Here is a 72,089-nt window from a genome sequence, read left to right on the forward strand (position 1 = left end):
TGTTTTCAAGCTTTGTTTACAAAACCAAAAAATGTTCACGTTTTTTTGTTTTTTTTGGAATTTTAAAATTATTTGTGTTTGTAAAAAAATGCTCATAATTTTAAAAAATAGTTTGAAATCTGTAAAATTGTTTGCAACTTTTCAAGTACTTCCCAGTTACGCTGCTCCTTAGACTTCGGGTGCCTCATTTGTAATTACTAGCCCGTGCATATTTGTGGTGTTTTTTATTTGAAAGTAAGAGAAGGGGTCACAGTTGGTTGCGAAGTTTTTTTTTGACAGATTCCAGAAATTTTCATTACGCATTGGCAAAACATGTGAACATAATTAGGATCTGGAATCGATTATTTATTATTTATCACTTACAACTTTCCAAGAACCTAATACTTCTTTGCGGGCGATGGTGCTGGAGGGCATTGCTGGAAAAATGTCATATACACAAACTGAGGTTTGATGGCTTGCAAGTGCACAGGGCTGTTGTACCACTTTCATGATAAATAGAGTGTCGAACCCACATGAAGCGAATAGGAAGGCACCACAAACCCCGCAGCTATGCTGTCACTTAACAAACTACGTACGCACCCAAACCGTAGTTTGGAAATAGCCTACTTTAGTAAGTTGCTAGGAACACAAATAAAAGGGATAGTGTTTACTAAACTACGAACAAGAAATAAAAGACAGAAAAGTAAAGAGACTAAACTACGTGAAACGGTGCTTGAGTAGTAAACGTTCTTGAGGAATTGGAGTCATCCCCACAAGTATGATGCTGACAACACATGATGAACATGGCTCTCTAATTGTATCACTAAGCCACTTGTATATGATCTCGCATGGGCGGAGCCATATAAAGTACTCATCCCCACTAAGGTTACCGTGTACCGTGCTTCCCCACTCCGGTTATCACAACGATGATTAAGGGGAGTGAACTCTCCGTGGCCACGTCCTTAAATTCTAGGGTTCTTCACTAATCCCTATTGCAATGATCAGGGAGGAAGCGTGATATGTCCTGTCACCACCTACCCTCCACAACTATCCTTCTCACCAATATGACTTGCCTCAAGTCCACAAGGGGATAATTCTGTGTGGGCGCCCTTCACAACACCATGAGACAATCAACGCAACCCATATAAAGAGAATATTGGATAGCTTATTCAACAAAGTACTAGGGTTCACCCAAATCCTAAGAACTAACACAACTACTCAAACATCATAGAGGAAGAGGGCAAGTTACAAGCCGGCATGAAGCCGGTGGAGGAGAGGAGCATAGCGGCGCCGGTGATGGTGCTGACAGCCCATCACCGGTGAAGACCGCACCGGCCCGAAGGCCGGTGCGTGTGGTGGAGGCACCCCTTCTTCTTCCTCTTGGCTTGGCCCTTCTCTTCTCTATGGAGGTGGTTTTGGAGCAACAATGGAGATGGATAATGGCTGCGTGGACCAATGAATGTTGATGCAGCATCAGAGACGGCGGCTAGGGTTGTGGATGACTTATATGGAGAGCCTCCCTAGCCTCCTCCCTTGATGGGCTTCATCCAGGGGCTCACAATGAGCCTAATCCTCTCCCAGTCTCTTCTTTACGAGCCAAGGATCCCGTGGGATCGAACGGGGACGAAATCTGTGAAGAATTCCGTCTCGAAGGGCAACTTTGGAGCTGTCTTGACGTCAAATGACCGCTCAAACGACCGCAGGAACGCCGTCTTTTTGTGCAATCTCTCTCCAGTAAAACGGCCGCCATTTCTTCATACGAACTCGGAATTTGAAGTTCTTGAGCTCGTTGGATTCGTATGAATGACGCCTATCCATTTATAGTCTTAGATCTTGATTTGGAGCACGCTGGAAAAATGACTTTTTCCGACCTTCGAAATGGCTAAGTTTGACCCGTGACTGACCCCGTATTGAACCCATCCTTGCTCCTTTTATCGTGCTTGTTCCTAGGTTGCTTCAATACACCTATATACACAAGAAAAGAAGGAAAACTAGTAAAACCCAAATAAATACACAAATGTGCAATGCTCACAATGAAAAGCGCAAAAATCGGTAATCATGCATCATGGACATACATTTGGTTCAATGAGACATGATATATAAAGAGAACATGCAACATATGAGCTCTAAAAATGCGTAAAATATAGAGCCATCATGGTCACTGCTAGAACAAATGGCATATACACTGGTAGCACCATACTATCAAAAGAGGTGGAAGCGGTTTAGAAATCTCACAGAAATTATCAATTCGAATTAAGTACATCACTCCCCGTCTTCCAATTCTTTTTACTGGTAGCACCATACTCTCCATAATTTTGGCCTAGTTTCCTTCATAAACTGGACAAGTCTTCTTAATGGTGGTGGAGGGCCTCCCTGCCCTCTCGAAGATGCTTTTGTGCGAAAAAAAAAACAAGTAGGTTACTTTCGGCTTCAGGGATTCATGTCCCTTTATCTAGGAGTACATATGTGCACATGTTTCTTTCTTTCTATGGACAAGTATCTCTATTATTTCTTCATATGCAAATGTGGTTTCTATATGCCTGTTGTGGCTGACTTATGTCTATGGACAGATGGCTTCTACGGCCACCACCTTTGACATCTTCAAAAATGGAGTTCAGTAATGAGCTGACTTATGTGCCTAGTATGGCCCCTAAATTGAAACTGGAGGAAGGTGGTATGCAGGTTAGCCTAACAATACACTCTTTTACTTTCAAGGTGCTTTCATGATAGGATAAAGACACCATCGAACTTTGCAAAAACATGTTAAAAAGATGAGGATGCCCTCTACTTCTTGTGGTTTTTGATTCCCGCGAGGGGTATGTTCTTGGATCCATTATGCTTATATCATATTTATGATTTCCAGTACATACACTAGTAGGAAAAGGGGTTTTTACCCCGGTTCATAAGGGCCTTTAGTCCCGGTTCTGGAACCGGGACTAAAGGGTCGTTACTAATGCCCTAGCCCTTTAGTCCCGGTTCTTACACGAACCGGGACTAAAGGCCGTCCACGTGGCCGGTGCGGGGAGCCCAGGCAGGAGGGCCTTTTGTCCCGGTTGGTGTCACCAACCGGGACCAATAGGCATCCACACGTCAGCACCTGGCAGGAGCTGAGGTTTTTGTTTTTTTTGAAAGGGGGTGGTTTAGGGGTTTTGGGTGGTTAATTTAGGTATTTCATATATTGTGTTAGCTAGCTAATTAATAGAGAGAAGTGTCCTCTCTTATCTCCGTGCTTGGTCGACGCTACGTACTATATACCTATGGAGAGGAGTAGACACGCTAGCTAGTAATCAAATGAAGGAAACAGAAGATCGTCATGAACATATGCATACAGAGAGAAGTGATATCGACCACCTCTCCTTCTCCGAGATATTGGTCGAACAACAAGTTCTCGTATATCTATCTGACACTACCGGCTACATATATACAATAATTATCTCTTACAATACAATCTCCTAATTATATTGTAGGAACACATGGTCCACATAGTATTCTCCGTTTTTAGCGATCACGTGGTCAAGGAAGAATGCCGCCAATTCCTCTTGAATTGCTCGCATACGATGTTCTACTAGGAGTTCATCCCGCATCCGAAAGATCTAATTTGAAGAAGGGGGTCAATACATATATATATGAATAAATGAAACTCAACACAAATGATGGTAATAAAATAAAATTGTGAATATTATTGCTTACGCACTTCATATTGTTCTTCAGTGTAGCCCCGCTCACAGGTCGTGTGGCGGATGGACTCGCAAACGTAGTATCCACAGTAATTATTCCCGGGTTCCTGCCACAACCACTTTACAAGAAATAGAGGTCAATCAAACTGATAAGCAAGCATGCTAAATGGTATTGATGAAACTAGCGCTTGAATCACTAGGAGATGCGCGGAAATGCTACTATGGTACTTACTTTCGGGTGTCTAAATTGCAGCTTCTTCGGGAGTGCCGGAGCTTTTGAGGTGAATTTTCTCCAAACCCTGCCAGACAAAGAAAACAATTACTTGATATCAGGAAATGAACAAAGTTGCTGATATGGTGGATAATGATCGATTTAACTTACTTCTGGAGCATTTGAGTCATGTTCGCATAGTCCTGGGGATCTTTTCGTCTCGAGTCTAAGACGGTTACTACTCCCGGCTCAAGCTTAATCTCTAGGAGAATATAGTGGAAGCTGCGCATGCATGCATAAGTCATCAATTACATTACCATAACCTGGACTAATAAGGGAAACCGAATATGCACAAGACAGTAACACTCACTTGAAGTTGTAAGGAAAGAGTATTATATCTTTGTTTTGATTTAATACCAACGATTGTAGCAAGTTGGCCTCGGCTTCTTTGGGATTTTTTTCAACCGTATATGCATCTATGAGATTTGTGTTAATGAACCCAATATCACCGATTTGTCTTTTCTTCAATTCGGCGATCTTCAATCTGCATAATATAGTGAGGATAAGTATAAATACATGCAATGAAAGAGCTGACCTATATAGAGAGACTTAATGACAGAAGTAGTACTACTTACAGACAGTAGCAAGTGATCGTTGTTTTATCGAGGGACTTTTGATTGTAAAACTGGAAGAAATCCTCAAATGGAACATTCAGCAGTTCAATTCCAACGAGGTCATGCTCCGGTTTAACTCTCAGCGTCAAAGTACTCATCCCATCAGACTCTCTGCAGGTTTTCATGTACCAATCATGTAGTCTTCGCATCATCGTGCTTAGAGATCTGACATCTTTGACGAGAGGCTTCCCGTAATGGTATTTGTGTTCGTCCACCTCCATGATTTTATAATGTACATCGTCGGGCAGGTAATCTCCAAATTGCTATAACCGGGCACCATACCCGGATCATTAGCGACGATGTCTTTTGACACCTTGAGCGGGGGGCACGATTGGTTCGCTTGTTCACCGAGCTGGGCAATTTTTTTCCCAGCTCGTCGTTCTTTCATCCTTTTATCACTGACAGTACTTCCCGACCGCTCCGCTTCGGCATATGCCATTGCAAGAACGCGCTCATAGCTGCCTCTCGGCGGAGACTTTGGTGGTTTTGTCAGGCAGCCAGAGTGCGCTTTGCTTTCACCGGATCTACCTTCTCCTCCGGAGGTGGATGTTTCTTTGCTTTCACCCCTTCAAAGAAGTTCTTCACTTCAGCTCGCACGATCTTCGCGTTCTCCTCCTCGGTCCTCTCATATGGTAACTTCTCTGGAGTCTTCAGAGAAGGACCGAATATGTATTGCCTCCCGCCTCTGGCAGCTGTACTGCTAGACGCCGGCAGAGCAGATGGAGCGGCTGCAGCTGTCTTCTTTCCTTGCTTATGAGGCGGAGGAGAAGGACTACGACGCGCCGGAGCAGCCGCAGCGGCGACGGGTCTCTTCCGCCCTTGCTGACGAGGCGGAGAAGGAGGAGGCTGGCTGCTCTGGCGCACCGACGCTGGCGGAGAAGGAGGCGGAGTGTCGCCACGCGCCGGAGAAGGAGGCTGAGTGCCCTGATCACTCGCCGGAGGAGGAGGCGGAGGAGGAGGCGGAGTGCCCTTACTCGCCGGAGCCATCCAGTTCGGAAGCTTGATGAGCTCCTTCCGCCATAGGCATGGAGTCTTCAGAGCTAAACCCAGCCGAGTCTCCCCTTCACCGGTAGGGTGGTCAAGCTGGAGGTCCTCAAATCCCTCCGTTATTTCATCCACCATCACCCTAGCATATCCTTCTGGAATCGGCCGGCAGTGGTAGGTTGCGCCGGGTTTAGTAGGTAAAACAGAGCCAACAGCCGCCTTGACTTTCAAGTTCTGCCATTCCGCCATAAGGTGGCAATGTTGAGACTCCGTGATAGCATCCACGGGGTAGCTAGCAGGAGCCGCATGCTCCAGCTGAGGCAGCTCGGTGGAAGCCACGCTGCTTCTCCGCTGAGATGGCGGTGTAGCTTCGGGGGCAGTTTCGGCATCTCGATTGCCGTCTCGTTCCTCTAGCACTTGAACCCTTTCGTGCAGATGCTGAATTTGGATCTGCTCCACTTTTTTCCTCCTCTCCTGGGTTTTGTAACCGCCCGCGTCCGGAAAACCAGCCTTCCACGGAACGGAGCCTGGCGTGTCTCGTGTCCGTCCAGGGTGCTCAGGATTCCCGAGGGCCATTGTGAGCTCGTCGTTCTCTCTGTCTGGAACGAACGTCCCTTGCTGCGCTGCATCGATATAGTGCTTAAGCTTCTTGACGGGTATTGCAAGTTGCTCGTCCGTCCAACGACACCTCCCTGATATAGGGTCCAAGGTTCCGCCAGCCCCGAAGAACCAAGTCCGGCAATGGTCTGGCCAGTTCATTGTCTCTGGTTCGATCCCTTTATCAAGCAGATCCCTCTCAGACTTGGCCCACTTAGTCCGGGCTTTGAGGTAGCCACCTGACCCCGTGCGATGGTGAAGCTTCTTCTTCGCAGCATTCTTCTTGTTTGTCGCTGACATCTTCTTACTCTTTTCCGATGTCTTGTGGGCCACAAATGCGGGCCAGTGATCTCTGATCTTCTCATACCGGCCGATGAATTCTGGTGTCTCTTCTTTGTCGACAAACGTTTTCAGCTCATTCTTCCACCTCCTGAATAGGTCTGCCATCTTCTTAAGAGCATGAGACTTGATTAATTGCTCTATAACTGGCTTCTCTGGATCCTCCTCTGGCGGTAGGGTGAAATTTGCCTTCAGCTCAGTCCAAAGATCATCTTTCTGCATATCATTGACATAAGACACCTCAGGGTCTTCCTTCTTAGGCTTATACCATTGGTGGATGCTGATCGGGATCTTGTCCCTAACTAGAACCCCGCACTGAGCAGCAAAAGCATCCTTTGTCCGGAGGGGTTCAATCGGTTGGCCGTCGCGCGCGATTGCTGTGATCTCAAACCTTTCATCCGAGCACAACTTTCTCTCCGGGCCTTGTCTCTTTACGGCAGTTGTGCTCGATCCGGAGGGCTAGAAAAAAGAAGAAAGAAGAGTGTTAATTAATATGTGTACATACCAAAACAATGAATGCATCAATTAGCTAGTCAGCACAGGCTTAACTAATATATTTACCTGGCCGGACTCTGTTCGGTCACCGGAGCCATCACCACGGGCTCCTTCTTGCACCAGCATTGGGTCACCGGAGCCATCATAATCATGTCTTTCCTCCTCCACTCTTCGATCACCGCAACCTGCTTCTTCACCCTGTTCTTCCAGACCATCATTGTCGTTAAGATACGACAAGATATCACCTCCGGCTAAGATTATGTCCCCCAACACCTCTTCTGCTTGCTCATCTCGTCCGTGCTCCATTGTTTCTGCAAATATTACAACATGACAATTATTACACAAACATGACAGCAGGTGGATATATTAGTGCAAACGTAGACCTAGCTTATTCCAGGTTTGGGGTGGCCTAGGCAATGCTTGAAGGGTAGGGGCGCGGCAGGAGGGGGTAGGAGACCGACATCGTTTTTTTCTAGGGTTTGGGTGTCCTCGAGAGTTTTGGTCGAGCGAGAGGGCCGGGGGGTGCTCCCGTGGTATAAGTTATCACGGTCGAGAGGGGGTATACATATCGACCGTCCATCATGTCGAAGTTATCTGGGAGGGAGTTATATATATCGACAACGACGACATACATACACGGGAAAATAATGTTATCGGGGAGGGGGTATATATCGACCCCCCCACGTGTTGAAGTTATCGGGAGGGGGTTTTATATCGACAACGACGACATACATACACGGGAAAATAATGTTATCGAGGAGGGGGTATATCGACCCCCCTCGTGTTGAAGTTATCCCCCCTCGTGTTGAAGTTATCGGGAGGGGGTAATATCGACAACGACAACATACATACACGGGAAAATAATGTTATCGGGGAGGGGGTATATCGACCCCCCCACGTGTTGAAGTTATCAGGAGGGGGTTATATCGACAACGACGACATATATACACGGGAAAATAATGTTATCGGGGAGGGGGTATATCGACCCCCCCTCGTGTTGAAGTTATCCCCCCTCGTGTTGAAGTTATCGGGAGGGGTATATATCAACGACGACAGACTTGATAAAACATAAGAAAACGAAGAAGAAATAAAAAAGAGGAGAGAAGAAGAAAGGAATAGAGGAGAGGATTGAAGAAAAAAAAGAAGAAAAAAAAGAGGAGAAGAAGAAAGGAATAGAGGAGAAGAAGAAAAAATAGAAGAAAGGAATAGAGGAGAAGAAGAAAAAATAGAATATTTCTTCTTCTCCTCTATTCCTTTCTTCTTCTCCTCTTCTTTTTCTTCTTTTTTCCTCTTCTTATTTATTTCTCCTCTTCTTCCTCTCCTCTTCTTCTTTCTTTCCTCTTCTTATTTTCTTCTTTCCTATCCTTCTTTTTCTTCTTCTTCCCTTCCTAGCTAGATATATAAAACTTTTCTAAAATTGTAAATTTTGCATATATAAAACTTTTCCATGTGGATCATCATTTCTCATATATATCGAATATATATCCATTGTCATATATAAAAACTTTCTATATATGAACAAAAAAACATTTTTGACATATATATTCATACATTTTGAACATCTACATACATACAATTTTTTTTGTTCACATATACATTATAGCCACATACACATATACATCACATATGAACAAAAAAATTAAACTAATAAAAATAAAAAAACATATAGCCACATATGAACAAAAACATATAGCCACATACATACACATATACATTATATATATATATGATCAAAAAACAATTAACTAATAAAAAAACAGAGCCGGGGCGGCGGCTCTCACAGCGGGGGCGGCTAGGACGATGGCGAGGGCAGGACGGGGCGGGGGCGGCGAGGGCGCCGGCGAGCACGCGCGGGCCGGGCAGGGGGCTCGGGGCGCCGAGGCGGCGCACGCGAGCAGGGGAGCACGTGGGGGCAGGGCGACGGCGACGAGCACCGGGCGGCGACCCGTCGAGGCAAGGGCGCGGGGCGACGGCGACGAGGAGCGGGCGGCGACAGCGAGCACGGGCAACCTGGCGGCGTCGGGGGCAACTGGCGAGGTATTTCGAAAATTTCCTAAGTGTGGACTTATATAGCAAAGCCTTTAGTCCCGGTTCGTGGCACCAACCGGGACTAAAGGTGGGCATTAGTCCCGGTTGGTGCCACCAACCGGGACCAAAGGCCCCTTTTCAGCAGCCCAAAGGCCGGGAAGCGGCGGCCTTTGGTCCCGGTTGGTGGCACCAACCGGGACTAAAGGGGGGGCATTGGTCCCGGTTGGTGGCACCAACCGGGACCAAAGGCCTTGCGCTGCCCGCGGCCAAAAGTTTAGTCCCACCTCGCTAGTTGAGAGGGGCTCGGAGTGGTTTATAAGCCCCACTGCGGCTGCCCTCTCGAGCTCCTCTCAAATGCAGGCTTACGGGCCTAATGTCACACTGTGCTGTCTGTTGGCCTATTGGGCCTTCTGCGGGCCTGAATCCTGGCCCAGGTTGGGTTTCTAGTCGTATTCAGGCCTTGGTGGCCCAATAGGTGGCAGTTTTTAATTTTTTTTTCCAGTTTTTTGGTTCTGTTTTTTGCATTATTTATTTTCTTTTGTTTTTTGCTTTATTTTTTAATTCTTTTTGCTTTTAGCTCAGCAAAATTATAAACTATCTGTTAGTGCCATTAGTTTTAGAAAACATATAAACTTTCTATTAGTGCCATTAGTTCTTTATGAAAATTCTTTTTGCTGTATTTAGTTTTTTTGTTTTCTTTTTTGCTATATTCATTTTGTTTTGTTTCTACTTACAACAAAAAACTTATTTATTTTATTTTATTTTGTTTCTAATTACTTATTTATTTTACTTTATGATAATTCTTTCTGCTATTAAAGTTTCTATCAAAAAAAGTTCTTTATGAAAATTCTTTTTGCTTTTAATGATTAAAAATAAAAAGAGGCGCAATGCGCGTTGATTTGCTTCAAGCCTTTCGGAATAGTGTAGACTGCACTGCACATAGCTCGATGCAGTCTACCTTATTCCTCAAGGCTTGAAGCTAAGCAACGTGAGCATTGCGCCTCTTCTTCATCGTCTCTGCACTCAGGGCTTATAAACCGCTCCTAGTGCCTCTCAGCTAGCGAGGTGGGACTAAAAAACTGCTTAGCTAGTAAGAAACTCTAGTACCGGTTCGTGCCACGAACAGGTACTAAAGGTGCTCGTGGGGCCACAGCCTCATTAGTACCGGTTCGTGGCACCAACAGGGACCAAAGGGTGGAATTGGTCCCGGTTCGTGCCACCAACCGGGACCAATGGCCTTGCACAGCGGCGTGGTGGTGAGTTTAGTCCCACCTCGCTAGCTAAGAGAGAGCCGCACCTGTTTATAAGGTGCGTTGCGCCTGAGCTGTCGAGCTCCTCTCTAAAGCAGGCTTACGGGCCTAACCTCTCTGCACTCAGGGCTTATAAAGCATTTCAAATGAACTCCGAAAAGGTTGAAAGTTGGCATGGTATCATCATTTCATCCACATAGCATGTGCAAGAAAGTTGAGAGGGTTACGGCAAAAACTAGATGCACTTCTTGTACAAAACGGACAATGGTATCATACTCGTCTATTACAAAGTTGGCATGGTATCATCATAATAGTTGCGGGAGAAAGTCTTCACTTTTTCTTCGCTTGTGTCATTTGCTTATTGCGCCGTAACCATGGATAATCTTCATCGTTTATCAGGATGCTTGGGTCAGCCTTGACTTTGAAGGGAGGAATTTCATGAAACTTTTCATAATCTTCAGACATGTCTGTCTTGCCCTCCACTCCCACAATGTCCCTTTTTCCTGAAAGAACTATGTGCCGCTTTGGCTCATCGTATGATGTATTCACTTCCTTATCTTTTCTTTTCCTCGGTCTGGTAGACATGTCCTTCACATAGATAACCTGTGCCACATCATTGGCTAGGACGAACGGTTCGTCAGTGTACCCAAGATTGTTCAGATCCACTGTTGTCATTCCGTACTGTGGGTCTACCTGTACCCCGCCTCCTGACAGATTGACCCATTTGCACTTAAACAAAGGGACCTTAAAATCATGTCCGTAGTCAAGTTCCCATATGTCCATTATGTAACCATAATATGTGTCCTTTCCCCTCTCGGTTGCTGCACCAAAGCGGACACCGCTGTTTTGGTTGGTGCTCTTTTGATCTTGGGCGATCGTGTAAAATGTATTCCCATTTATCTCGTATCCTTTGTAAGTCAATACAGTCGAAGATGGTCCCCTGGACAACGAGTACAACTCATCACAAACAGTGGTGTCACCTCTGAGACGTGTTTCCAACCAACTGCTGAAAGTCCTGATGTGTTCACATGTAATCCAGTCGTCACACTGCTCCGGGTGTTTGGAGCGCAGACTGTTCTTGTGTTCATCGACATACGGAGTCACCAAGGTAGAGTTCTGTAGAACTGTGTAGTGTGCTTCAGACCAAGAATATCCGTCCCTGCATATTATTGAGTCCCCCCTCCAAGCGTGCCTTTTCCAGTCAGTCTCCCCTCATACCGCGATTTAGGGAGACCTATCTTCTTAAGGCCAGGAATGAAGTCAACACAAAACCCAATGACATCCTCTGTTTGATGGCCCATGGAGATGCTTCCTTCTGGCCTAGCGCGGTTACGGACATATTTCTTTAGGACTCCCATGAACCTCTCAAAGGGGAACATATTGTGTAGAAATACGGGCCCTAGAATGACAATCTCGTCGACTAGAACTAGGACGTGCGTCATGATATTGAAGAAGGATGGTGGGGACACCAGCTCGAAACTGACAAGACATTGCGCCACATCACTCCTTAGCCTTGGTATGATTTCTGGATCGATCACCTTCTGAGAGATTGCATTGAGGAACGCACATAGCTTCACAATGGCTAATCGGACGTTTTCCGGTAGAAGCCCCCTCAATGCAACCGGAAGCAGTTGCGTCATAATCACGTGGCAGTCATGAGACTTTAGGTTCTGGAACTTTTTCTCTGGCATATTTATTATTCCCTTTATATTCGACGAGAAGCCAGTCGGGACCTTCATACTGAGCAGGCATTCAAAGAAGATTTCTTTCTCTTCTTTCGTAAGAGCGTAGCTGGCAGGACCTTCATACTGCTTCGGAGGCATGCCGTCTTTTTCGTGCAAACGTTGCAGGTCCTCCCGTGCCTCAGGTGTATCTTTTGTCTTCCCATACACGCCCAAGAAGCCTAGCAGGTTCACGCAAAGGTTCTTCGTCACGTGCATCATGTCGATTGAAGAGCGGACCTCTAGCTCTTTCCAGTAGGGTAGGTCCCAAAATATAGATTTCTTCTTCCACATGGGTGCGTGTCCCTCAGCGTCATTCGGAACAGCTAGTCCGCCGGGACCCTTTCCAAAGATTATGTGTAAATCATTGACCATAGCAAGTACGTGATCACCGGTACGCATGGCGGGCTTCTTCCGGTGATCTGCCTCGCCTTTGAAATGCTTGCCTTTCTTTCGACATTGATGGTTGGTCGGAAGAAATCGACGATGGCCCAGGTACACATTCTTCATGCTTTTGTCCAGGTATATACTTTCAGTGTCATCTAAACAGTGCGTGCATGCGTGGTATCCCTTGTTTGTCTGTCCTGAAAGGTTACTGAGAGCGGGCCAATCGTTGATGGTTACAAACAGCAACGCGTGCAGGTTAAATTCCTCCTGTTTGTGCTCATCCCACGTACGTACACCGTTTCCATTCCACAGCTGTAAAAGTTCTTCAACTAATGGCCTTATGTACACATCAATGTCGTTGCCAGGTTGCTTAGGGCCTTGGATGAGAACGGGCATCATAATGAACTTCCGCTTCATGCACATCCAAGGAGGAAGGTTATACATACATAGAGTCACGGGCCAGGTGCTGTGATTGCTGCTCTGCTCCCCGAAAGGATTAATGCCATCCGCGCTTAAACCAAACCATACGTTCCTTGGGTCAGCTGCAAACTCAGCCCAGTACTTTCTCTCGATTTTTCTCCACTACGACCCGTCAGCGGGTGCTCTCAACTTCCCGTCTTTCTTACGGTCCTCACTGTGCCATCGCATCAACTTGGCATGCTCTTCGTTTCTGAACAGACGTTTCAACCGTGGTATTATAGGAGCATACCACATCACCTTCGCAGGAACCCTCTTCCTGGGCGGCTCGCCGTCAACATCACCAGGGTCATCTCGTCTGATCTTATACCGCAATGCACCGCATACCGGGCATGCGTTCAGATCCTTGTACGCACCGCGGTAGAGGATGCAGTCATTAGGGCATGCATGTATCTTCTGCACCTCCAATCCTAGAGGGCATACGACCTTCTTTGCTGCATATGTACTGTCGGGCAATTCGTTATCCTTCGGAAGCTTCTTCTTCAATATTTTCAATAGCTTCTCAAATCCTTTGTCAGGCACAGCATTCTCTGCCTTCCACTGCAGCAATTCCAGCATGGTACCGAGCTTTGTGTTGCCATCTTCGCAATTGGGGTACAACCCTTTTTTGTGATCCTCTAACATGCGATCGAACTTCAGCTTCTCCTTTTGACTTTCGCATTGCGTCCTTGCATCGACTATGACCCGGCGGAGATCATCATCATCGGGCACTGGTTCCTCTTGATCTTCAGCAGCTTCCCCCCTTGCAGCATCATTGGGCACATCGTCTGGTTCCTCTTGATCTTCAGCAGCTTCCCCCGTTGCAGCATCACCGTATTCAGGGGGCACATAGTTGTCATCGTCCTCTTCTTCTTCGCCGTCTTCCATCATAACCCCCATTTCTCCGTGCCTCGTCCAAACATTATAGTGTGGCATGAAACCCTTGTAAAGCAGGTGGGCGTGAAGGATTTTCCGGTCAGAGTAAGACTTCGTATTCCCACATATAGGGCATGGACAACACATAAAACCATTCTGCTTGTTTGCCTCAGCCACTTCGAGAAAATCATGCACGCCCTTAATGTACTCGGAGGTGTGTCTGTCACCGTACATCCATTGCCGGTTCATCTGCGTGCATTATATATAATTAAGTGTGTCAAAAACCATTACAGAACATCATGAATAGATAATTAAGTGACCAAATTAATAGAAGTTCATCATCACATTAGAACCAAAGTACATACATAGTTCTCATCTAACAACATATATATAGCTCTCCAGAGCATCTAATTAATTAAACCATACATTGAAACTATGTAAAACATTTCAATGCGAAAACAAATGCGATCATAATCGCAACCAAGGTAACAATTGATCCAACGGCATAATGATACCAAGCCTCGGTATGAATGGCATATTTTCTAATCTTCAATTGCATTGCATCCATCTTGATCTTGTGATCATCGACGACATCCGCAACATGCAACTCCAATATCATCTTCTCCTCCTCAATTTTTTTTATTTTTTCCTTCAAGTAAATGTTTTCTTCTTCAACTAAATTTAACCTCTCGACAATAGGGTCGGTTAGAATTTCCGGTTCAACCACCTCCTAGATAAATAAAATCTATGTCACGCTGGTCGGTATATTTGTCATAAACAATAAATGAATCAAATAGTTATAAAAAGATAATATATACCACATCCGAATCATAGACAGGACGAGGGCCGACGGGGGCGGATACCAAAACCATCGCACTATGTAATAAGAAGGAATAAAATAGTAAGAAAATTAGACAAGTATCTATCTAAAGTAAGAATTTTTTTCTTTCAAAAAGAAGATAAGAACAAGAGGCTCACCACAGTGGTGCCGGCGACGAGATCGGCGCGGGCGGTCGACGGCGGTGAAGACGGGAATGGGACGTGACGGGCCGCTAAACCTAGACAAATCTCGAGGAAAATGGAGCTTTGAGGTCGAGCTTCGAGAGGACAAAGCTTAACTAGTGTGGCTCGGACATTTCATCGAACACCTCATGTGCATAGGAGGTGAGCTAGAGCACCACAAAGCTCTCCCCTCGCCGGCCAGAGAAAAACAGAGCACTGGAGTGCTCTGCTCGCGGGCGAGGGGTATATATAGGCACCTCATTGGTCCCGGTTCGTGGCATGAACCGGTACTAAATCCGGGCCTTCTGTCCCGGTTCATGCCAAGAACCGGGACCAATGGTTGTGGGCCAGGAGCGAGGACCATTAGTCCCGGTTCGTGGCTCGAACCGGGACAAATGGTTCCATAAGAACCGGGACCAATGCCCACGAGGCCCCGGCCGGCCCCCTGGGCTCACGAACCGGGACGAATGCCCCCATGGGTCCCGGTTTGTGACTGAACCGGGACTAATGGGCTTGCCATGCCCGAACGAAAGCCCTGTTTTCTACTAGTGATAAGAAGTAAACTAACACAATTAACTCTTTAGCTTTAGTATACGCAGGTTGATGCAGATATTAAGGATATGATATTCTTTACAAAATACAATGGTGACCTTGATTATTTGGATCAAGGAGAATGATGGTTGTGATAGTATAATGACCCATCTATCAGACTATCACCAGCGGATCCTTCCAAGAAGCTTGATATTTTCCTTCATAGACAGGGAAACACCCCCACTTTATTAATGGCATCAACGACCGCACTCCGTAAGTAGTCACTTCCGATCTTATGAACGTAAAATGTGTTAGGCATCACTTATATAGTTATACTAATCTAATCGCATCGAACTTCTGCATGGATGACAAGAAGAAGGAGAACATCAAGTGTGTGAGATACAACATCGATGGTGAGAGCCATGTCTTGTTGATCTCTGCCATGACTTAGCTTGTGGCGAGAAGCTATACTATGACTACAATGGGCATGAGTATGCGTACCCAACACATCATTTTGTCTAACTCCCAATAGTTCTGACCTGCCCAACATCAAGGAGTTTGGGTGATAATAGGGATTAATGGTGGCATTTTCAGCATTGCCTCTGAAATCCATTAACTTCTATGTAGTTCTGTTGCCAGAAGAAATCCCTAGATGGAGATAATCATACGTGTTGATGTTGTAGGTAGTGAAAATTGTCTTCATTCAGTAGTGGGGAGAGAGAAGTGGGATCTTCATTTTACATTTCTCTTGACCACCAAGATGTTGTCTTCTCACTCATATTAATTACTATCGCAGAGTTCTTGCATGACTTGAGAGTTGATAATCTTCAATCAGTTTTGGATGCATATAATTCCCTTTCTCCCTAGAGTGAGTCTAGGTTATCGAATACACAAGAAGTCATGCCTTGGGAAGGTGATTTCTGCAAGACTTTGTTATAAAATAGTTGCAATTTTCGCAGACCAATTCACACAATTTATATTAAGAAAAAATAATAAAGAAATATAATAGGGGTGTTTCACTTGCAACCATATACACACGCTCGAGATATGCGGGACATTTCAATTGAATGCTTCCAGTTATGATCAAATGAAATTAAAGCTATTTGCCGTACTCTAACCACCAAAGCAAAAGCATGATTATGTTTATCCTGCAGGTACTATGAAGCGACGGAGTTACAATCTTACATGTATGCCATATAAGTGCCCAGGCAGAAGAACCAAGGCCTGAAATTGCGACATCAACAATATCATGTACAAATGTGCAAATTGTGTTGTAGATGTACCTGTCACAAGTGTCATCATGGAAATATCTTCTAAGTCACTAGATGGAAACTAACAATGCGATTGCGGAAGGGCACTATCCAAGAACCTAATGCTTCTCTACAGATGATAGTGCTAGAGGGCATTGCTTGAAAATTTTCATCTACACACACTGATGTCACCACTAGAACAAATGGTAAATACACTGGGAGGACCATACTATAAGACGAGGTGGAAGCATAAGAACTTTATAAATCTAATTTCTTTCAACAATTTTTGCTTGGTCGTATAATTTTAGGGACTTCCTTCCTTTTGGAAGACGCTTTCGTGAACAAAATAAAGTAGGTCACTTTCTTCTTCAGGGATTCATGTTCCTTTATATAGGTCACTTTCGGCCGACCATATTTGGCATCATAGAAGAAACAAAACAACCGAAATAGAAGGACAAGGCTTGTGGACAGTGATTACATGTTATAAATAGTGACGATTATCCATTCACAACACAACCTAGTTCTTTAATGTTAGGCGGCCGTTAGTTTCTCGTCCGCCATGGATCACATAAACTAGATCCTACAAACCACCGAACCAAACATGCATGCATCACTTTCTCGTCCGCATGGATCACACCAAACAAAACATGCACGCAATACTCCAAGATTACCATCTGAGATCATATACATAATCGTGACAAACAGATTCACCAGAGGCGAATGCTGCTGGTGTATTATTTTTCCAAAAAGTCAAACTTCTCTAACTTTGACCAAGTTTATAGACAAAAATCGTCAATGTTTAGAATACCAAATCATTGTCACTAGATTCACCATGAAATATATTATTATATTTTATATTTTTAGTATTGTAAATCTTTATACATTTTGCCATAAAGTTGGTCAAACATAGACAATGTTTGACTTTGTTAAAAACTAAAACACCTTACATTTAGGAACGGAGAGACTACTTTTTAGTAGTGAGAGAAGTGTCGTCATTCAGTTGCTGGGAGAGACAGATGGTATCTTCACTTCTTTTTGTCTGGCGTTTCCCATTTTTGGTGCTTTGCTGTTAGTGCAGAAGTGCACACTATCCATGATCCTAATGCTTCTATGGAGGCGATGGTGCTGGATGGCACTGCTGGTAAAATATCTTATACACACATTGAGATCACTGCCTGAACAAATGGCATATAAACTGGTTGCACCGTACTATCGAAAGAGGTTGAAGGACTTGACCAATCACAGAAAACTGAACCCGAGCAAGATATATATGCTAGGGTCGACTTTATCATTGACAATATCAATCCTGAAGGGGATCCTCCTTAAGACTAGGAACAATAATACAACGTGTACATCACTAAGTATATGAACTATAAATGTTAACATTCTTCTCTTAGTACTGCTGGGGTTCACTCCTGAAAGGGCTCCTCCCACCTAAGTCTAACAAAATTGACTTTCGGACACTGCTTCAAGTTGCATAGTTTAAGGACTTTATTTTATGCTACCTTGCTATCATGTGTACTGTCGCCATTGTAGCGGCGCTCCGCACACACAAGTGCTATAGATTTTCATGATCTACATCTCCCGAGAGCCTCAGATCTTTCCGAATATTGGTTGCAATGTTGCCCTATCGTGCCATGTACTAATCTCGGTGGACTCTGTTGTAAACGCTCGGCAACCCACTTATATATATGCATTTATAGAGTCTAGATGTAATGGTAACACATGTTGATCTTCTTGTGATCTTGTCGAGCATGGGCCAGCTCCGGAAACGTGGCACCGGAGCAGAGTAGTACTGAGGAGCAGTGACGACGCACACTTCTTGAGCTAACCGGCTGTAGACCTCGAATCTTGAACAAAAAGGGAACTAGCTACGTAGGCCTCAAACATACGCACCGGGCATTAGTTGCGGAGTAGCACTCTAATGCCGCCTTGGCGGCGAGGTCGTCGAAGGCTGCCCTAGTGGGAGGTCCCGCACCTTGTTGCACATGTCGGACCCATATGACGACGAGCTAAACTCGGTGCCACTGACGGCGAAGGTGGCATGGAACATAGGCGTCTGGTACAGGCCCTTAAGCCGCTCGTTGTATGCCGGCGCCACTCGCCGCTGCTTTTGGCACAATTGTTTAGCTTGAACATTCGTGATCGTGTGACCAGCCTAATTGAACGTAGTTGGGCAGGGAACGATTTCCCCGGGGCTCGCTTCGATCTGATTTGCGTGCAGCTGGGTTTCAACAGGAGTCGTGTGCATTAGTTGCACGCGACAGCCAGTAGTACCATGATTCTTTCTTTCTTTGGAAGTTTACAGACTTCTGACGAGAGGGTGCTTTCCAAGTTTCCATAGTCGGAGTAACTTAGCTAGTAACATAACACACTTCAAGGGAAATTTGATTATGTAAGAAGTATTTAGTGAGGAGATAGATATTTATGGTAACATGATCTATTACCGTAACATAACACATCCCGAGGCGAAACGAGTCTGCATCTAAATAAATGAACGTTTGCATGATACCACACATATGTTACTACGGTTATGGAGATAGTAACATGGATTAGTAACATATGCATGTTACTAGTCTAAGTTACTTTCACTATGACCAGCCAATGTTGAGGATATCACTTATCTTTAGCGTCTTGGTCAGCTGGGGATTAGAGTAATCGGAAATCGGTCGATTAATCGATTTTATCGGTCAACTATTAATCGGCAATTTTTTTGCAAATCTCAGGTTCCCAGCACTAAAATATGCTATATTGAACACCAAAACAATATTGGACAAAAGTGTTACCTTGATTCCTAGCATTTTAATCCTCATATAATGACAAACAAAATAGACAACAGTACATATAGCATAACAAGGTCCACAAAACGCAAATAAACATAGTTTTTTTTTGCAAACATAGTGCTATGTATAGGCCCGATTTATCGGTAGATTCCCGATAAATCGGTTTTCATAGCGATAAATCGGCACAAACGATAAACTGTGAAGATAAGGCATAATCTTATCGGTCACCCTAGCGATAAATCCGACGATAAATCGCTGAATCGGAAGATTTTTTGAACAGTGTGACCAGCCTAATTGAACGAAGTTCCAATGGCGTAAAAATGCAAGGTTTTTATTCCTGGTGTTTCCCATTATTTTTGGTGCTTCGCTGCTAGTGTGGAAGTGCACACTAACCAAGATCCTAATGCTTCTATGCAGGCGATGGTGCTGGGGCACTGCTGGTAAAAATGTCTTAGACACACATTGAGGTCACCGCTAGAAAAAATGGCATATACACTAGTAGCACTGTACTATCAAAAGATGTGGAAGCACTTGACCAATCACACAAAAATGATCCTGATCTAGATCTAGACGAGAAGAGTACTGTTAACATTTATAGATCATAGACTTAGTGAAGTACACATTATACTCCTGGCTCTACCCTGACTGCGCCCCGACCTCCATCATCCGTGCGTCCCTCCGCCGCCGCTCGATCTCGCCATTCCCGCTCCCCCCCCCTTTTTGTGTTCGCACTCGCTCGCTTGCTGTGAATTTCATCTCATCTCATCCGCTTATTGATTGAATTTCTGCCAGATTTTCTGTTGAAGCAGAGCAAGATCATGGATTTCTTCCGGATCGAGAAGGGCGCGGAGGGCGGCGCCGTCAGGCCGGCAAAGTGTGGGCTTTCTCAGGGTAATTTTCTTATCTCTGAAATTTTGAGTCGCATGGATTTTGTTTATCGTATGGCTTAAGCTAGGGAGTCTGTGATGAGGAATCGTCGCTCAATTGTTGCACATACTGCATTGCCGTCTGCTGATGATGCAAATAATCCATAAGGTGCAAATAGTTCATCTGAATACCGTAGCTAATTATGAGTATGATGCACATCTGGTAGGAGGAAAAATTGTACACTATGTGGGTGTTGTGTGTTGATTCGTTGATTGTTTTGTTTTCCTAGGCTGACCGGTACTACACAGTAGTATCCTGCATATATGTCAGTGTCACAGTGGATTATAATTTCTAGGTAATGAACATTGAAAAATGCAGTAAGCTACCGCCGCAGGAAGCGCACGGGAAAGCTACCGCCGCCAGAATTGCGTGGCAAAACCATCGCTGCTGGAAATACGCAGGAAAGCATCGTTAAAAAACTTTAATTTGATCTTAATAGCACTCTTTTAGTAGGATTGTGTTATTGAAGTAGGTTGGTCACGTATGTACGGATTAACTGACTTCCATTGATTTGTACACATGTATATCAGGATGATTCTCAGGGATACGTCACATGTATATCCTGTTCGTGATCTGACTTGCACTCATTGAGCCATAAAAGGCCGCCACCTTTTGTAGTTTATTTAAAATAGGATTGATTACGTGTAGGATGCACTTCTAATGGGGGGAAAAGTTATATCTTATAGTGGTTGTATGTCGATTTGTGAATTGTTCTGTTTTGCATGGCTGGCCGATCAATAGAGTAGAATCCTGCATATATCTCCAGTGAATTCTAGTTTCTAGGTAATGAACAAACGCGGCGAGCTATCACCGCTGCAAATACGTGGGAAAGCTATTGCCTTCAGAATTACGCGGGAAATTATCGTTGCTGGAAATGCGCGGGAAAGCATCGTTCAAAAAACTTTAATTTGATCTTAATAGCACAGTTTTATTTTGGTAATAGGGATGTGTTATTTAAATAGACCGGTCAAGTTTGTACGGATTAAATGACTTCCATTTAGTCGTGGGGATATGTCACATATATATCCTCTTGATGATCTGCCTTGCTTTCATTGAGCCATAAAAAAGCCGCCACCTTTTGTAGTTTATATAAAATATGACTGAATACGTGTAGGATGCACATCTGATGGGAGAAAAGGGGGTGTTGTATGTTGGTTCGTGAACTGTTTTGTTTTGCATGTCTGACTGGTGCATCCAATTGTATCCTGCATATATCTCCAATTAACTGAAATTTCTAGTTTGTTGGGACACAACAGCTACTTAACCATTCAACTGCATATATCTCCAATCCAATAGTATCCTGCATATAGCTCACTGCATTTATTCATTACTTCATACTTGTATACAGATGCTAAGAGGCGAAGGAGGCGATCTCTTGTTATGCACAAGAAGAAGAGGAGGCTACTGCCATTTGTGCCCACTGAAGATAGAGTTCGAAGGCTTGAACAGATGGCTTCTGCAGCCACTGCATTGACCACTTCGAAAATGGAGTTCAGTAATGAGCTGACTTATGTGCCGAGTATGGCCCCTATATCTGCCAATCAAGCAAAACTGGAGGAAGGTGGTATGCAGGTTAGCAAATTTTTACTTAAAAACAATATAATGCATTTCTTGATCTCTTGGTGCCTAACGATACACTTGTTGACTTTCAAGGTTCTTTCAAAAGAGGACAAAGAAACCATCGAACTTTGCAGAAGCATGTTGAAAAGAGGTGAATGCCCTCCTCTTCTGGTGGTTTTTGATTCCCACGAGGGGTATGTTTTTGGAATTATTCTTCTAACGTTTGTTCGTTTTTCAGTATGGAGCAATTAAACTAACACATATTTGTTTTCAGCTTCACTGTGCAGGCTGATGCATATATTAAGGATCTGACATTCTAAACTGAATACACTGGCGATGTTGATTATTTAAAGAACAGGGAAAATAATGGCTGTGATAGTACAATGACCCTTCTTTCACCAGCGGATCCTTCCCAGAAGCTCGTTATCTGCCCTGACAAACGTGGAAACATCGCCCGCTTTATTAATGGCATCAACAACCACACTCCGTAAGTAGTCGCTGCCTATCGTTATGAATGCACATGTGTTAGGCATAACTTATGCCACTCTAATATTGTCCCTTCTTTCACCACTCTTGGACATCTTTTATGATTGTGAGCCGCATCAAATATTTTCTGCTTGGGCAAATAGTTGATGTTGGACAAGAAAGACAACATGATGAGCTATGTTTGTTTACATTCACATAGAAGTTATATTGTCGTGGATCCTCCAACATGTGATGCTTGTTTAGAATATTTTGCTAGCCAAAACTTCGTACTGAGTAGAGATACTACTCTTACATCCATAACCCCTTAAACTCAGTTTCTTGTCATGAGAGTCCACTATACCTACCTATCGATTGTATAAGATCCTTCAAGTAAGTTATCATCAGTGCAAAAGCAATAAAAATTGCTCCTAAATATGTACGATCTTTTATTGTGAGGGAAGATAAGCTTTCTACGATCTCGCGATGGCAAAGAAATAAAAGCGACAAAATGCATAATAAAGGTTGCTATCATAAGGGGCAATATAAAGTGACGTTCCTTTTACTAATCGTGCATTCCTTCTTAGGTTTTTGTTATTTATCAGTCATATCAAGGAAAGGCTTGGTAGAAGCACTTGCCACGAAAGAAGGATTACACCTCAGATTCTGATCATTCTCTTATTCTATTATATAAACATACATATTACGATCTTCTCAATCTCATAGAAATTGTTTATCCGTTAGTATCTGTAATAAATTTTATAACTAGACAACAGTAATCCATAACTACCCCAAATATATGATCACATATATGATTTAGCGTCACGGCTTTATATCACGTGCTTATGAATTCCCGCACCAACGTGCGTTCTACAAAATATTACAAATCTGTTATTCTCAAAAAATCTGACAATATATTATCAATTAGGACTCGTTGTCATTCATAATGATGATAGTTTTTGTTACTATTTTCCTATGTTCTTAATAGTATAATAAAAAATGTCATGTACACATTGAGGTCACCGATAGTAAAAATGGCATATACACTGGTAGCCTGGTACTATCAAAAGAGCTTGAAGCAATTGACCAATATCACACAAAATGAACCCGAGCTAGATTGATATGCTAGGTTTGACTTCATCATCGACTTTATCACTCCTGAAGGGGCTGATCCTCCTAAAGACTAGGAACAAGAGTAAAACGTGTACATGACTAAGTCTATGAACTATAAATGTTAACAATCTTCTCTTAGTCGTGATGGGGTTCACTATTGAAAGGGCCCCTCCCACTTAAGTCTATTGAAACTGACTTTCAGACACTGCTTCAAGTGGCATTCTATTAAGGACTTTGTTTTCAGCTTCACTTTGCAGGCTGATGCATATATTAAGGATCTGACATTCTTAACTGAATATCTGGCGATGTTGATTACTTTAAGAATAGGGAAAATGATGGTTGTGATAGTATGATGACCCTTCTATCACCAGCGGATCCTTCCCAGAAGCTTGTTATCCGCCCTGACAAACGAGGAAACATCACCCGCTTTACATCAAAACCACACTGTAAGGAGTCACTGCCTATCCTGATGAATGTAAATGTATTAGGCATCACTTATGCCACTCTAGTATTATCCAACTCCTGCAGTGATGGGAATAATAAGCAGAACATCAAGTGTGTGAGAAACGATATGGACGGTGAGTGCCATGTCTTGCTGGTCACATGCCGTGATATATATCGTGGTGAGAAGCTGTACTACGACTACAATGGGCATGACTATATGTACCAACGCATCATTTCGTCAACTCGCCCAATAGTTCTGCCCTGCCCTGCATCAAGGAGTCTGGGCGATTAATGGCGGCACTTTCAGCATTGCCGCTGAAAGCAGTAACTTATATACAGTTCAATTGCCAGAAGAGGTCCCTGATGGCGAACAATGATACATGTTGATTTTGTTAGTACCTCGTAGTGTAAATAGTCTTCTTTCAGCTGTGGAGAGAGACAAGTGGGATCTTCATTTTCTTTTTCTCCTAACCTCATTCCTGCTCGACTTGAGTCCTTTTCGGGGATTCATGTGCCCCTTCTATAGAAGTAAATATCTATCTGCCCCTGTCTCTCTATCGAATGGTTAAGTAGATGTTGTGTCCCAATTAGTGGTACATTTGAAACTGGAAGAGAAATGTTTCACCCCGTTTGTTGGGGAATTGTTCTCCATGTTCAGTTATTTTAGCTGGTGAAATGTGGTTTCCCTATTGGTGCCATGGTTTTTTGTGTACTTCGTTATTGCCTTGTGGCTACTGGGTATTTTATTTACTTGTTCTTTTGACACATCCCAACTTCCAGAAGACGTGCCAAGCTACCAGGAGTGATCTTGAACTTCCATGCCTTTGTAACCTCTTGAAGTTGACCCCTAACTAACTTCAGAACTATATAAATTATTAATGAAATGAAATCTAGTGCTGATGATTTCGTCAAGAAATGTTTTTCCAGAGAATTTATCTAGTGCTACTGTGTATGTGTTTAGAGCATGCTGTACTTTTCCCATAAACATTGTATATATATGTTTATATACAATTTTTTCCAATACAAGATTAACATATTTTCATATATATGTTTTGATTTTTATTTTTTATACACATTATACAGTTTTCCTACATATTTAACATTTTTTATTGTGTGATTAACTTTTTTAATTTTTGTATATATGAAATGATATTTATACTAGATATATTCAGAATATTTTGAAATACAAGAAAAATAAAAAAGATAAAAAATATATCCGATATGTGGTTTCTCCGTCTCAAAAACAAAACTGTACTCATGTACTACACGTAGTATCCTTAAAAAAAATTGTACTATACAGAGTACATGACAACACAGTACGACAGTAGTGCTACACCCGCATGACTTTCCCATTTTGACTAGAATCACGACTCATGACCGGGACGGTCTGAAAGTCTGAAACACACAACACTCACCTGCAACTGCTGCCGGCGACGGGATTCGATGGGCATGGGCAGGGACGGAGCCAGAAAATAGAAATATGGGGGGGGGGGGGGGGGGGGGGGGCAAGAACTAGAAGTGTAAAAATCATAGGATATATATAGATACATAATATAGCACATATATATTGGAAGATCTAGGGTCGATTTCATATGTGCTGTGTTCACCCAGCTAACCAACGACACGCCAATTTTGGTGGAGGGAAGGACCACCAACGCCTCGTTATTTTTTTTTTGGTTTTGATGCCCAAAAAAAAAGGTTTTGTAAACGGGATGAGGTAATGGAGCTGGGGAGACCCAACTAATTCGATCACAACCAAACAGTGGCTATCAAACTCATCAACGCCAAATATTTGGCCGGGCACTTCTGGCTCTTATCTAAACATGCCCTAGATAATCAAAGATTACATAACTATTAATTCAAAATTTGATTTATGAGACAGTATCAAAGATCTGCGACTACACTTCTACGATTTGAAAGACGCGAACGAATCTGACGATAAAAATAAACTAACCATTTTTATTATTTGGTCGAGTTCATCCGTGCAGCTGGCCAGCCAGAATGCACCGTAGATCAACAGGAGGCGCTTGCATATCCCCTTCCTTTCTCGACGGAGAGATTCGATATACTTCCTCCGTCCCAAAATAAGTGTCTCAAACTTAGTATAACTTTACACTAGAGCTAGTACAAAGTTGAGACACTTATTTTGGGACAAAGGGAGTACGATCTAGCAGGCGGTTGGCGGCCGGCAGCAGCGAACGGAGAAGCAGATTGGAAACGATGCGATTAGATGATATCTTTTTTTAAGGAGTGATCAGAGGAGATCTAAACTGTGCGTACGTACGGGCGTGTTGCCTCCGCCGTGGGCTGCTTTCCTTTTATTCATTTCCTGGAATTTGGGCCTTTTGCATGCAATTGCTTGGAAAAGTACACGGGCCCTAGCTAAGGCAGCCCATAGAATAGCGAGAAAATTTAGCTAGCAAACTGATCGCTATCAAGGGGCGATGCGATCGTCAGGGGGGGTTCGCCCTGGCGGCAGTGCACCGCTGATCCTTACGCCCACGGCGTGATGGACCGCCGGTTCCACCCCTGGCGGTGGACGATGCTCCGGGAGGAACACGCCGCGCCTACCCGCCGCTCCTTCCTCAACACCTCCACTGGCGAGTGCATCCAGGTGGACATCCCCGAGCTCCGCGACCACGACGTGCTCGCGGTCACCGCCGAGGGTCTCCTCGTTCTGCTGCACAGGCCTCAGTGCACGGACGTCCGCCTGCTCAACCCGCTCACCCGCCGTCTCCTTGCAGATCTCCCGCCGATCACCACGCTGCTGCCTAGGCCTTTTCCATTATTGTTTCGACATCTATAGACAGTGCACGGCCTGGGCTCCGGCATCGCCGGTGATGATTCAACAGTGGTGCTTAGCTTCAATCGGCTCGGCATGCTTGGCACGGCCAAGCCCGGCGATGACCACTGGACGTCGGTCTACTACGACGGCTATTCTATGGGTACGGCACCCGTGATGTTGGCAGGCTGCTTCTATTGTGTTACCGTAAAGGGCGTCATGGTGTTGGAAATGGGTCCAGATGAGCCACCTCGGTTGGTGCTGGCTGCCAACCTGAATATGCCTGCCCGGCCATTTGACGATTGCATGCGCCGAGTCAACAATTGTGGGGAGCTATTGCTGATCCACCGTCAAAGAGTGACAGAGCCATCCGGGAGTAGTATTTGGATGGGGAGGTATGACACATATCGAGTGGATTTTGACACAGGGGGGCTCTTCCGGGTAAAGAGCTTGGGCAGCGGCGCAGGGTGTGCGCTGTTCATGGGCATGGATGGCTCTCTGCCCATCTCTCTAGAGGTTTTCCCCTCCGGCTCACTTAGTGCTGACACCATCTACTTGAGCTTTGACTTTGGCGAGAGGGAATTTTTAAACATTGGATCATATCATCTCAGGTTTGGATGCATGGTACGTGCCAGCAGACGCTGGGGTGGCTTGGTGCCACAGCCGCATACCCTTGTTGACTGTCTGTCTTTTGCCAATACCGGCAAGTATACTGTATGAGGAGCTGTCCTATTTCCTTGATGTCTAGCATTCAGGCATACACAAATGTAAACATTTTATTATCCCATGTGGTTAGCTACAGTTATATAGGAATGAATAACTAGTCATGTTTTGCATACTTTGTTGCTATAGACTTTTTTTTTGACCTTGAAGACTTGTTGCTATAGACTTTACCGATTTACGTCTCCCGAGAGCCTCAGATTTTGCCGGATGTTGGCTCCAATGTTGCCCTATCGTGCCATGTACTGATCTCGGTGGAGTCTGTTGCATACGCTCGCACCCCACTTATATATGTATTTATAGAGTCCAGATGTAGTGGTAACACATGTAGATCTTCTTGTGATCTTGTTGAGCATGGTCAGAATCTTTGGGTCCTCTGCCATCAGCTTCGGCAACGCGGCACCGGAGCAGAGAAGTACTGAGGAGCAGTGACGACGCACACATCTTGAGCTAACAGTCTGGAGACCTCAAATCTTGAACAAAAAGGGATTTAGCTAGCTAGGACTCATACATACTCACATGGCATTAGTTGAGGAGGGACAGCGAAGCACTCTAATGCTGCCCTGGAGGCGAGGACTTCGAAGGCTGCCCAGGCGGGAGGTCCTGCACCTTGTTGCACATGCCAGACCCATATGCCGACAAGCTGAACTCAGCACCACCGACGGCGAAGGTGGCATGGAACATAGGCGTCTGGTCCAGGCCCTTAAGCCGTTCGGTGTATGCCGGTGCCACTCGCCATTGCTTTTGGCACAATTGTTTATCCTGAGCATCCATGATCATGTCGCATATGATTCGGCTGGATTGGAATGAGTAATGGGGAAGTTGTGCAGGGAAGGGTTTCCCTGGGGCTTGCTTCGATCTGATCTGCGTGCAACTGGGTTTTGGCAGGACTCATGTGCATTAGTTGCATGCGCTAGCCAGCAGTACCACTATTCTTTCTTTCTTTGGAAGTTTGCTTACTTCTGAGCAGAGGGTGTTTTGCATAGTCGGACTAACGTAGCTAGTAACATAGCACACTCCAAGGGAAATTTGCTTATGTGAGAAGTATTTAGTGAGGAGAGAGATATTTGTGGTAACATAATCTATTACCATAACATAACAAATCCCGAGGCAAATGAGTACCCATCTAAATAAATGAACGTTTGCATTATACCACACATATGTTACTATAGTTATGGAGGTCGTAACATGGACTAATAACATTTCCATGTTACTAGTCTAAGTTACTTTCCACTATGACCAACCTAATTGAACGAAATTCCAATGGCGTAAAAATGCAAGGTTTTTATTTCTGGTGTTTCCCATCTTTGGTGCTTTGCTGTTAGTGCGGAAGTGCACACTATCCAAGATCCTATTGCTTTTATGCAGGTGATGATGCTGGAGGGCACTGCTGGTAAAAATGTCTTATACACACATTGAGGTCACCGCTAGAAAAAATGGCATATACACTAGTAGCACTGTACTATCAAAAGAGGTGGAAGCACTTGACCAATCACACAAAAATAAACCCGAGCTAGATTGATATGCTAGGGTTGACTTCATCATCGACGATATCAACCCTGAAGGGGATCTTCCTAAAGATTAGGAACAAGAGTACAATATGTACATCACTAAGTCTATGAACTATAAATGTTAACACTAATCTCGTAGTGGTGCTGGGATTCAGTCCTGAAAGGGCTCCTCCCACCTAAGTCTAACGAAACTAACTTTCAGACACTGCTTCAAGCTGCGTACTGGTAAGAACTTTGTTTTATGCTTCCTTGATATGATGTGTACTGTGGCCATTGTAGTGGTGTTCTGCACTGCCCGGTGCTATATATTTTGTTGATCTTCATCCCCCGAGTGCTTCAAATTTTGCCGAATATTGGTTCCAATGTTGCCCTACCATTCCATGTACTGATCTCGGTGGAATTTGTTGCAATCGCTCGGAACACACCTATATATGGATGTATAGAGTCCAGATGTAAGGGTAGCACATGTCGATCGTATTCTTGTGATCTTGTCGGGCATGAGTCAGTATCTACGGGGTCGCCAGGCATCTGCTTCGGCAGCGCGGCACCGGAGCAGAGCAGTACTGAGGAGTAGTGACAGCACACACATCTAGAGTTAACCAGGTGGAGACCTAGAATCTTGAACAAAAAGGGATTTAGGTAGCTAGGACTCATACATACTCACAGGGCATTAGTTGAGGAGGGACAGCGAAGCACTCTGATGCTGCCCTGGCAGCGAGGACTTCGAAGGCTGCCCAAGGTGGGAGGTCCTGCACCTTGTTGCACATGCCAGACCCATACGCCGACAAGCTGAACTCAGCACCACCGACGACGAAGGTGGCATGGAACGTAGGCATCTGGTCCAGGCCCTTAAGCCGTTCGGTGTATGTCGGTGCCACTCGCCGTTGCTTTTGGCACAATTGTTTATCTTGAGCATCCATCATCATGTCACATATTATTCGGCTGGATTGGAATGAGTAATGGGGAAGTTGCGCATGGAAGGGTTTCGCTGGGGCTTGCTTCGATCTAATCTGCGTGCAGCTGGGTTTTGGCAGGAGTCATGTGCATTAGTTGCACGCGCCAGCCAGCAGTACCACAATTCTTTCTTTCTTTGGAAGTTTGCTTACTTTTGAGCAGAGGATGTTTTCCATAGTTAGACTAACTTAGCTAGTAACATAGTACACACCAAGGGAAATTTGCTTATGTGAGAAGTATTTAGTGAGGAGAGAGATATTTGTGGGAACATAATCTATTACCATAACATAACACATCCCGAGGCAAATGAGTCTCCATCTAAATAAATGAACGTTTGCATTATACCACACGTATGTTACTATAGTTATGGAGGTAGTAACATGGACTAATAACATTTCCATGTTACTAGTCTAAGTTACTTTCCACTATGACCAACCTAATTGAACGAAATTCCAATGGCGTAAAAATGCAAGGTTTTTATTTCTGGTGTTTCCCATCTTTGGTGCTTTGCTGTTAGTGCGGAAGTGCACACTATCCAAGATCCTATTGCTTCTATGCTGGTGATGGTGCTGGAGGGCACTGCTGGTAAAAATGTCTTATACACACACTGAGGTCACCGCTGGAAAAAATGGCATACACTGTACTATCAAAAGAGGTGGAAGCACTTGACCAATCACACAAAAATGAACCCTAGCTAGATTGACATGCTAGGGTTGACTTCATCATCGACGATATCAACCCTGAAAGGGATCTTCCTAAAGACTAGGAACAAGAGTACAATGTGTACATCACTAAGTCTATGAACTATAAATGTTAACACTCTTCTCGTAGTGGTGCTGGGATTCACTCCTGAAAGGGCTCCTCCCACCTAAGTCTAACGAAACTGACTTTCAGACATTGCTTCAAGCTGCGTACTGATAAGAACTTTGTTTTATGCTTCCTTGATATGATGTGTACTGTGGCCATTGTAGTGGTGTTCTGCACTGCCCAGTGCTATATATTTTGCCGATCTTCATCCCCCGAGTGCTTCAAATTTTGCCGAATATTGGTTCCAATGTTGCCCTATCATTCCATGTACTGATCTCGGTGGAATCTGTTGCAATCGCTCGGAACACACCTATATATGGATGTATAGAGTCCAGATGTAAGGGTAGCACATGTCAATTGTATTCTTGTAATCTTGTCGGGCATGGGTCAGTATCTTCGGGATCGTCAGGCATCTGCTTCGGCATTGCGGCACTGGAGCAGAGCGGTACTGAGGAGCAGTGATGACACAGACATCTATAGTTAACCAGCCGGAGACCTAGAATCTTGAAGAAAAGGGGATCTAGCTAGCTTGGACACATACATACTCACAGAGCATTAATTGCGGAGGGACGGAGAAGCACTCTAATGCTGCCCTGGCGGCGAGGACTTCGAAGGCTGCCCAGGCGGGAGGTCCTGCACCTTGTTGCACGTGCTGGACCCGGACGCCGATGAGCTGAACTATGTGCCACCGACAACGATGGTGGCATCTGGCATGGAACATAGGTGTCTGCTTCGCGCTCGCTTCGATCTAATCTGTGCGCAACTAGTTTTCAGCCAGCATCGTGGGCATTAACTATATGCGCCAGCCATCAGTACCACATTTCTCTCTTTTTTTCTATTGAAGTTTACTGACTTTTGAGAAGAGGGTGCTGGCCATAGTGGTAGTAACTTAGCTAGTAACATAAGACACCCCAAGGAGAATTCACTTATGTGAGAAGTACTTAGCGAGGAGAGATATTTGTGGTAACATAATATATTACCATAACATAATGCATCCCAAGGCAAAATGAGTCTCCATCTAAATAAATGAACGTTTGTATAATGCCACACATATGTTACTACCAGTCATGGAGGTAGTAACATGGACTAGTAACATAAGCATGTTACTAGTATAATTACTTTCCACTATGACTAGCCTAAGTGAACGTAATTCCAATGGCGTAAAAATGAAGGTTTTTATTTATGGTGTTTGCCAATTTTGATGCTTATCTGTTAGCACTTCGAAAAATCACAGTACCCGCTCCGGAATTTCTTCGTCTAGCTCTCAGAATTTTAAAAATTTGTGATTTTAATCTATTAGAAACTTTGAACACTCTTTTTAGAACTCTGTACTTTGGGAATTCAGCTTTCAACTTTGAACATTTTGGGAGATTTTGAACTTTCAGAACATCAAATTTTAGGAGTTTCAACCATTTAAGTTTTTCCAAACTCACAAATTTTGGAATTCAACGAAAAAAAATCAAGTAGGTCACTTTCGGCTTCAGGGGTTCATGTCCCTTCATCTAGGAGGACATATGTGCCCATTTCTCTCTCTTTGTATGGATGAGTAGATCTCTCGTTTCTGCCTATGCAAATGTTGTTTCCATATGCCTGTTGTGGCTGACTTATGTGTATGGACAGATGGCTTCTGTAGCAATTGCGGTGAATCTTAAAAAAAATTAGAGTTCAATAATGAGCTGACTTGTGTGCCAAGTATGGCCCCTAAATCTGCCAATCAGGAAAAACTGGAGGAAGGTGGTATGTAGGTTAGCAATTTTCTACTTATCATATTGTATTTCTTATTTCTTGGTGCCGGTACACTTCTTGAATTTCAAGGTTCCTTAATGAGACGATAAATAAACCATCAAACTTTGCAGAAAGCATGCTAGAAAGAAGAGAATACCATATACTTCTTGTGGTTTTCTATTCCTGCGAGGGTGATGTTTTTGGATCCATTATGCTTCTAACATTTTTATGATTATCAGTACAGTAGCTAGAATTAAATTAACACATATTATCTTTTATCTTGACTATGCAGATTGATGCAGGTATTAAGGATCTGACATTCCTTAGAAAATACACGGTTGAAGTTGATTAATTATTCGGAGAACAAGGAGAATGATGGCTCTGATAGTGTAATGACCCTTCTATCACTAGCGAATCATTCCAAGAAGCTTGTTATTTTCCTTGACAAACGTGGAAACACAGGCCGCTTTATTTTAATGGCATCAACAACCACACTGCATAATTAGTCACTGCGGACCTTCCGCACGTAAAATGTGTTAGGCATCACTTATATAGTTATACTAGTCTTAATCATATCGAACTCCTGTTAGGCATCATTCATATAATTCCTAAAGATTTTGTAAAAGCATTCGACCACATTGTAACTGCCAAATATTATCATTGTGGACCTAAACCCGTATTGCACTGTAGTTTATCCCGTCTTGGAACTAGACTAATTTTGTGTAACGCAATTCCATAGTTCTGACCTGTCAATTATCACGGAGTCTGGGTGAGAATAAGGATTAATGGCCTCCTTTTGAGAATTGCCATTGATACTTAATAACTCATATATAGTTCGATAGGTCACCGATCAGCGCACGATGATAGCTGGTGTTAATTACTTTTTAGTAGTGAGAGTAGTGCATTCATTCAGTTGTAGGGAGAAAGTGGGATCTTCTCTTTTTTTTGTCTCCTGACCTCCCAAGATGCCAGCTTCTCATTGATATTCATTTGCTTAATTTGAGACTTTTTTGGTGATTCATGTCCCTTTTATAAGAGTAAATGCATGTCTCTATCTGTTTCTAGATAAGTAGTAGTTGTTCCCAATTAGAGGCACATTTTAAACTGGATGAAAAAATATTTCACCCCATACTGTTATATCTGCTGGCACTTATGTGGTTTTTATTTAATTGTATTTTCTATGGCTGCGTTGTTTTATATTTACTAGTTATTTTCACACTTTCCAACTGGTAGATATTCAGCATTGTTGTCAACTTAATTTTTTTCTTCCAAAAAGGGACAACCCCATCATCTGAATCATACGATGGACATATCTGTTAACCAATCATCATTTCAGCGCATTATGTTATAAGAGGGTATTGTTAGGAGATAGTTAGTTGATTTATCTTTGTATCTATCCTTATCTCCTTCCCCTTGTATATCTCTCCTGGATGGTTAGATTGTAACCACCTGAACTCTTGTACTACAAGTTATATCAATATATATACATGCGGGTCACCATGTTACGGTGATTGAGACGCTTAAACCATTATCCAACAAGCAGGATCGTGTAGCCCAGTCACCCCACCATGTCTACCATATGTCGTATCTCCATTACTTTGTACGTCTTTATACACAGATAAAATTAAACCACTTGCAACTGTCACATAAGAATGAAATTCTGCCCTACTGGACAAGAACTGGTAGTTTACGCAAGACCTGGATCTAGGAAGAGACTCCACAATTTCTTGAACAAAATCCAAATCAAGCCCAATTCTATCATGATATGACCAATTCTTAAGTAATGTATAAGTAGATTCCACATCATTCTTCTTTTATGTAACTCGTGGTATACTGGGGCCATTGGATGAGCAAAATCTGGTTAAGGGAGCGTAAGGACCATCAAAGTTCTGACATCCACTCCCCTTGTTTAATAAATGATTTTCGCTGTTGTGTGTGCATGAGAATACCAGATGCCCATGTTCCTTTTACATTTTTTCACAAGCTTCCACCATAGCAGAAGAAATCCTCCCCCATATTGAAGAGGATGATGTTCCTTCAAATGTAAACTCACCAATTTGGTCATTAATATTGGCTTCTTTACTTGGTGGAATATTCTCAGAATTTGAAGGTAGTATTTGCGACATAATATTTGAACTCTGTACATCATTGCAACCCAAAGAAGTCCATAGGAAATCTTGTTTGGTCTCAGAGGGAATAATACCGAGGATCATATAAAGATCATCATCCATATCATTAGCAGTATCTCCAATAAAACTGCTACTTTCCTTTGTTTCCGCGGCCTTTCTTGCACCATTCTGAGAGAGAATGGTCGAGGCTTCTGGAAGGGGGAACGCTGAACATGGTAACCTTCTGACCTTAAACAAAGGCGCAGAACTCCCTCCATCACACACCTCACACTCAAACAGTGAACCGGTGACTCTATCATGCCAGTAAGATGTAAAACCCACTGGCCATATCTGATGGCAATTGTGGTAGCTTGCCTGTTTATCGATTTCTCCCAAGCTAGTTATAAAGAGATCTTGATATTGAATAGGTAGGCCAACCTAGAGTAACAACACAAAAAAGCAGTGTTATCAAAATCAGCGCCAAAGTGAACGTATGATAAAAGAACTGCAGTATAATAATACAAAGGCTGTAGCAGTGGGAAACAATAACATCTAAAATGGACACTGGATGAAGGAACATAATCTGAAACAGGTAATGAGATACTCACGCAGCCGTGATGTGATTGACGGTTGCAATTTTCCGCAAGAATTTTTGGAGGCTTGGGTGGATTTCTTTCTTCTTTACGACTCAGGTCTGTTGCTTTCGTAAAAAATGATGGCTCCATAAAAGTACTGGAACTTCCAAACTCGTGCTTCTCAGAAAACTTGCGAAATGCTGATTTTTGTGGAAAATCTCTTTTCCTGCAGCATGTATGATTTGATCTCTGTTCTATGTTTCCATCAGCAATGAAATTTTGATCCACATGAGGAAATTGTTGTCTCATTTTAAAACAAATTGGAAGACCAAATGCTGGCATAAAGTGATTCCCATCTGCAACATGATAGCAAGAAGTGGATTATTACAAGATGCACCACCAATGATGGTCAATAGTTACTTTAGAGACCAGACGGCTATAGCTTCAAAACGGTAGCAGGAACCATAATTTTTTGGAACTGGAATTAAATTTCCGTTTATGGATAAACACATAGCATGCCTAAGTGGCCACACATGCACTGAACGTGGGGCAAGCAGAAGTTGATCTTGATGGTTAGGACAACCAATTGCTGTCTAAAAAGTTACAGTGCATAAAAGGCGTGGAAAATATCCAACAAAAAGCAAATACATCTCTCTTGCAGTACATATGATTGCTCTAATATCCTTACCAAAAGGAGTTGTATTACCAAAAGGAGTTGTTTTATATTTACTAGTTATTTTCACACTTTCCAATTGGTAGATATTCAACATTGTTATCAACTTAATTTTTTTCTTCCAAAAAGGGACAACCCCATCATCTGAATCATACGATGGACATATCCACTTTATTCATAAAACTAAGTCCAAGTCACTGAGTACCAAAATATTTACAACAAAACACAACCAAACTGGTCACAAGCAAGATTATGTAGCTCACACACATAATTCTAGGAGTGATGATACCTGCTCACCCGCCTGAGTTCGAGTGTCCCTGTACACACAATTCGGCTTAATGAAGTTTCATGGGCTGTCTAAGCCACAATGTTTTTTTTTTCTAATATGCAACATAAATCTTATGTAAAATTTTGATCAACCAAGCAAAGACTTTTCCTATTGAAAAGGGGTTTACATCTCAGGCCACATGGAGCTTTTATTTTTGAAATTTATAAAACACATATTTGGAAGTTAGAATTTTGCATGTTCATATGGATTTATACAACATGTGTGTAAAGTTCCATGATGATATATATTAACATGTGCGATCAAAGTTTTAAATAGCGGGCCATGGCAAATAGCGGCAAAACCATTAGCGCGCTAAATTACGCTATAGCATACGAAATGACGCTAACTAATTTAGCTTGATGCCCTTCCAACACTACAGTGGCGCTATAGCGCAGAGATATAGTGTGCTATTTAAAATATGTGTGAGATACATAAAAAGATAACCAAATTATGAATTCCGATAGGGTGAAGAGTTCACACACTATTCATTATTAAAAATCCACGAATTTTCCTTTCTGTGTAGCTCAAATGGCGATGCATTTCATCGTACAACTTTCTATATATTCAGTATACAGACATATTAATATGTGTAACTATTCACAAGATTTTTTGGAAGTTTGTAATATGTTTTTTATTTTTTAAACGACCTGAATATTAATTTTGATTTTTGAAATATCATTAGGATATTAGATGCCAATATCAAGATCTGCTACTGCTCCTCTACGAGATCGATGTTCGGTGGCGAGAGCTACTTCGACTTCTTTCTCTCCCGCATAGGGTACGATGCACAGAAGCAAGCAGTGGCATAATAAATGTCTAACATTCACATTCAAGTTCGCAAAGACATCTAGTTTATCATTGACTAGAGAAACAAATAACAACTCCTATTAACAAAAGACAGCTAGAGTGCATAGACCAGACCAACAAGATCACTAACAAACAAGCTAGGGAGAAGCCATAGCTACAGATCCGAAACTGAGGGCAGGGGCTACGGAGTTCCTCAATGTGCTGCCTGACGACGACGCCGGTCGTGCTCATGCTTCTGCCCCGAAGGAGGGTGCGGGTTGGGAGCTAGCGCAGGAGAGGAAGTGAGGTAAGTCCTTGGGCATTGACAATGTCCAGAAGAAGGATGAGAGTGGGGCAGGGCTGCTCGACAGACAGGAACAGAAGAAGAGCAAGTATCTCTCTCTCTCTCTGCTGTACACTGCCTATATGGACGAAGACAATGACATTGATGGTGCTTCCGCCCTGGCCTAAGAATTATGCAAGCTCTTGTTCTGATATGTTTTCTTCCTCTGCTATGTTGATGTATCAGCTGGAGCTGTCTTTCCCATGTTAGCTTCAGTTTTGCACCCCGTAGGGTGATGTGACAACGAACCTTAAGGTTGAGAAATCATTTCATTATTAAATGGAACGGAGCGAAAGCCTTTTGATCTAAAAAAAAATCTTCAGCTCTCTACCCTTTTTTCTGCACCGTCTTTGGATCGCCTGTAAATTGGGAGGCACTTCATCCAAGGTTTTGGCTACTTGCAATTATAGTGCTTGCCGGAAAATATAGCAGCAGTACATATTCCAGCACTAACATTTATATATTTAGGTGATACAAAATGTATCTACCACATGCTGGAAATAAGCCATGCCCGTGGCGACCAGCGTGAGCGCGCCCAGGTCGAGTCCGTGGAGGGCGTGTGCGCGTGTATGGGGCATATCTGGCCATTATCTGGGGCATATCCAGATAGTGTCTGGGTAGAGTCCGTGTGTGTGTGCGTGTGTGTGTGCTCGTGCGTGCGTGCCTGCGTGAGTTGGTTGGCGACAATGGCGGGGGTGTCCATGGCGATTGGTTGCAGCCCGGCTGCGTCGATCGTGCTCGGGGGTGTCCGTGGCGATTGGTTGCAGCCTGGCCGCGACGGGCGTGCGGGCTGAGGCGTGCGGATCGTGCATGCGCGTGGAGTAGTGGGGAGCACGGCGTCGTGTGGGCGCGCCCGCGTATAAGACTCCACCCTGTGTACTGTTGGCAGTGTGCATTCAGTTCGTGCTGAAAGAAAAATCACCGTGCACGCGGCGGGCATTCTTCGCCGGAAAAGCGCGCGTGCACTCGTCGCCGGAAAAGCACCGAGTCTATTGTCTCCTCGTCCATCTTCTACCTCCCTCCGAGAGAGAGAGAGAGAGAGAGAGAGAGAGAGAGAGAGAGAGAGAGAGAGAGAGAGAGCTAAAACCCAAGACCACACGCCAATGTTTCATATCAAAAGTGAGTATATACAAGCCCATTTTATCTACTTATTTGTCTTTTATGCATACACATAAACTTTCATATGTATCTACTGCACACAAAAATAATTTGTTTTTTTAAGTGTGGAAAAACTATTGTGTACTTTTTTCAGAAATTTGTGAAGTGCCAAAAGAAATTGAAGTACAAAAAGAAATGGCCCCATGGAGCTCGTGCTCCGGAAGCACTTTTCACTAGCTTGGACTTATTTATGAGCGCTCGGCAGAAGAAAAGCGGCCGCATATTGTTCCACGGTCTGTTTTTTCATCAATAATGGCATGGCTTAGTGTGGAGGTTGCATTATGAGTCAATTTTATAAATGAAAGATTTTGAGAAATGGACAAATCTCTTTCCGTCTGCTCAGTTATGCACACTCTACCACACTAGAGCAAGGCGGGGGTGGAAAAAGAGAAAGTACCTCTCTCCATGACACACTGATATCGACGAGTCGATACTGGGGAATGCTGGAGCGGAAGAAGGGCAAGTACCTTTCGGCGTCGTACACCGATCTCGACAAGGAGGAGGATGTTGGTGCTTGGGTAGTCTTGCTGTTCGTGCACTTCTTCATGACAGACATCTTCCATGAGGGGCACTTTCCTAAGGCTGTAGAGGGGTTTCTTGGGCTGCATAGAAGCTCAAGATTCGCTGAGGGTTCTCATATTAACTCCCACACAAGTGTCTAACAGATCTGGTGAGTACTTTTGCAAAAGCTGCTGTCGAGGCTGAGGGTGCTACTCCGAAACATGGTAAGTTTGGTACTTCTATCAAGAGGATGAACTCTTGATAGCAAACTCTCCCATGAGTTTCCTGACGCTATTTTATTTACAGTTCTTATATCAGAGGAGGAGGAGGACCAAGCAAACGGTGGATCAGTTTGAAAATTGTAGGAAATTTACATGACCAACCAACAGAATGAGGATATTGTGGAAGTTTAAATGAATACATACTTGCAAAAGGGCCCGTGCGTTTGCAACGGGATAATAAAATCATGGTCTCCAAATCAAGTTTTAAATATTTGCACTCCTGTATATACATGTATTTGAATATCTGTGTACCAACCGACGCACATGCGAACGTAATACACATGCATTCTAACATGCTCACAATGGATCGATGTTGGACTTGATCCTTAATGCGTATAATTTTTTTTAGTACATCCTCGATTCGTGTATGAGAAGAAAAATAATGTCAGTCTCATGATAGATGAAAAACCGAAGGGCCTACGAATAATTCGGAGGAACGCTTATTTTGTTTTCCACTTCTATGGGTGGCGGGATGGGTAATTTACTTCAACCTTAGAGGCAGTTTCAATGATAGACAATTAAAAAAACAATTAATGAAGATGTTTTTCACTTACAGGTGATGGGATGGATAATTTACTTCAACTTGAGAGGCAGTTTCAATGATAGGCGAAAAGGAAAAACGGCGAAACAATTAACGAAGAGTTTTTTTTTACTTACGGGTGGCATTGGTAGGTAATTTACTTCAACTTTATGGGTAACTTAGGGTAGGTGGATAGACAAAAGATCAGAGAAACATACCGTCATTTATTATTAGGTAATAGGTAAGTTGACCCGTAAAAAAAGGTAGTAGATAAGTTGAAAAGGGTATATCCACACTTTTCCATGCAAGAGAAACAAGGCCTGGAAATGGTGCATTCATAGTTTCAGGTATGAATGTGCCTTTCACAAATGTGAGTTGAAGCTAATATTCTTAGTACACGTGGTTTGCTTCCTATGCATTGAGATCGAGGCATGTATTCTTGAGATGAAGACAATGTAGGTGCGGAACTTCACATGCATTGTGCCAAACTCTAATGCTTCACTACAGGTGAGGTTGCTCATACTGTAGCCTGCCTCTAAACGTTGGCTTGCCCTTGTTGGCATGAGGAGGGATGTCGAAAAACGGAGCCAACTCCGTCCTAGAGAACCTTCCAGGCAAGCTGCAGATCTATCGGAGCATGACAAGATGCAACCTGGGCCCTGTAGCTCTGTGTGCGCTCCTCCGTAGCTCATGCCCACTGGCTGGATCTGTGTATTTGGTTTCTCCCTAGTTAGTTAGAGAATAGTGATCTTATTGGTCCATGCATTCTACCTGTCTTTCGTTAATTGGAGCTGCTGCCTGTTTCCCGTGATGATGAATTAGATGTGTTTGTGAGCTCGATGCAAATTGTAGACATTATTATTATGGCACTGCATGCTTTTGTGCATCATATACCTAATTGCATGTGGTACCTTTCTCTGCCTCATAATATTACCATGAGAATCAATCATGTATTTTTTATAGTATCTTGTGGTTTTAGTTTACAATATACTACATATAATACGGCTTTGGGGATGAATGCAAGCATGCAAGAGTGGGTGGATTGTCATCCTGAACCCACTGGTGATTGTGCTCATCAACGACAATAGAATGATACCACTAGTAAAATGGTTTCCACACTTTCCAGGATCTTACTTGATGTACCTTGTCTAGGAGAAGAGAACCTAATCTAATTTGACATACAATCAAACTTATATGAGAAAAGAGTCTTATCACTAATGCACATAATAAGCTCAGCGTTCATCGAGGGTGCTCATCGTAACTCTTACAAGTCTCCAGCATAGAAGAATAGTTTTTTTTGTGTGCAAAAGTTGCTGCCGAGGTCGATGGTGTTGCTCGAGCACAAGGTAAGCGCGGTTCTTCTATCAAGTTGAAGAAGATGGAAAAAGGATCTCCTACGGTTCTTGAACTTATGTTACTTTCAGGTACACCTACAATGTCAGGGGAGCAGAACCAAAAAGACGATGTACCTGTTGTGAATAGTGCACCTCGTCTCGGCCTCGCTGACATGAGGAAGAGAGTTGAGAACTTGATCTAGAAAGTGAAAATGGAGCCAAGCCCATCCAGGAGAACCTCCTAGGCAAGTTGCATGCATTTTAGTTGAAGCTTGAGATGGACCAAGCAGACAGTGGATTTGCTTTGGAGACATCACTGAGCGTTGGAGGTGCTTTATTTGACCAACCTATAAGAAACAATGAAGTATGTGCGATGGACCACCAGAGTTGCAATCTTATATCAATGCAGCAAGTGCCGAGGCAGAAGAAAAAAAAGGCCTGAAATTGGTACATCAACAATATTAGGTATGAATGTGCAAAGTTTTGTTGTAGATGTGTTTATCATAAGTGTCTAGATGGAACTATCTTCTCAGCTAGCAGATCGAAACTAAAATTGCAAGTGTGGAAGTGCACACTTTCCAAGCACCTAATGCTTCTCTGCGGGCGATGGTGCTTGAGGGCATTGCTAAAAAAATGTCATATACACAAATTGAGGTCACCGCTAGAACAAATGGCATATAAACTGGTAGCACCATGGTATCAAAAGAGATGGAAGCAGTTGACCAGTCTAACAAAAAATATCAATTCGAATTAAGTAGATCACTCCCGGTCTTCCATTTTTGCTACTGGTAGCACTGTACTCTTGATAATTTTTGGCCTAGTTTCCCTCGTAAACTAGACCTATCTACTTAATGGTTGCGGAGGTACACCCTGCCCTCTCTAAGAGGCTTTTTTGAAGAAAATAAATCAAGTAGGTTACTTTCGGCTTCACGGATTCATGTTCCTTTATATAGGAGTACATATGTGCCCATGTCTCTTTCTTCCTATTGATAAGTATGTCTATCGTTTCTGCCTATGCAAATGTGGTTTCCATATGCCTATTGTGGCTGACTTATGTCTATGGACAGACGACTTTTGCAGCCACTGCATTGACGTCTTCAAAAATGGAGTTCAGTAATGAGTTGACGTATGTGTCCAGTATGGCCACCCTTAAATGGACGAAGGTGGTATGCATGTTATCAAATTTCAACTTAAAATAGCATATTGTATTTGTTATTTCTCGGTGCCTAACAGTACACTCTTTGACTTTCAAGATTCTTTCATGAGAGGATAAAGAAACCATCTAACTTTACATAAGCATGTTGAAAAGACGAGGATGCCCTCTAGCTCTTGTGGTTTCTGATTCCCGCGAGGATATGTTCTTGGATCCATTATGCTTCTAACATTTTTACGATTTTCAGTACAGAAGAATTAAACTAACACAAGTTATCTTTTTAGCTTGACTATGCAGGTTGATTCAGATATTAAGGATCTGACATTCTTTACTAAATACACTGGTCACGTTGACTATTTGGAAAACAAGGAGAATGATGGTCATGATAGTTTAATGACCCTTCTATCACCAGCGGATCCTTCCAAGAAGCTTGTTATTTTCCTTGACAAACATGCCTTGGGACGGTGATTTCTGCAAGACTTTGTTATAAAATAGTTGCAGTTTTCCCAGATCAATTCACACGATTTATATTAAGAAAAAATAATAAAGAAATATGCTAGGGATGTTTCACCTGCAACCATATACACACGCTCGAGATGTGCGGGACATTTAAATTGAATGCTTCCACTTATGATAAAATGAAATTAAAGCTATTTGACGTACTCTAACCACCAAAGCGAAAGCATGGTTACGTTTATCCTGCAGGTACTATGGAGCGACAGAGTTAATCTTATATGAATGCCATAAGTGCCCAGGCAGAAGAAGAACCAAGGCCTAAAATTGCGACATCAACAATATCATGTACAAATGTGCAAAGTGTGTTGTAGATGTACCTGTCACAAGTGTCCTCATGGAAATATCTCCTAAGTCACTAGATGGAAACTAACAATGCAATTGCAGAAGGGCACACTGTCCAAGGACCTAATGCTTCTCTACAGATGATAGTGCTGGACGGCATTGCTTGAAAAATGTCATCTACACACACTGAGGTCACCCCCTAGAACAAATGGTAAGTACCCTTGAAGGACCATGCTATAAGATGAGGTGGAAGCATAAGAACTCTATAAATCTATTTTCTTTTTTTTTTGTAAATTTTTGCTTGGTCATATAATTTTAGGGACTCCCTTCCCTTTGAAAGACGTTTTCGTGAAAAAATAAAGTACACCACTTTCGTCTTCAGGGATTCATGTCCCTTTTATATAGGAATATGCAGAGTGGAAGTGGGAAAGAACAAACAAAACAACACAGTACCCTTTTAGCACATATCATATGGCCGACATTTTGCTTTTCTAGTGAGATATTTGATTCTGATCACAGATTTCGTTTGTTTTCAGAGACCACGTGGGACCTTTTGGGTGTATGATGCACTTCTACATGCCTGACTAGCACCACGTTGACCCACATATATTAAATTATATCAACCTTTAATTTTAGAGATTAACGGTTAAGATTTAAAGATGTAAATGTTACATACAAATATTGCGTACCTGCATTTTTTTTGAACATAGGACGTTGTCACGTACATGTCTTATTTTTGATAACTCATGCACATGTAGATTTTTTTTGTTTGAGGAAAACCTACATGTAGATGAAAAAGTGCAAAGCACGACCAGGAAATCGCTGCCCGGCCCAACGCGCGCAGCTTCCTCATCCTCCCCGCGCGCGACCACTACGCGCCGTGAATGGATTTATGAGCCGGGATGCTCATTAATTGGGCGCACTTAATGCTGGCCAGCGATGGAAGGATAGAGATAGAGATGGGCTGGAGCGTTACCACCGTACTCGTCTTGGCGCTCCACAAAAGGAAGGTCGTCTTGGTCCGTACTCCATAGCCAGTCTGAATTCCAACTCGCCGTCGCCAGTGAGATCATACTCAATATTGCGTCCCCCCAGCCTCAACTCCCCATCGCCCGTCTGCCGGGTTCTCCTCCGCGCCCCTTCACGGCAGCCGCGGCCAGGACTTGGTCGGCGGCCCCGGAAGTGACAAGGACAACAACGGCGACCAAGGTGAGCACCAATTCCTAAATCTCCATTCTCCTGCCAGTTAATGGCTACACCCACGACGCGTTTGGTTGGGACACTGGTAACGTATTCACGGTGGAAGGAGTTCACCGGTGTCGTTGCCCACGGGGGAGAAGGGAGAAGGCCGGCCGCTGGTGTTCTTGCCGACGGGGTAGAAAGAAGATCTCCGGCGCTGCTGAATGCTGCTCGTGGTGAAGAAAATATATGACGAGTGGAGAATAGAGAGAGGGGATCGAGAGCAGGTGAGAAGTGTTATTCCATCTCAGGCCGAACGCCGCTCGGATGCGCCTATTTGTGTTACATGATTTCTTCTTGGAAATGGACATGGTTTCCTAGGATTCACTAGCCACTCGAATTTTATGCTGTTATTATAGGGGTATTGCATGCCCGTGGGTATTTACAGAGCTTGATCAGATCTTTAAGATTTTCTATAGAGCTCCTGGCCCATCCCCACATCTGCTGCAGTTCTGTCTGGACCTCCCATGGCTTGATCTGATATGAACCTGTCTGCTAATAATATTGCTGCAGTATCTCACGATGATGTTGCAATAGCACCAGACTTGGGTTCTATGGACTTTTCTGCAGGAGATCTACCAAGGCCCTCTGACGAGCAGTTGTTGCCAACCCAGCCTAGCTGTAACATAAAGAATGTGGTGCCAGTTGTCTCCAAGTAAGTATTGTAGCTAAATCGATCATTCGGATGTTATAACCATCTTATATCCTCTTCCAATGTAGGGTTGCTACTTCTATAAGTCATAACAGCCAAGCTACCGAGCAGACCGCGAGCAAAGGCCAAGAACAACCCGACGCTGATGTTGTCACTTTGAAAGGTATTCTATTTCTTGTACAATCAACCGAGTAGAAAAGACAGAGCAAGGACTGATGAACTGTTGCTTTGCATCGTTTGTAGCCACTGAAGAAGTGACTACTGGGATGTTGAAGAGCGTGTTCAAATGGACGTTGGTCCTCCTAGTTCTCTACTTAACTGAGAAAATTAGCTATATTTAGATGATTTAGCCCCTTCTAATAACATTATTATATGACATGTTTGGCCCCATCTGAGTTGAGATTCTGGCTCCGCCACCGGGGCGACTCTTATTGGCCTGCACATAATTTTTGATAAAACTCCTGCCGAGGTCGAGGCTTCTCCTCCCACACAAGGTAAATAAGAGTGGTTCTTCTTTCTAGAGGAGGAAGTACATGGGGACAACGTACCTCTTCGATGATTCCTGATCCTAGTTCATTTTCAGTTGCAATGTTAGGAGAGGAGTATAACCAAGAAGAAGGTGAATCTACTGTCAAGAAAGCACATGTAACAAAATAGGATGGTGAGGGTATTGTTGAAGTAGCAGAGCTGGAAACTTATGAGTGTCACAAATTCTCAAGAAGAAGAACCATCGCAGTTAGTAGATCACTCCCCCGTTGTAATTTTTTGCCCAGGCTGTATGGATTAGGCCTAGTTGCCCTTCTGAACTGGGCCTAGTTTTATTAGCAGATGCGTGGGAATTCCGTGCCCTTTAAAGAGGTTACTTGAACAAAAAATACAAAGTTTTAAATAGCGTGCTATGGCAAATTCTGGCTGAAGTGTTAGCGCGCTAAATGGTGATAAACGGCTTAGGTGTGATTCCCCTCCAAATGCTATAGGGCCGAGATAGCACGCTATTCAAAACTATGAGAAAAATTCAACTATATCATCACTTTATGAACAAAGAACTTGCGTTAGTGTTGAATCATGGTCTTCATACACACAAGCTTCCAAGACTCCACATCTCTGACATCACAGTCCAGAGAAAATATAGTAAAACGAACTAAATCCCGGGATGGCATCACCAACACTGAATAGTATCGTCCACATTTAATTTCAGCAAACCCAATGACACAGCATGTAAATCTAGCATAGCACATGTAGTTTTCTTGTCCACATAAATTTACTTGTATTTTCATCTGGGCCTGAACAACTGTGCAAATGTCTGATCCATTTTGATAGCTAACTATTGATAGAGATTCTTGTAGAAATGAATAGTTTATTGTCTATACTAACACTAGTATTGAATTGAACCAGTACCTTACTGTTGTTACTATCATTACAGACAAATATAAATGGTGCTACATTTTATGCACGGGTAGGGGTAAAAACATTCATATCTGCACATAGATGCACTCACCATCACCGCCACATCATTTGATTTGGTAGTGTTAATGGTGTCTCAAGGACATCCATTTTTCCTGTAGCTAGCAATCTGAATCGGAAGCTTCGTGTGGGCTCTCCACCAGGCACATGATTTCATTCCTAGCAGGCTATGGCTGTGGGCTGTTCCTGCTGGTTGGCCGACATGAATGATTTTCGTGACGGTCTTACTTCTTTTCCTGTCAACTATTGGCCCACAGGCTTATTCACATTTCTGATAGTAAACTCAATAATGCGCCCCAACGTAAACTCCCCATGGCCCATTTGCCTGGTGATGATGCAATAAAAATCTAGGGTTCTCCTTACCGCCCCCCCCCCCCCCCCCCCCCCCCCCCCCCCCCCGCGGGTTCTCCTCCGCGCCCCTCCACAGCAGCCGCGGCCAGGACTTGGTCGATGACCTCAGAAGCTACAAGGATGACAGTGACATTGGCGACCAAGGTGAGCAAAAGAACGGAAAGATCGATTTCCCCCCTTTGCATCTAGCAATCTGTTTGAACAGGTGGAGATTAGGAATATGGCTAAATAATAATAATAGTTGAATTAATAAAAAGTGCGGGCATCCATCATTAGGAAGATGGCCTGTCATTGTGAATCTTCTCTGCCTGGAAGAGGTGAAGATTCAATGTGATGGTCCATCTCCTTAAAAGGAGTGTAATGAAGACCGAAGCTTACTGTATCTGGACTATCCGACTATTTGAATAGGTCCTTCTGCTTGTCGGGGCGAGGTGGGATTAAGTCTTTGTCATGAGCAGCTCTCGACAAAGTAGTGCCGCCGTGACCGTGCCGTTATCCGCCGCCAGATGAGCCACGTGGCAAAACTTTGCCGTGCGACGACTGCTTGGCTCTCGGCAAATAGTGCCTTTGCCGAGTGTGACCCTTTTGCCGAGTACTACTCTCGGCAATATCATGTGTTTACCGAGATGCGCCTGCTGCCGAAAGGTACTCTCGGCGTTTGTGAGTTTGCCGAGTGTCTGTGATTTAGCTCTCAACGTAGAGTCTGGCACCCGGCGTATACAAAATTTCCGGTAGTGTAACTCAATAATGTGTCCCCCTAGCCTAAACTCCCCATTGCCCATTTTCCTGGCGATGAGGCAATCAAAATCTAGGGTTCTCCCTACCGCCCCCTGGGTTCTCCTCCGCGCCCCTCCGTAGCAGCCGCGACCAAGACTTGGTTGCGATGACCTTGGAAGCGACAAGGATGGCGACGACGTCGGCGACCAATGTGAGCAAGAACAGACAGACCGATTTCCCCCCTTCACCTCTAGCGATCTGTTTGTCACTATTCTATGGCTGACATCAGATGGTGACCTCGGAGTAATGCGTGCATGTTTGGTTCGGTGGTCGGTAGGATCTAGTTTACGTGATACATGGCGGACAAGAAACTAAAGGACGCCTAACATTCAAGAATTAAGTTGTGTTGTGAATGGATAATTATCACTATTTATAACATGTAATCACCGTCCATAAGTCTTGTCCTTCTATGGACCGTGATTACATGTTCACAACACAACTTAGTTCTTGAATGTTAGGAGGGCCTTTAGTTTCTTATCCGCCATGGATTGCGTAAACTAGATCGTACCGACCACCGAACCAAACATGCACGCATTACTCCAAGGTCACCATCCAAGATCACACACATAATCTTAACAAACAGATTCACCTAGAGGCAAAGGGGGGAAATTGGTCTAGCCGTTCGTGCCCTCACCTTGGTTGCCAATGTCGTGTTCATCCTTGTCGCTTTCGAGGTCATCCACCAAGTCCTGGTCGCGGCTGTTATGGAGGGGCACGGAGAACCCGGGGGCGGTAGGGAGAACCCTAGATTTCAATTCCCTCATCGCCAGGCAGATGGGCGATGGGGAGTTTAGGCTGGGGGACGCATTATTGAGTCACTACCAGAAACGCGACTAAGCCTATGGGCCAATAGCTGACAGGAAAAGAAGTAAGGCCGCTAGGAAAATCGTTCTTGTCGACCAACCGACAGGAACAACCGACAACCATAGGCTGCCCGGAATGAAATCACATGCTAGCAATCTGAATCGTAACGTACAATTTTGTTAATGCTATAAACAATGAACTTAGTGAAACTGCTCAGTGGATCGTATACATAGTAAGCTACAAACAAGCTGTGTGAACTCACTGGTCATTCAGTGATGATTTTAATGTGGCAATCTGATTAATCACCTACTTTTAGATAAGTTCCCTATGTGTAGTAAGATCCTTTTTGTAACAGACAGGAAGAATATCGACGATATAAAGGCTCACCTATCAGTAATATATAATTCCTAAATATTTTGTAAAAACATTCGACCACATTATAAGTGCAAACAAATATTATCAGTGTGGAACTAAACTCGTATTGCATTGTAGTTTATCCTTTCGGGAAATAGACACGAATGTTAGACAGATTTTGTCTAACCTATTTCCATAGTTCTAACCTGTCCAGCATCAAGGACTTTGGGTGATAATAAGGATTAATAGTGGCCTCTTCAGAATTGCCACTTATATCTAATAACCTATATATAGTTTGATAGGTCACCGAACAACGCAAGATGATAGTTGCTGGTGTTAATTACTTTTTAGTTGTGAGAGAAGTGTCTTCATTCAGTTGTTGGGAGAGACAAGTGGTATCTTCACTTTTTTGTCTGGTGTTTCCCATTTTTGGTGTTTTGTTGTTAGTGTGGAAGTGCACACTATTCAAGATCCTAATGCTTCTATGCAGGCGATGGTGCTCGACAGCACTGGTGATTAGAATGTCTTATACACACAATGAGGCCACCGCTGGAAAAAATGACATATACACTGGTAGCACCGTACTATCAAAAGAGGTTAAAGCACTTGACTAATCACAGAAAAATGAACCTGAGCAAGATTGATATGCTAAGGTTGACTTCATCATCGATGATATCATTCCTGAGGGGGGTCCTCTTAAAGACTAGGAACAAGAGTACAACGTGTACATCACTAAGTATGTGAACTATACTTGTTAACACTCTTCTATTAGTAGTGTTGAGGTTCACTAACGAAACTGACTATTGGACACTGCTTCAAGTTGCCTACTGTTAGGGCTGCCTGGCAGTTGGAAGCCGAAGAAGAGCAAATATCTTTGTCCTCACTATACCACCTATCACGATGACGATGATGACCCTATCGATGGTTCTTCCGCCTTGGCGGTGAAATTATGTTGTTCTGATCTATTTTATGTCTGCTATGCTGATGTCCTCGAAGTAGTTGGATGGTCATGTTGAACCCACGGGTCATTGTACGCGCTCATCAACAACAATAGAATGACACATCTAGTGAAATTGTTTCCACACTTTCCATGATCTTACATGTACCTTTTTTGGGAGAAGAGAACCAGATACCATTTGACATTCAATAAAATACAGCACCTTATACAAGAAAAGAGTCTTGTTAACTTGTTACTGATGAATTGAATCTCAATGTTCATCGAGGATGCTCATTATAACTTCTACAAGTGCCCTGTTGCTTGAGAATATATGTATCCTATATACCTAAGAGATTCATCCCCACTATAGGTATTTATCTCAACATGCAGCCTATCCAACTCAGCAACTTTCCACATCAGCAACTTCAAACTTGGGTGATGCCTTCATGAATTAACTCCTCGCACTAGGCTGCCCGAGCCAAGTTTTTGTACGTCAGCTGCATGCTGGGTTTTTTCTTTCGCCTGACCCTATTTGGGTTCTTGTTTGTACTTCTTTCAAGTTGGTGTGACCATGTTTCTTCGGATGTTCCAAGCACACTTCATTGGACGATTAAGGCCCTATCAACCATGCCGCTGTTGGCCCTGTCGACATACACACAACAAGTAGACGCGTCGACGTAGTCCCAATCCGTCGATGCTAGCTCCTCCAAACGAAGTGCTTTCACTTCGAGAGTAGCCCTTGACAAATCGTACAGGTAGCTAAGCAAAGCTAGGCTAGGCAAGCAACTAAATTGGATCAATCTTCCGGCGACCTGCACACAATGCACGCAAACAGGGCAGGAAGCAGTTGGATTAATTCCTTCATGTACATGAAGCTAACATTGCACTAGCCGGCTACACGCACAGCACGGCTATCTGGCCGTGACACAATCGACACTGGACACGCGATATGATGCGTCTCGCACCTGTTAATTTCTTTCAATTGAAATCCAGATACAAAGATTACGGATGATTAGGCTAGTTATAGTAAGACGTAACTTAGACTAGTCTATGGTACTACCTTCATAATGGGTAGTAACATAAGTTATTCATCACGGCTTGACTGTCGGTCTGTCGAGTCTTATCTTGAAAATTCTCATCTCATGTGGTGTATATGGTGGGTACTCCCTCTCTGATATATTCGACCGTCGGTGATGGTCGCTCCTCCCTGCGTTCTCGAGTGCATTACACAAAAATGTCTAGCACACGGAAAGAAGGAGAAGCGACCCCCACGACAACAGTTCCTTTCTTATATTTCGACAGTATATGGACACTCCCTCACAGTTATTTCGACCGTCGGTGATGGTCGCTTCCCCTCCTTCTCTCGTGCATTACCAAGGTATATCACGAGCAAAAGAAAAGGAATCGACCCCCACGACAACAGTCGGGATTCTTCCTCTCTTATATTTCGACAGTATATGATGGACACTCCCTCACAGTTATTTCGACCGTCGGTGATGGTCGCTTCCCCTCCTTCTCTTGCAATACCAAGGTATATCACGAGAAGAAGCAAGAGAAGCGACCCCCACGACAACAGTCGACATCCTTGCTTCAAGAACAGATTGAAAGTCACTCAAGTAGCATCGATAGACTGAAAGTCAACCCGTTACATATATGGAGCAATGACATAAAAAATGGTCTATGTTCTTCCGGAATGTTTATTAATTCCCGTTTCGGAAAATCATGACCACTGAAAGTCAAGCCAAAATTCACAAATTTTTTGGCATGACCTTTGCTAAAATAGGATATATCGAACGCCTGAAATTTGCGGAACGAAAATGAATCAACATTCCGGCAAAACATAGGCCACTCGAAGGTGTTCCGTGCAAACAATAAAAGCCAAGATAGCACTTGGCAAGCACATACACATGCTAGTACTACACAACACTACTCCACATATCACATGTCCAAATAGATCATCTTTACTCACTAGATGGCTGTAGAGGATCTTATGGGTGTCGTCAAGCGGCACGTCTGTGTGATCTACCCTGCACCACATAAGGAGTCACACATGAGCATGTAAACACTATTCATTTCTTCACGTTTTCATTTAAAAAATACTAGCTTCATTTCTTCACATTTTCATTTTCATTTCTTCACATGTTCAAACAGAGTCAAGTTCCTAACATTTTCATTTGAAAAGAAAAAAATCCTAGCTTCACATTTTCATTTCACACTAGTAGAAAAGAGGGCTTTGGTTCAGGCCGGGTCAGCCCATTAGTCCCGGTTCAGTCCAGAACCGGGACCCATGGGGGCACTGGTTCCGGTTCGTGAGGCCAGGGGCCTGCCGGGCCTCGTGGGGACATTGGTCCCGGTTCGTCTGTCTCCTTTGGTCCCGGTTGGTGGGACGAACCGGGACCAATGGGCCTCGCTCTTGGCCCATCACCATTTGTCCCAGTTGGTGGCTTGAACCGGGACCACAGGCTGCCCTTTAGTCCTGGTTCATGCCACGAACCGGGACCAATGAGGTGCCTATATATACCCCTCGCCCACGAGCAGAGCACTCCAGTGCTCTGTTTTTCTCTGGCCGGCGAGGGGAGGGCTTTGTGGTGCCCTACCTCACCTCCTATGCACATGAGGTGTTCGATGAAATGCCCGAGCCACACTAGTTAAGCTTTCTCGTCTTGAAGCTCGACCTCAAAGCTCCATTTTTCTCGAGATTTGTCTAGGTTTAGTGGCCCGTCACGTCCCATTCCCGTCTTCACCGCCGTCGATCGCCCGCGCCGATCTTGTCGCCGGCACCACTGTGGTGAGCCTCTTGTTCTTATCTTCTTTCTGAAAGAAAAAAATTCTTACTTTAGATAGATACTTGTCTAATTTTCTTACTATTTTATTGCTTGTTATTATATAGTGCGATGGTTTTGGTATCCGCCCCCGTCTTATAGCTTTAATACCATGCCAACTTTCAACCTTTTCAGAGTTCATTTGAAATGCTTCTCAATTTTAGGGTCTTATAGCTCAAAATAATCAGTAAATGCATGAAAAATAACAAATAAAATAAATAAGTAATTAGAAACAAAATAATATAAACTTTAATAAAATATATAAGTAGAAACAAAATAAAATAAACTTTACTAACATAAATAAAATTTATGAAACTAAAATTATCAAAGTATTTTCTGTTCAAAACATTATAAGCAACCTCTAGTATTATTGAAACTAAAATTATATAAAATTGATGCAACTAAAATTATCGAAGTATTTTCTGTTCAAAATCATTGAAAGCAAAAAAGAATTTTCATAAAGAACTTTTTTTGTTAGAAACTTTAATAGCAAAAAGAATTATCATAAAGTAAAATAAATAAGTAATTAGAAACAAAATAAAATAAAATAAAATAAATATGTTTTTTTTGTAAGTAGAAACAAAAACAAAATAAATAAAGCAAAAAAGAAAACAAAAAAACAGGCAAAAAATAAAAAATATGCCACCTACTGGGCCACCACGGCCTGAATGAGAAGGAAAAGGAAAATAAGAAGAAGAAGAAAGGAGAAGAAGAGGAGAGGAAGAAGATGAGAAATAAATAAGAAGAAGAAAAAAGAAGAAAAAGAAGAGGAGAAGAGGAGAAGAAAGGAGAAGAAGAGGAGAGGAAGAAGATGAGAAATATTCTATTTTCTCTTCTTCTCCTCTATTCCTTTCTTCTTCTCCTCTTTTTTTTTCTTTTTTTTCTTCAATCTTCTCCTCTATTAATATCTTCTTCTTCTCTTTTTATTTCTTCTTCGTCTTCTTATTTTTTATCGGATATGTCGTTGTCGATATACCCCGTGTCCCGATAACTTCAACACGAGGGGGGGGGGGTCGACCTACCCCCTCCCCGATAACATTATTTTCCCATGTATGTATGTCGTCGTTGTCGATATAACCCCCTCCCGGATAACTTCGACTGTGATAACTTATACCACGGGAGCACCCCCCCGGCCCTCTCGCTCGACCAAAACTCTCGAGGACACCCAAACCCTAGAAAAAACGATGTCGGTCTCCTACCCCCTCACGCCGCGCCCCTACCCTTGAAGCGTTGCCGAGGCCACCCCAAACCCGGAATAAGCTAGGTCTACGTTTGCACTAATATATCCACCTGCTGTCATGTTTGTGTAATAATTGCCATGTTGTAATATTTGCAGAAACAATGGAGCACGGACGAGACGAGGAAGCAGAAGAGGTGTTGGGGGACATAATCTTAGCCGGAGGTGATGTCTTATCATATCTTAACGACAATGATGGTCTGGAAGAACAGGGTGAAGAAGCAGGCTATGGTGATCGAAGAGTGGAGGAGGAAAGACATGATTATGATGGCTCCGGTGACCCAATGCTGGTGCAAGGAGCCCGTGGTGACGGCTCCGGTGACCGAACAGAGTTCGGCCAGGTAAATATATTAGTTAAGCCTGTGCTGACTAGCTAATTGATGCATTCATTGTTTTGGTATGTACACATATTAATTAACTCTCGTTTTTCTTCTTTTTTCTAGCCCTTCGGATCGAGCACAACTTCGGTAAAGAGACGAGGCCCGAAGAGAAAGTTGCGCTCGGATGAAAGGTTTGAGATCACAGCAATCGCGCGCGACGGCCAACCGATTGAACCCATTCGGACAAAGGAAGCATTTGCTGCTCAGTGCGGGGTTCTTGTTAGGGACAAGATCCCGATCAGCATCCACCAATGGTATAAGCCTAAGAAGGAAGACCCTGAGGTGTCTTATGTCAATGATATGCAGAAAGATGATCTTTGGACTGAGCTGAAGGCAAATTTCACCCTACTGCCAGAGGAGGATCCGGAGAAGCCAGTTAAAGAGCAATTAATCAAGTCTCATGCTCTTAAGAAGATGGCAGACATATTCAGGTGGTGGAAGAATGAGCTGAAAACGTTTGTCGACAAAGAAGAGACACCAGAACTCATCGGCAAATATGAGAAGATCAGAGATCACTGTCCCGCATTTGTGGCCCACAAGACATCGAAAAAGAGTAAGAAGTTGTCAGCGACAAACAAGAAAAATGCTGCGAAGAAGAAGCTTCACCATCGCACGGGGTCAGGTGGCTACCTCAAAGCCCGGCCTAAGTGGGCCACGGCTGAGAATGATCTGCTTGATAAAGGGATCAAACCAGAGACAATGAACTGGCCAGACCGTTGCTGGACTTGGTTCTTCGGGGCTGGCGGAACCTTGGACCCTGTATCAGGAAAGTGCGTTTGGACGGACGAGCAAATGAGAATACCAGTCAGGAGGCTTCAGCACTATATCGATGCAGCGCAGCAAGGGACGTTCGTTCCAGACAGAGAGAACGACGAGCTCACAATGGCCCTCGAGAATCCTGAGCACCCAGGACGGACACGAGGCACGCCAAGCTCCGTTCCGTGGAAGGCTGGTTTTCCAGACGCAGGCGGTTACAAATGCCAGGAGAGGAGGAAAAAAGTGGAGCAGACCCAAATTCAGAAGCTGCACGAAAGGGTTCAAGCGCTAGAGGAACGAGATGTAGCTCGCAGCAATCCACCTGCCGAAACTACCCCCGAAGCTACCCCGCCATCTCAGCGGAGAAGCAGCGTGGCTTCCACCGAGCTGCTTCAGCCGGAGCATGTCTTGACGGCTCCTGCTAGCTACCCCGTGGATGCTATCACGGAGTCTCAACATTGCCACCTTATGATGCAATGGGAGAACTTCAAAGTCAAGGCGGCTGTCGGCTCTGTTCGACCTCCTAAACCCGGCGCAACTTTTCACTGTCGTCCGATTCCAGAAGGATATGCTAGGGTGACGGTGGACGAAATAACGAAGGGATTTGAGGACCTCCAGCTTGACCACCCTACCGGTGAAGGGGAGACTCGGCTGGGTTCTGCTCTGAAGACTCCACGCCTATGGCGGAAGGAGCTCATCAACCTTCCGAACTGGACGCCTCCGGCGAGTAAGGGCACTCCGCCTCCTCCTCCGGCGAGTGATCAGGGCACTTAGCCTCCTTCTCCGGCGCGTGGCGGCACTCCGCCTCCTCCTCCGCCTCCTCCTTCGGCGAGTGATCAGGGCACTCAGCCTCCTTCTTCGTCGCGTGGCGGCACTCCGCCTCCTTCTCCACCTCGTCAGCATGGGCGGAAGAGACCCGCCGCCGCTCCGGCTGCTCTGGCGCGCCGTAGTCCTTCTCCTCCACCTCGTAAGCAAGGAAGGAAGACAGCCGCAACCGCTCTATCTGCCCTGCCGGCGTCTAGCAGTACAGCCAGAGGCGGGAGGCAATACAGATTCGGTCCTTCTCTGAAGACCCCAGATAAGTTACCATACGAGAGGACCGAGGAGGAAACCACGAAGATCGTGCGAGCCGAAGTGACGAACTTCTTTGAAGGGGTGAAAGCAAAGAAACAACCACCTCCGGAGGAGAAGGTAGATCCAGTGAAAGCGAAGCACACTCTGGCTGCCCTGACAAAACCACCAAAGTCTCCGCCGAAAGGCAACTATGAGCGCATTATTGCAAAGACATTTGTCGAAGAGGAGCGGTCGGGAAGTACTGTCAGTGATCAAAGGTTAAAAGAACGACGAGCTGGGAAAAAAATTGCCTAGCTCGGCGAACAAGCGAACCAATCATGCCCCCCGCTCAAGGTGTCTAGTGACATCGTCGCTAATGATCCGAGGATGGTGCCCGGTTATAGAAATCTTGGAGATTACCTGCCCGATGATGTACATTATGATTTCTTGGAGGTGGACGAACACAAATACCATTACGGGAAGCCTCTCGTCAAAGATGAAAGATCTCTAACAACGATGATGCGAATATTACATGATTGGTACATGAAAACCTGCAGAGAGTCTGGGGGGAGGGATGCTTTAACGCTGAGAGTTAAAGAGGAGCATGACCTCGTTGGAATTGAACTGTTGAATGTTCCATTTGAGGAGTTCTTCCAGTTTTCAATCAAAAGACCCTCGATAAATCAACGGTGACTTGCTACTGTCTGTAAGTAGTACTACTTCTGTCATTAAGTCTCTCTCTATATAGGTCAGCTCTTTCATTTCATGTATTTATAATTATCCTCACTATATTATGCAGATTGAAGATCGCCGAATTGAAGAAAAGACAAAACAGTGATATTGGATTCATTAACACAAATCTCATAGATGCAACAGAGGTTAAATATCATGCCGAAAATACCGAGGCCAACTTGCTACGATCGTTGGTAATAAATGAAAACAAAGATATAATACTCTTTCCTTACAACTTCAAGTGAGTGTTACTGTCTTGTGCATATTCGGTTTCCCTTATTAGTCCAGGTTATAGTAATGTAATTGATGACTTATGCATGCGTGCGCAGCTTCCACTATATTCTCCTAAAGATTAAGCTTGAGCAGGGAGTAGTAACCGACTTAGACTCGAGACGAAAAGATCCCCAGGACTATGCGGACATGACTCAAATGCTCGAGAAGTAAGTTAAATCGATCATTATCCACCATATCAGCAACTTTGTTCATTTCCTGATATCAAGTAATTGTTTTCTTTGTCTGGCAGGGTTTGGAGAAAATTCACCAAAAAAGCTCCGGGACTGCCGAAGAAGCTGCAATTTAGACACCCGAAAGTAAGTACTATAGTAGCATGTTCCACGCATCTCCTAGTGATTGAAGCGCTAGTTTCATCAATACCATTTAGCATGCTTGCTTATCAGTTTGATTGACCTCTATTTCTTGTAAAGTGGTTGTGGCAGGAACAAGGGAATGATTTCTGTGGATACTACGTTTGCGAGTCCATCCGCCACACGACCTGTGAGCGGGGCTACTCTGACGAACAATATGAAGTGCGTAAGCAATAATATTCACAATTTTATTTTATTACCATCATTTTTGTTGAGTTTCATTTATTCATATATATATGTATTGACCCCCTTCTTCGAATTAGATCTTTCGGATGCGGGATGAACTCCTAGCACCAGATCGTATGCGAGCAATTCAAGAGGAATTGGCGGCATTCTTCCTTGACCACGTGATCGCTGAAAACGGAGAATACTATGTGGACCCTGTGATCATATATAATTAGGAGATTATATTGTAAGAGATAATTATTGTATATATGTAGCCGGTAGTGTCGGATAGATATACGAGAACTTGTTGTTCGACCAATCTCTCGGAGAAGGAGAGGTGGTCGATATCACTTCTCTCTATATGCATATGTTCATGACGATCTTCTGTTTCCTTCATTTGCTTACTAGCTAGCGTGTCTAGTCCTCTCTATACGTATATAGTACGTAGCGTCGACCAAGCACGGAGATAAGAGAGGACACTTCTCTCTATTAATTAGCTAGCTAACACAATATATGAAACACCTAAATTAACCCCCCAAAACCCCTACCCCCCCTTTAAAAAAACAAAAACCCCAGCCTCTGAAATGCTGACGCGTGGATGCCTATTGGTCCCGGTTAGTGCCACCAACCGGGACCAAAGGCCCTCCTGCCTGGGCTCGCCGCATCGGCCACGTGGAGGCCCATCTGTCCCGGTTCGTGTAAGAACCGGGACTAAAGGGCTAGGGCATTAGTAACGACCCTTTAGTCCCGGTTCAAAAACCGGGACAAAAGGCCCTTACCAACCGGGACAGATGACCCTTTTTCTACTAGTGTCAAAAAAAATACAAGCCTCACATTTTCATTTCATGAAATACAAGCCTCACATTTTCAATTCAACATTGTTGGATTTTACTTCTCCCAATAAATCCCCAAACATATTCATATGCACTACAAACAAGAAACTAATTAAGTAAAATGAGGGAGCTAGCTAGGAGGGAGGAAGAGGAGGGAGGAGGGCCGGTAGTGGCTGGAGGAGGAGGGAGGAGGGCCGGCGACGACTGGAGAATGGAGGCAGGAGGGAGGAGAGAGGACGGGGAGAGAAGAGGGAGGAGGGGCGGCTAGAGGAGGAGGAGCAGGGGGAGGGAGGAGGGCGGCTAGAGTGATGAACGAGCAGGAGGTCGGATAATGTTTACCCTAGCAGTAGCGCGGGTTACGGCCCAATGCTACTGCTAAACACATTAGCTGTACCGGTCCTGGCCCAACGCTACTACTAAGTAGGGACGGGCAGCTGGGCCCGGGCTGGCCATAGCAGCAGCGCAGGCTAAGGGCCCATGCTACTGCTAACGTGTTTAGCAGTAGTGCGGGTTCTTGACCCACTCTGCTGCTATGGCAAGCCCGTGTAACACGACGACACCATGGTGTGTGACCACTTAGCAGTAGCGCCAGTCCGCGGGCCCGCAGGTCCGTGCTACTGCTAACTTCCTACCTGTTGCGCTGGAGTGAACCACACGCTACTACTAAGTAGCAGTAGCGCTGCTCACCTTACCAACGCTACTGTTAAGGTTCTATCTATAAGCTTTCTCCTAGTAGTGATTCCACGACACAATAAATCATTTATTTATTCATCTTCCCCACTGCGGTTCTTATTGATGCCACAATCCCTTTTGTGCCTTCATGATGAACACTAGTAGAAAAAGGGTCGTTTGTCCCGGTTCGTAAGGGCCTTTTGTCCCGGTTGTTGAACCGGGACTAAAGTGTCGTTACTAATGCCCTAGGCCTTTAGTCCTGGTTCTTACATGAACCGGGAAAGATGGGCCTCCACGTGGCCCGTGCGGCGAGCCCAGGCAGGAGGCCCTTTGGTCCCGGTTGGTGGCACAAACCGGGACCAATAGGCATCCACGCGTCAGCAGCTGGCAGGAGCTGAGGTTTTTGTTTTTTTGAAAGGGGGTGGTTTAGGGGTTTTGGGGGTTAATTTAGGTGTTTCATATATTGTGTTATCTAGCTAATTAATAGAGAGAAGTGTGCTCTCTTATCTCCGTGCTTGGTCGACGTACGCTACGTATTATACGTATAGAAAGGACTCGACATGCTAGCTAGTAAGCAAATGAAGGAAACAGAAGATCATCATGAACATATGCATACAGAGAGAAGTGATATCGACCACCTCTCCTTCTCCGAGAGATTGGTCGAACAACAAGTTCTCGTATATTTATCCGACACTACTGGCTACATATATACAATATAATTATCTCTTACAATATAATCTCCTAACTATATACGAAGTCAAGGTCCACATGGTATTCTCCGTCTTTAGCGATCATGTGGTCAAGGAAGAATGCCACCAATTCCTCTTGAATTGCCCGCATACGATCTGGTGGTAGGCGTTCATCCCGCATCCGAAAGATCTAATTTGAAGAAGGGGGTCAATACATATATATATATGAATAAATGAAACTCAACACAAATGATGATAATAAAATAAAATTGTGAATATTATTGCTTACACACTTCATATTGTTTGTCAGAGTAGCCCCGCTCACAGGTCGTGTGGCGGATGGACTTGCAAACATAGTATCCACAGTAATTATTCCCGGCTTCCTGCCAGAACCACTTTACAAGAAATAGAGGTCAATCAAACTGATAAGCAAGCTTGCTATAAATGGTATTGATGAAACTAGCGCTTGAATCACTAGGAGATGCGCGGAACATGCTAGTAGTACTTACTTTCGGGTGTCTAAATTGCAGCTTCTTCGGCAGTCCCGGAGCTTTATTGGTGAATTTTGTTCAAACCCTGCCAGACAAAGAAAACAATTACTTGATATCAGGAAATGAACAAAGTTGCTGATTTGGTGCGATAATGATCGATTTAACTTACTTCTCGAGCATTTCAGTCATCTCTGCATACTCCTTAGGATCTTTTCGTCTCGAGTCTAAGACGGTTACTAGTCCCTGCTCAAGCTTAATCTCTAGGAGGATATAGTGGAACATGCGCACGCATGCATAACTCATCAATTACATTACTATAACCTGGACTAATAAGGGAAACCGAATATGCACAAGATAGTAACAGTCACTTGAAGTTGTAAGGAAAGAGTATTATATCTTTGTTTTCATTTATTACCAACGATCGTAGCAAGTTGGCCTCGGTATCTTTGGCATGAAATTCAACCTCATATGCATCTATGAGATTTGTGTTAATGAACCCAATATCACCGATTTGTCTTTTCTTCAATTCGGCGAACTTCAATCTGCATAATATAGTGAGGATAATTATAAATACATGCAATGAAAGAGCTGACCTATATATAGAGACTTAATGACAGAAGTAGTACTTACAGACAGTAGCAAGTGACCGTTCATTTATCAAGGGCCTATTGATTGAAAAATGGAAGAACTCCTCCAATGGAACATTCAACAGTTCAATTCCAACGAGGTCATGCTCCTCTTTAACTCTCAGCGTCAAAATATTCGTCCCCCCAGACTCTCTGCAGGTTTTCATGTACCAATCATGGAATCTTCGCATCATCGTTGTTAGAGATTTTTCATCTGCGAGAGGCTTCCCGTACTCGTATCTGTGTTCGTCCGCCTCCAAGAAATCATAATGTACATCATCGGGCAGGTAATCTCCAAGATTGCTATAACCGGGCACCATCCTCGGATCATTAGCGACGATATCGCTAAACACCTTGAGCGGGGGGCAAGATTGGTCTGCTTGTTCGCCGAGCTGGGCAATTTTTTTCTTAGCTCGTCGTTCTGCTAACCTTTGATCACTGATAGTACTTCCCGACCGCTTTTCAATAATGCGGTCATAGTTGGCTTTCGGCGGAGACTTTGGTGGTTTCTTCAGGGCATCCATAGTGCGCTTCGCTTTCACCAGATCTATCTTCTCCTCCGGAGGTGGATGTTTCTTTGCTTTCACCCCTTCAAAGAATTTTCTCACTTCGGCTCGCACGATATTCGTGTTTTCCTCCACGGTCCTCTTGTATGGTAACTTCGGCGGAGTCTTCAGAGAAGGACCGAATCTGTATTGCCTCCCGCCTCTGGCTGTACAGCTAGACGCCGGAGCAGACAGAGCGGCTGCGGCTGTCTTCTTTCGTGCTTCCTTACGAGGCGGAGGAGAAGGACTACGACGCGCCGGAGCAGCCGGAGCGGCGGCGGGTCTCTTCCGCCCTTGCTGGCGAGGCGGAGAAGGAGGAGGCTGGCTGCTCGGGCGCGCCGGCGCAGGCGGAGAAGGAGGCGGAGTGCCGCCACGCGCCGGAGAAGGAGGCTGAGTGCCCTGATCACTTGGCGGAGGAGGAGGCGGAGTGCCCTGACTCGCCGGAGGAGGAGGACGAGGCGGAGGCGTCCAGTTCGGAAGGTTGATGAGCTCATGGAGTCTTCAGAGAAGAACCCAGCCGAGTCTCCCCTTCACCGGTAGGGTGGTCAAGCTCGAGGTCCTCAAATCCATCTGTTATTTCATCCACCATCACCCTAGCATATCCTTCTGGAATCGGCCGGCAGTAGTAGGTTGCGCCAGGTTCAGTAGGTAAAACAGAGCCAACAGCCGCCTTGACTTTGAATTTCATCCATTGCATCATAAGGTGGCAATGTTGAGACTCCGTGATAGCATCCATGGGGTAGCTAGCAGGAGCCGTGAAGACAGGCTCCAGCTGAAGCTGCTCGGTGGAAGCCACGCTGCTTCTCCGCTGAGATGGCGGGGTAGCTTGAGGGGAAGCTTCGGTAGGTCGTTTGCTGCGATTTGCTTCTCGTTCCTCTATCGCTTGTACCCTTGCGTGCAGCGCTTGCAGTTGGGTATGCTCCACTTTCTTCCTCCTCTCTTGGCATTTGTAACCGCCTGCGTCCGAAAACCCAGCCTTCCACGGTACGGAGCCTGGCGTGCCTCGTGTCCGTCCAGGGTGCTCAGGATTCCCGAGGGCCATTGTGAGCTTGTCGTTCTCTCTGTCTGGAACGAACGTCCCTTGCTGGGCTGCATCGATATACTCCTGAAGCCTCGTGACTGGTATTCTCATTTGCTCGTCCGTCCAAACGCACTTCCCTGATACAGGGTCCAAGGTTCCGCCAACCCCAAAGAACCAAGTCCGGCAACGGTCTGGCCAGTTCAATGTCTCTGGTTCGACCCCTTTATCAATCAGGTCATTCTCAGCCTTGGCCCACAACGGCCGGGCTTTGAGGTAGCCACCTGACCCCGTGCGATGGTGCAGCTTCTTCTTCGCAGCATTTTTCTTATGTGTCACTGACATCTTCTTACTCTTGTCTGATGTCTTGTGGGCCACAAATGCGGGCCAGTGATCTCTGATCTTCTCATACCGGCCGGTGAATTCTGGTGTCTCTTCTTTGTCGACAAATTTTTTCAGCTCATTCTTCCACCTCCTGAATAGTTCTGCCATCTTCTTAAGAGCATGAGACTTGATCAATTGCTCTTTAACTGGCTTCTCCGGATCCTCCTCTGGCGGTAGGGTGAAATTTGCCTTCAGCGCGGTCCAAAGTTCATCTTTCTGCATATCAGAGACATAAGACACCTCAGGGTCTTCTTTAGCCGGCTTTAACCATTGGTGGATACTGATCGGGATCTTGTCCCTAACAAGAACCCCGCACTGAGCAGCAAATGCTTCCTTTTTCCGGATGGGTTCAATCGGTTGGCCATCGCACGCGATTTCTATGATCTCAAACCTTTCATCCGAGCGCAACTTTTTCTTCGGGCCTTGTCTCTTTACCGAAGTTGTGCTCGATCCGGAGGGCTAGAAAAAAGAAGAAAGATGAGAGTTAATTAATATGTGTACATATACCAAAACAATGAATGCATCAATTAGCTAGTCAGCACAGGCTTAACTAATATATATACCTGGCCGGACTCGGTTCGGTCACCGGAGCCGTCATCACGGTCTCCTTCTTGCACCGACATTGGGTCATCGGAGCCGTCATCACGGTCTCCTTCTTGCACCGGCATTGGGTCACCGGAGCCATCATCACGGTCTCCTTCTTGCACCGGCATTGGGTCACCGGAGCCATCATAATCATAGCCTGCTTCTTCACCCTGTCCTTCCAGACCATCGGTGTCATTGAGAAACGACAAGACGGCATCACTTCCTTGTGTGATTATGTCCCCCAACACCGCTTCTGTTGCTTCGTCTCGGGGGTGCTCCATAGTTTCTGCAAATATTTACAACATGGCAATTATTATTCAAACATGACAGATGGATATATTAGTGGCAAACGTATAACTAGCTAGCTAATCACAATAAGGAATCATATTAATTAGTGGCCTCGATCGACGCTGCTTCTCTAGGGTTTGGGGTGGCCTCGGCAACACTTCAAGGGTTTGGGGTGGCCTCGACAACGCTTCAAGGGTATGGGGTGGCCTCGACGACAACGCTCTTTTAACTTGGTAAATTTGGGTGGCCTCGAGAAAGTTTGTCGAGTAGGGGCGCGGTGGGAGGGGGTAGGAGACTGACATCGTTTTTTTCTAGGGTTTGGGTGTCCTCGAGAGTTTTAGGTCGAGCGAGAGGGCCGGGGGGTGCTCCCGTGGTATAAGTTATCACGGTCGAGAGGGGGTACATATATCGACCCGCCCCTTGTGTCGAAGTTATCCGGGAGGGGGTTATACCGACAACGACGACATACATACATGGGAAAATAATGTTATCGGGGAGGGGGTATATTGCCCCCCCCCCTCGTGTTGAAGTTATCGGGAGGGGGTTATATCGACAACGACGACATACACATACATGGGAAAATAATGTTATCGGGGAGGGGGTATCTCGACCCCCCCCCTCGTGTTGAAGTTATCGGGAGGGTGTTATATCGACAACGACGACATACATATACATGGGAAAATAATGTTATCGGGGAGGGGGTATATTGACCCCCCTCGTGTTGAAGTTATCGGGAGGGGGTTATATCGACAACGACGACATACATATACATGGGAAACTAATGTTATCCGGGAGGGGGTATATCGACCCTCCCCCCTCGTGTTGAAGTTATCGGGAGGGGGTTATATCGACAACGACGACATACATGGGAAAATAATGTTATCGGGGCGGGGGTATATCGACCCCCCCTCGTGTTGAAGTTATCGGGAGGGGGTATATCGACAACGACATACCCGATAAAAAATAAGAAGACGAAGAAGAAATAAAAAGAGGAGAAGAAGAAAGGAATAGAGGAGAAGATCGAAGAAAAAAAGAAGAAAAAAAAGAGGAGAAGAAGAAAGGAATAGAGGAGAAGAAGAGAAAATAAAATATTATTTTCTCTTCTTCTCCTCTATTCCTTTCTTCTTCTCCTCTTCTTTTTCCTTTTTTTCTCTTCTTATTTATTTCTCCTCTTCTTCTCCTTTTTCTTTTCCTTCTTCCTAAACTAAACATAAACTAAAATAATCCTAAAACTAAACGAAACTTCTCCTCCTCCCTTTTTATTTCTTCTTCTTCTTTTTTTTCATCCTAAAACTTTATGAACAAAATTACAACAGAGAAAACAATAAAAATTCTATGAACAAAAAAAATTCTATGAACAAAATTACAACAGAAAAAATCATAAAAATTCTATAAAAATGGCATATTCTTTGCATACGAACATACAAACATTTGCATATTCTACAATAATATCACCAAAAAAATCTATGAACAGAAAAAAATCCTAACTTTTGCATATGAACATACATACATCATCATCTACTACTACTACAATATGAACAAATATATATATATATATATATATATGTGTGTGTGTGTGTGTGTGTGTGTGTGTGTGTGTGTGAACAGGGGGCCTGCTTCATCGTCGGCGTCGGGGCGGGCGGCGGCGTTGGGGCGCGGGGGGAAGGGGGAGAGGAGGGGGAACGGCGCGGTGAGGCTCATAGTGCAGGCGAGCGGCGGCGAGGTCGGGGCAGCGCGCGGCGAGGTCGGGGCAGGGCTCGGCGACGGCGAGGTCGGGGCAGGGCGCGTCGAGGTCGGGGCAGGGTGCGGCGAGGCCGGGGCAGGGGCGACGGAGACGGCGGACGGGGGCGGACGGGGGCGGCAGCCTGGCGGCGTCGATGTCGTCGGCGTCGTCGGGGCGGCAACTGCGAGATGAGAAGTGAAATTTTTCACAAGTCCTGCTTATATACCCAAAGCATTGGTTCCGGTTCATAGCACCAACCGGGACCAATGCCCCCTTTAGTCCCGGTTGGTGCCACCAACCAGGACCAAAGGTCTCTTTTCAGCAGCCCAAAGGGCGGGAAGCGGCGGCCTTTGGTACCGGTTGGTGGCACCAACTGGGACTAAAGGGGGGGCATTGGTCCCGGTTTGTGCCACGAACCGGTACCAATGCACCCCTTTAGTCTCGGTTGGTGCCACCAACCGGGACCAAAGGCCTTGCACAGCGATTCGGTGGTGCGAGTTTAGTCCCACCTCGCTAGTTGACAGGGGCGCGCAGTGGTTTATAAGCCCCACTGCCGCACCCATCTCGAGCTCCTCTCCATTGCAGGCTTTCGGGCCTAATTGTGACTGATATGCCTGATGGGCCTACTGGGCCTTCTGCGGGCCTGAATCCTGGCCCATTGATGGGTTTCTAGTCGTATTCACGCCGTGGTGGCCCAGTAGGTGGCAAATTTTTTATTTTTTCCCAATTTTTTTGTTTTCTTTTTTGCTTTATTTATTTTGTTTTGTTTCTACTTACAACAAAATACTTATTTATTTTATTTTATATTGTTTCTAATTACTTATTTATTTTATTTTATGATAATTCTTTTTGCTATTAAAGTTTTTAACAAAAAAGTTCTTTATGAAAATTCTTTTTGCTTTTAATGATTTTGAACAGAAAATACTTTGATAATTTTAGTTGCATCAATTTTATATAATTTTAGTTTCAATAATACTAGAGGTTGCTTATAATGTTTTGAACAGAAAATAATTTGATAATTTTAGTTTCATAAATTTTATTTATGTTATTAAAGTTTATTTTATTTTATTTTGTTTGTACTTATATATTTTATTAAAGTTTATATTATTTTGAGCTTCATTTGTTATTTTTCATGCATTTACTGATTATTTTGAGCTATAAGACCCTGAAATTGAAAAGCATTTCAAATGAACTCTGAAAAGGTTGAAAGTTGGCATGGTATCATTATTTGACCCACATAGCATGTGCAAGAAAGTAGAGAGGGTTATGGCAAAAACTGGATGCACTTCGTGTACAAAACTGACAATCTCTTTCGAAGTATCAGGGTTTCATACGGAAACTCGTCTGTTACAAAGGGATTTCATTTTTTTGAACTTATTTGAACTCCAGAGTTTTTCTGTGTTCAAAATGCACCATTGAAAGCCACATCATCAATTTTCAACCCTTTCTGACTTCATTTGTTATTTTTCATGCATTTACTGATTATTTTGAGCTATAAGACCCTGAAATTGAAAAGCATTTCAAATAAACTCTGAAAAAGTTGAAAGTCGGCATGGTATCATCGTTTGACCCACATAGCATGTGCAAGAAAGTAGAGAGGGTTACGGCAAAAACTGGATGCACTTCGTGTACAAAACGGACAATCTCTTTCGAAGTATGAGGGTTTCATATGGAAACTCATCTATTACAAAGGGATTTCATTTTTTTGAACTTATTTGAACTCCACAATTTTTCTGTGTTCAAAATGCACAATTCAAAGCCACATCATCAATTTTCAACCCTTTCTGACTTCATTTATTATTTTTCATGCATTTACTGATTGTTTTGAGCTATATGACCCTGAAATTGATAAGCATTTCAAATGAACTCTGAAAAGGTTGAAAGTTGGCATGGTATCATCATTTCACCCACATAGCAGGTGCAAGAATGTAGAGAGGGTTACGGCAAAAACTGGATGCACTTCGTGTACAAAACGGACAATCTCTTTCGAAGTATCAAGGTTTCATACGGACACTCGTGTGTTACAAAGGGATTTCTTTTTTTTTTGAACTTATGAACTCCAGAGTTTTTCTATCTTCAAAATGCACATTTCAAAGCTACATCATCAATTTTCAACCCTTTCTGATTTCATTTGTTATTTTTCCTGCATTTACTGATTGTTTTGAGCTATAAGACTCTGAAATTGAAAAGCATTTCAAATGAACTCTGAAAAGGTTGAAAGTTGGCATGGTATCATCATTTCACCCACATAGCATGTGCAAGAAAGTATATAGAGGGTTACGGCAAAAACTGGATGCACTTCGTGTACAAAACGGACAATCTCTTTCGAAGTATCAGGGTTTCATACGGAAACTCGTCTGTTACAAAGGGATTTCAATTTTTTGAACTTATTTGAACTCTGGAGTTTTTCTGTGTTAAAAATGTACCATTCAAAGCCACATCATCAATTTTCAACCCTTTCTGACTTCATTTGTTATTTTTCATGCATTTACTGATTATTTTGAGCTATAAGACCCTGAAATTGAAAAGCATTATAAATGAACTCTGAAAAGGTTGAAAGTTGGCATGGTATCATCATTTGACCCACATAGCATGTGCAAGGAAGTAAAGAGGGTTACGGCAAAAACTAGATGCACTTCGTGTACAAAACGGACAATCTCTTTCGAAGTATCAGGGTTTCATACGGAAACTCGTCTGTTACAAAGGGATTTCATTTTTTTGAACTTATTTGAACTCCACAATTTTTCTGTGTTCAAAATGCACCATTCAAAGCCACATCATCAATTTTCAACCCTTTCTGACTTCATTTGTTATTTTTCATGCATTTACTGATTATTTTGAGCTATAAGACCCTGAAATTGGTAAGCATTTCAAATGAACTCCGAAAAGGTTGAAAGTTGGCATGCTATCATCATTTCACCCACATAGCATGTGAAAGAAAGTAGAGAGGGTTACGGCAAAAACTGGATGCACTTCCTGTACAAAAAGGACAATCTCTTTCGAAGTATCAGGGTTTCATATGAAAACTCGTCTGTTACAAAGGGATTTCATTTTTTTGAACTTATTTGAACTCCAGAGTTTTTCTGTGTTCAAAATGCACCATTCAAAGCCACATCATCAATTTTCAACCCTTTCTGACTTCATTTGTTATTTTTCATGCATTTACTGATTATTTTGAGCTGTAAGACCCTGAAATTGATAAGTGACCAAATTAATAGAAGTTCATCATCACATTAAAACCAAAGTACATACATAGTTCTCATTGAACAACATATAGCTCTCGAGAGCATCTAATTAAACCATACATTGAAATTATGTAAAACATTTCAATGCAACAAGAAATGCGATCATAATCGCAACCAAGGTAACAATTGATCCAACTGCATAATGATACCAAGCCTCGGTATGAATGGCATATTTTCTAATCTTTCTAATCTTCAACCGCATTGCATCCATCTTGATCTTGTGATCATCGACGACATCCGCAACATGCAACTCCAATATCATCTTCTCCTCCTCAATTTTTTTATTTTTCCTTCAAGTAATTGTTTTCTTCTTCAACTAAATTTTAACCTCTCGACAATAGGGTCGGTTGGAATTTCCGGTTCAACCACCTCCTAGATAAATAAAATATATGTCACGTTGGTCGGCATAATTGTCATAAACAATAAATGAACCAAATAGTTATAAAAAGATAATATATACCACATCCAAATCATAGACACGACGAGGGCCGACGGGGGTGGATACCAAAACCATCGCACTATATAATAACAAGGAATAATAAAAGTAAGAAAATTAGACAAGTATCTATCTGAAGTAAGAATTTTTTTTTCTTTCAGAAAGAAGATAAGAACAAGAGGCTCACCACGGTGGTGCCGGCGACGAGATCGGCGCGGGCGATCGACGGCGGTGAAGACGGGGATGGGACGTGACGGACCGCTAAACCTGGAGAAATCTCGGGAAAAATGGAGCTCGAAGGTCGAGTTTCGAGAGGAGAAAGATTAAGTAGTGTGGCTCAGACATTTCATCGAACACCCCATGTGCATAGGAGGTGAGCTAGAGCACCCAAATGCCCTCCCCTCGCCGGCCAGAAAAAAACAGAGCACTGTGGAGTGCTCTGCTATGGCGATGGGGTATATATAGGCAGCTCATTTGTCCCGGTTCGTGGCTGAAACCGGGACTAAAGCCCAGTGATCTGTCCCGGTTCTAGCCAAGAACCGGGACCAATGGTTGTGGGCCAGGAGCGATGCCCATTGGTCCCGGTTCGTGCCTAGAACCGGGACAAATGGGTCCACACGAACCGGGGCCAATGCCCATGAGGCTCCGGCTGGCCCCCTGGGCTCATGAACCGGGTCGAATGCCCCCCATGGGTCCTGGTTCATGGACGAACCGGGACTAATGGCCTGGCCAGGCCCGAACGAAAGCCCTGTTTTCTACTAGTGGAATGCTCCTCTGGCCACAAATGCACGCGAAACGGCCTCAAGCACCGCAACATTGGCCGCCTCTGATTAGCTCGCCTTTTTCCTGCAAATGTGGAAGAATACCTTTTTCCTCGAATGAAAGCACAGATCCGTCCTGTTCACGGTTACCACCATCTTCTGTCTCACTCCTCCCTAATCTCCTCTCCCACCCAATATGATTTCCCCCTCTCTTCCCCTTCCCCCCTACTATTTCACGACTCTGCATCTCTTGAACTATATATGCCGCAAGATTTCATTTTGATATGTTCAGTTAATTTTGTTGGGAGAAGTTTTGATATGTTCTTCCATTGGAGAATTAATTATCCTTTTTCGTTTATGCAGCAAATATCACGAGATGTCATGCTGCACCTATCTACCAGATTTAATACCATATACTTGTTTTTTTAATCTATGTCGACAAGCAGGAAATCTAAGCAGGCTGAAAATCAATTTTCTTGTGCAGCATATTTTTTTGTATGTCGCAAGATATTTTTCCCTTTGATTATAACGATCTCCTCTACCGCGATTAATTCTCCTATCAATTGATACATCGATTGCATCATAAACTCATAGATACGTTTTCACCTCATAGTTAGATTTGGAGAGGGTAACAATTTGAATCTCGTGCCTGGTATGGTTTATCATATATAATGAACAGCTTTTCAATAAAATTGTATTTATAATATTTATCTTAATAACGTCATCAGTATATTATACAATTTACTTTTTTAAATGAATTGATGGCGTGTATGTATATATACAAACAATATGGTCTGATTCTTACCATTGTCTTTACAACTCAGCTATGATAACAAGTTCTTCATATATAGGGTGTTGTAGTGACAATGAATGTCATTATTCATAACCAAAAGGTTGCATCTGCTGATTCTTTTTTTTTTTTTTTGCTATCTATGATCCAGATTTTCGTGTGGACCAAATTCAAACCAACGGAGAACAACAGAGGTATGCATCATGACATTAGAACCTGTAGCATCTTATTTTACTAATCATGCATTCTTTCTTATGTTTTTGTTATTTGTCAGTCATAAGAAGGAATGGCTTGGTAGAAGCACTTCCAACGACAGAAGGGTTACACGTCAGATTCGATCGTTTGCTAATTCTGTTATATAAACGTACATATTACGTCTTCTCAATCTCAGAGAATTGTTTATCCGTTAGTATATGTAATAAATTTTATAACTAGACAACAGTAATCCATAACTACCCCAAATATATGATCAGATCTATGATTTAGCGTCACAGTTTTATATCATGTGCTTATGAATTACCGCACCAACGTGTGTTCTACAAAATATTACAGATGTGTTATTCTCAAAAAATATGACAAAATATTATCAATTATGAGTCTTTGTTATTCATAATGATGATAGTTTTTTTTTACCATTTCCATTTGCTCTTAATAGTATTATAAAAAATGTGATATACACACATTGAGGTCATCGCTAGTAAAAATGGTATATACACTTGTTGCCCCGTACTATCAAAAGAGCTTGAAGCAATTGACCAATATCACACAAAATGAACCCGAGCTAGATTGATATGCTAGGGTTGACTTCATCATCGACGATATAACTCCTGAAGGGGCTCCTCCTAAAGACTAGGAACAAGACTACAACATGTACATGACTAAGGCTATGAACTATAAATGTTAACGAGCGCGGCGATGGAGAGGACGGGCTCGCCTGCTCCCGGAAAGTGTAGGAATGGGACAGAGACATGTGTGCATCTATTGAATGCAATCGTATAGATAAGTGAAGGATACGGCCGTCAAACAGTATCATACGATGACGGCACCGTCTAGACAAACGGCACGACGGAGTCGGCTGTAGGCCTGCTCTTCATCTCGCTCAGTCCGACGACGAATGAAGCTTGGCTCTAGATCTTGTTCGCCTCTCTGGCTTGTTGCCGCCGCCCCAGCCTATCTCGGTCCCCAATGAATGAAGACATATAGCACCGTTTGTTTAAATGCCGACGGGCAATGAAAGTTTGGGATCAGTTGGGCTTGTTCAAGTCATTCAGATGGCTGTAATAGAGGACAGATCGGGTCTATTACCATGGAGATTCTCTCGAAACTACAAGGCGTTGATGGAGATTTACCAAGGGCGGAGCTTGCCGTCGGTAGTGGCATGGTATATATGGTGGCAACGACGCCAAATTGTGAAGGGGGTTGAAGTCCAGACGCCTGAGAAAATTGCACTATCTATCAGGGTTTTGGCGACGAAATACCTAAGATCAACCATACCCAAAGGTCCAACTAGGAAGAGTGATTATATGTGGAAAAAACCAAGTCATGGGATGGTGAAGATAAACGTTGATGCCTCCTCTCATTATGAAACACGCTCAGGTGCTTGTGGTGATGTGGCTCGTCACGACCGGGGTGATTTTATAGCCGCAGTAAGTTGGTTTGTGCCCAATATCCATGATGTGGATTCAACAGAGCTAATTGCAATAAGGAACGGACTGTACTTGGCGGGTCATATCGGCTGTACTAAGGTGGAAATCGAGTCTGATTGTTTCTTTCTTGTTGATACTATCAACCAAATTGAGGACTACTTAGGTCCCGAGGTAGCAAAACCATCAC

General features: G+C 43.8%; 2 pseudogenes; both read left to right on the forward strand.

Moving 5' to 3' along the window:
• Nucleotides 1-397: 397 nt before the first annotated feature.
• On the forward strand, nt 398-15,729 carry LOC120976133 (probable Histone-lysine N-methyltransferase ATXR5; annotated as a pseudogene).
• Nucleotides 15,730-17,576: 1,847 nt separating this feature from the next.
• On the forward strand, nt 17,577-24,133 carry LOC109748958 (probable Histone-lysine N-methyltransferase ATXR5; annotated as a pseudogene).
• Nucleotides 24,134-72,089: the final 47,956 nt, after the last annotated feature.

Source organism: Aegilops tauschii, chromosome 3 (genome assembly GCF_002575655.3).
Source record: "Aegilops tauschii subsp. strangulata cultivar AL8/78 chromosome 3, Aet v6.0, whole genome shotgun sequence".
Lineage (NCBI taxonomy): Eukaryota > Viridiplantae > Streptophyta > Magnoliopsida > Poales > Poaceae > Aegilops > Aegilops tauschii.